The 72089-nt window shown below is 36.3% G+C and overlaps 2 protein-coding genes and 1 pseudogene across 2 annotated transcripts; all 3 read right to left on the minus strand.

Annotated features, from left to right (window-relative positions):
* Positions 1-13269: 13269 nt before the first annotated feature.
* Positions 13270-14196, minus strand: OR4N5 (olfactory receptor family 4 subfamily N member 5). The gene has a single exon (NM_001388768.1). The coding sequence runs from the start codon at positions 14194-14196 to the stop codon at positions 13270-13272; it is 927 nt and encodes a 308-aa protein (NP_001375697.1).
* On the minus strand, positions 32871-33805 carry OR4L3P (olfactory receptor family 4 subfamily L member 3, pseudogene; annotated as a pseudogene).
* Positions 50939-51880, minus strand: OR4Q2 (olfactory receptor family 4 subfamily Q member 2). Its single transcript, NM_001389011.1, has one exon. It carries the CDS (start codon positions 51878-51880, stop codon positions 50939-50941), a length of 942 nt encoding a protein of 313 aa, NP_001375940.1.
* Positions 51881-72089: the final 20209 nt, after the last annotated feature.

Raw genomic sequence — 72089 nt, forward strand, 5'->3', positions numbered from 1 at the left:
GATAAAAACATTTCTATCTACGAAATATAAATGATGTAATTACCTAGTTGTCTTTTATAAAGATAGAGTATCATCATTGGTGTGTAATTAAATCTACATACTAGTTATGCATGATATGAAATTAAGTCAGTGTTTCCTATTTTCTTGATCTGAAATGTTATTAGATTACATTTTAGACTTGTCACAGCTACTAAACTTAGTCCAGGAAAAATCTAATTTTTCTATTGTTTTACAACATTCTAAATTATTTTGTTGTTTTTTTATCCCACGGAGATTAAACTAAATCAATTTAATATTGCAAAAACATAAACTTGAATTGTAGATCTGACCCCTAAAATCAGGAATGTCAGTGCTATTTATCAATCAGACTGGCTCTTCTTACTGGAAATAGATACATTTGTCCAGTTACTAGTTGACCAAAATTATTTTTTACTATTGCCCTCATGATCAGATAATATGCTTTTCATTCAGCTCTAAGTTTCTATAAAATTCAGTTCTGAATTTCTCTTTTATTAAACTGTACAAATGCAGTTTGTTATTAATACCGATATTTAAACCTACCAGTTCTAGCTGAGGAGTGGTCTCTTCAAACACATGCAGACACAGTGAGATCCTGCATATATATTGTTTATCTTTTTTACCCCCATGAATATATGTGACATTCATTTGCAGGTAAAAAAAAAAAAAGGACAAGAATTATATACATAATGTGCTGACTGGTGATCAACACCCAAAGGGAATTATTAACATAAACATGCTAGTGTTCCCTAGAGTTCAGAACAAGGACTTACTCTCTCATTATTTAAGTGGATGGTGAATTCACCAAGTGGATCAGCCATGTGAACCTTTTCTATTAAGTGCTTTGACAAACTCAAGTGTTTTTGCTTGGAGCATGATGAATGCATTTGTAGAAAATGAATATTATAGATAATAGATTTGAAGAGATTTTAATTCTATCAATTTGATTTAATCATTATGAATATTCATGATTAATTTGGTAATTGAATTCATTTATTCAAGTAAAATTAGAATAGTGCCCACACTGAGCAAGACATATAAGGAAATTCATGGTATGGACCAGTTCTTAACAGAGATAAATCTCTTTTTACCATGTTAAGGGGAGAGAGAGAGTAGAGAGAGCTTGAGTGAGAAAACAAGGGAATCTTTACCTTGGTAATCAATAAATGATTAATGGTAATCAATAAATAATTACTTAGTGGAATTTTGCAATCAACCATTCTAAAGATACAGAATTTTGCTAGTTCTTTATTAATTATATAGAACTTCATGATGACTCAAAAGTATTAAGAAAGATCTGTAGCAAAAACTTTATAAAACAATGAAGTTAACCAAGTAAAATTCTAAAGGCCAATGACATAACAATATATGAATGCAGATGAGTTCATACGCTACAGAAATTTTTCTGTATTTACTCATATATAACTTTTCCATGTTGCTCCAATTAAAATTCTCTTGAAAAGATTACAAGAAAGTGACGGTAGTAAATATACAATAAATCTGGTGTCACATTCATTTCCTAAGCCCATAGCAGACATTGTTAATAGATTCCTCATACTTTTTGATCCTTCCCAGAAATTTTTTAAAAAATTTAGTTCCTTATCCTCATACTTTTAGATACCTCCCAGAAAATTTTTTAAAAATTTAGTTCCTTATCCTCATACTTTTTGATCCCTCCCAAAAATTTTTTTAAAAATTTAGTTCCTTATACAGCCACTAACAATTAGAATTACCATGAAAAATAAACCTTTTAAAAATATTTATGGATGAGTTGCTTGGGTGGCACAGTCAAGTGTCTGCCTTCGATTCAGGTCATGACCCCAAGGTCCTAGGATCTAGTCCCTCATTGGACACCTTGATCAGCAGAGTCTACTTCTCTTTCTCTCTGCTGCTCCTCCTCCCCCCTGCTCTCTCTCTGTCAAATAAATAATAAATTAATAAACAAATAAATAAAATCAATCTTAAAACAATATTTATGGAGGGGAAATATATGCCACAGTTTAGTGTGGCATTTTAGGAGATGATTACAAAAAGAAGATTCTTAAATATAGAAATCATAAAGATAATAGTAGAACAATATTTGGGTGCTCTGGCTTGATGACCCAAACCAGTTGGTAAGGATGGTACACATAGAATTTTTCAGAAGAAATCTAAACTATTAAGAACACATGGTCTAGGGCCAAACCAAAGTAGAGCAAAGACACTCACAAAGGGTGAAGAAGGGAATAAGGAGGGAAAATATGTAAATTTCATATTCAGGGTATATTTCAAAGCTCTTGCACAGCAAAGGAAGCTATCAGCAATACAAAAAGGTAACCTACTGAATGGGGGAAGATATTTGGGAGTGATATAGCTAATAAGGGGTCAATATCCAAAATATGTAAAGAATTTAAACAACTCAACACCAAAAAAAAAAAAAAACAAACAGTCCAATTAAAACGGGCAGAGGAAGAATCTATACTCTAAAAACTACAGAGCACCTATGAAAGAAATCAAGGAAGGCATAAAGAGATGGAAAAACATTCCAAGCTAATGGATTGGAAGAATTAATATTGTAAAAATGTCAATTATCCAGGGCAATTTACACATTTAATGCAATCCCTATCAAAATACCATGGACTTTCTTCAGAGAGTTGGAACAAATAATCTTAAGATTTGTGTGGAATCAGGACAGCCTGGGTGGCTCAGTGGTTTATTGCAACATTCAGCCCAGGGCCTGATCCTGGAGACCTGGGATCAAGTCTGATGTCGGGCTCCCAGCACGGAGCCTGCTTCTTCCCCTGTCTCTCTCTCTCTCTCTCTCTCTGTCTCTCATGAATAAATAAAATCTTAAAAAAAAGATTTGTGTGGAATCAGAAAAGACCCTAAATAGCTGGGAGAATATTGAAAAAGAAAACCATAGCTGGGGGCATCACCATGCCAGATTTCAGGTTATACTACAAAGCTGTGATCATCAAGACAGTGTGGTACTGGCACAAAAACAGACACATAGATCAATGGAACAGAATAGAAAATCCAGAAATGGGCCTTCAACTCTGTGGTCAACTAATATTCGACAAAGCAGGAAAGATTATCCACTGGAAAAAGGACAGTCTCTTCAATAAATGGTGCTGGGAAAATTGGACATCCATATGCAGAAGAATGAAACTAGACCACTCCCTTACACCATACACAAAGATAAACTCAAAATGGATGAAAGATCTAAATGAGAGAAAAGAATCCATCAAAATCCTAGAGGATAACACAGGCAATAGCCTTTTTGAACTTGGCCACAGCAACTTCTTGGGGAAACAAAAGCAAAAATGCACTATTGGGACTTAATCAGGATAAAAAGCTTCTGCACAGCAAAAGAAACAGTCAACAAAACTAAAAGACAACCTACAGAATGGGAGAAGATATTTGCAAATGACACATCAGATAAAGGGCTAGTATCCAAGATCTATAAAGAACTTACTAAACTCAACAGCCAAGAAACACAATCCAATCATGAAATGGGCCTAAGACGTGAACAGAAATTTCACCAAAAAAAACATACACATGGTCAACAAGCACATGAGAAAATGCTCCACATCACTGGCCACCAGGGAAATACAAATCAAAACCACAATGAGATACCACCTCACACCAGTGAGAATGGGGAAAATTAACAAGGCAGGAAACAACAAATGTTGGAGAGGATATGGAGAAAGGGGAACCCTCTTGCACTGTTGGTGGAAATGTGAACTGGTACAGCCACTCTGGAAAACTGTGTGGTGGTTCCTCAAGGAGTTAACAATAGAGCTACCCCTACGACCCAGCAATTGCACTGCTGGGGATTTACCCCAAAGATACAGATGCAGTGAAACACTGGGACACCTGCACCCCAATGTTCATAGCAGCAATGTCCACAATAGCCAAACTGTGGAAGGAGCCTCGATGTCCATCAAAAGATGAATGGATAAAGAAGATGGGGTATATGTATACAATGGAATATTACTCAGCCATTAGAAACAACAAATTCCCACCATTTGCTTCAACGTGGACGGAACTGGAAGGTATTGTGCTGAGTGAAATAAGTCAATCAGAGAAGGACAATTATCTTATGGTTTCACTTATATGGGGAATATAAGAAATAGTGAAAGGGATTATAGGAGGAAGGAGAAGAACTGAGTGGGAAAAATTAGAGAGAGAGACAAACCATGAGAGATTCCTAACTCTGAGAAACAAAGGGTTGTGGAAGGGGAGGTGGGTGGGGGGATGGGGTGACTGGGTGATGGGCACTGAGGAGGGCACTTGATGGGGTGAGCACTGAGTGTTATACTGTATGTTGGCAAATTGATTTTAAATAAAAAATTAAAATAATAAATAAAATAAAAAACTAAGTACTGAAACTCAGAAAAAAGTGGGCAGAGGACCTGCATAGATATTTTCTAAAGCCATGCAGGTGCTCAACAGACCCATGCAAAGATGCCCAACATTACTAATCAACAAGGAAATACAAATCAAAACCACAATGACATATTACCTTACACATGTCAGAATGGCTAGAATCAAAAAGAGATGTAACAAGTGGTATTGGTGAAGACTTAAAAATAAAGGAACTAGGGATCCCTGGGTGGCGCAGCGGTTTGGCGCCTGCCTTTGGCCCAGGGCGCGATCCTGGAGACCCGGGGATCGAATCCCACGTCGGGCTCCCGGTGCATGGAGCCTGCTTCTCCCTCTGCCTGTGTCTCTGCCTCTCTCTCTCTCTCTCTCTCTGTGACTATCATAAATTAATTAATTAATTAATTAATTAATTAATTTAAAAAAGGAACTCTTGTGGTATGTTGGTGGGAATGTAATTGATGCAGCCCCTAAGGAAAACATCTCAAAAAATTAAAAATGTAATTACAATGTGACCCAATAATTCCATTTCTGGCTATTTAATTAAAGAAAATGAAAACACTAATTTAAAAATATATATCTATCCTTACATTTATTGCAGCATTATTTACAACAGCCAAGATATGGAAGCAACCAAAGTGTCCATTAGTAGATGAATGGATAAGGAAGATATAGTATATATAGACAATGGAATATTACTCAGCCATCAAAGAGAATGAAGTCTTGCCATTTACAATAGCATGGATGGACCTAGAGGGGGTTATGTTAAGTGAAATGAGTCAGAGAGAGACGAATACCATATTATTTCTCATATGTGGATTCTAAAAAATAAAACAAATGACTTTAGAAAACAAACAAAAAGCAAATTAGACATATAAATACAGAGAACAAAATGATGGTTGCCAGAGATAAGGTCAGTAGGGGGATGGAAAAATAGGTGAAGGTGAGTGGAAAATGCAGGCATATAGTTAGGGAAAGAACAAGTCACAGGGAATAAGAGGCACAGCATAAGGAGGAGTCAATAATATTGTGATAGTGTTGTATGGTGACAAATGGAGTTACACTTCTGATGAGCATAGGATATGTATAAATTTGTCAAGTCACTATGTTGTACACCTGAAACCTATGTAATACGTGTTTCAATTATACTCAAATAAATTTCATGATAAAAAAACAAAAACATATTAAAATATTTTAAAAACTGAGAATTTAATTTTTAAAGTACATCAAAAGAGATGATCCCCAAGATGTTCAAGTAATTTTAGGTTTTCTATTTGCTTTTGGAAGTCTTTACATCCTCCACAAACTCATGTATTATTATTATTGTTGTTATTATTTAAATATTACTTAATGTTATTGTATTTAATAAATTCACACTTACTATCTGAAAGAGCCCACTATTCCCTCTGCTTTTACTTTTGCTACATTATATTCTTTACTTAAGAGGATGGAGATATACCAAACTGTAATATACATGGGATCCCAACCTTCTCATTCTCAAAGCATATTAATGATTTTATATTGACAATAAAAAGGAATCCACTAGCCTGAAAATGCTGGTATTTTCCTTTCTATAAAATCTAAGCATAGGTACTCTCTCTTTTATTCATCAATCTCCTTTATAAAGGTCCGTCTTTAATACTTATGAACTCCTTCTCACTTAACAGTATCTAGGTGCACTGGCCTTTGCCTGGAGTGCTCCTTTCCCTGCTTAAGTGTCTAATTCTAGAGCTTTTTAAATGTGTTGGTATGACTGTCTCCCCTTAAAGTGGTCTTCTGAGACCACCACACAGAACATAGATCCCTCCTGTTGGTTACTCTCTCTGCAACAGGGACCAGGTCTGTATCTCTAGCCATGTACCTGTATTGCTTTGGACAGGGTTGGTATCTACTAATGAAGAATGGGAGAAGGATACTCAACAGTCTTTGCTACATGGTCTAGCCTCATTGCTAACCTCTTCACTGATGATGATGCTATCTCTAAAAATTTTTTTCAGCTTCATGAGCATTTAACTGCTTATCCATTTTCAGACTGTTGCCAGAGGAAAGTTGAATTTTCTTATGTTTTTCTAATAATTCCTAACAAGTATAATGACAGTATCAGTATTTTATGAGTGGTGACATTCTATGATTTTTAAAGTCATGAATCAGACACTTTATCCTTGCATTTCTACAATTTCTCTCTCTTTTTAAATAATTGGATAAATTATTATATAAATAATTATATATATATTTGAATTTTATATATATAATTCAAAAAGTAAGATTATTCAAACTGATAAGGATAGTTAAACAGTTTGAACATCCTAGATTTTTTTCTCTAAGAATAATTTATTTGGCTTGGATTGCTGGATTATTTTTTTAAGATTTTATTTATTTATTCATGAGAGACACAGAGAGAGAGAGAGAGAGAGAGGCAGAGACACAGGCAGAGGGAGAAGCAGGCTTCATGCAGGGAGCCCGACGTGGACCCGATCCCAGGTCTCCAGGATCAGGCCCTGGACCGAAGGCGGCACTAAACCACTGAGCCACCCTGGCTGCCCGATTGCTGGATTATTATCTTAATTTCCAGTAGTCATTTGTATAGTGTTTCTGATTTTTGTATTTTTCCCAGTTGTAAAAAAATCAGATATGTTCCAGTTTAATTTTCCCCTATCAGCTCTCCCTTCAGTTATCATTTTGGCATTTGTATTTATCACTTATGGATACATTTAAGGTTTTTACATTTTATGTGGTCTGTAGGTAGACTAACAGGTCAGGATAAGTAACCTACCAGTTTGCACTTGGACTTCAGAAGTAACATCAACATGAGATGGATGCTTAATCTTCATCATCCAGTGATTTTATTTCCTGCTCTGAACTTCAGAAGACAGCAGTGTATCAATGTGTTCCTTGGTAGGAGGCACAAAGGAGAAAACTCATTTGATTGTTTTAGATTCCACAGAGACTAGTGGTAAAAAAAAAGTAATTGGGATTGTTAAAATAGACTTTGGACATTATAGAAATGAGACACCATTTTTCATTCATAAAATTGATAATACTTTAAAAACAATATTCAATACTCAGGTGGGCAGTGGAAATAGAGGACTAGAGTTGAATGATGAGCATTGCATGAGGTTTATTCTTTTTTGTAGTTTGTTTTCTACAGAGAGTTTTGGTAAATGTGATGTTTAGGAAAATATAAATATTCCAGATTATTTTAATTCTAAATTACATTAAGGCTGAAATTTTCACAGTTAAACTCTACATTCTCTGGAATTTATTGACAGATAATGTGAGATAATTTTTTATCATTGCTATTAAATAACAATAATTCAGCCCACTAAATTCTTAGTGAATTTTTTATGCTTTCTTTATAACCTTTTAAATTTGCCAATAGACCCCAGTCTTTAGGTATGTTCATTATTGTTTTGTTTTCTCTGATAATATTTGAGGAAATACTACATATTTTACTATTCATTATGTTTATAGTATATTTAGTATACGGAAGATCAAGTCTGCCCTCATTGTTTTATTCATTCACTATTTTCTTGGCTATTTTCATATCCTTTTATTCTAAATTACATTTACTTTCTTTTTTTAAAAAAAAGATTTTATTTATTTATTCATGAGAGACACAGAGAAAGAGAGGCAGAGACACAGGCAGAGGGAGAAGTAGGCTCCATGGAAGGAGCCTGCTGCGGGACTTGATCCCAGGGTCCCAGGATCATGCCCTGGGCTGAAGGCAGGCGCCAAACTGCTGAGCCACCCAGGGATCCATACATTTACTTTCTAAAGTTAAAACAAGTTCTACTGACACTTTGACATCACAGTATAAAACTTACAAGAAATGCAGAAAAATGAACAGAATTACGAAATTGAGTCTTTCATGCAAAAGGATTTTATGTAACTTGAAATGTTTGCCTACTTATGGCATAATTTTCTCACCTTTATTACTAACATATTTTTTAGCACAACTTTTGTTATATGTAATTTTGCCTATTTCCTACTTTGATGCTTTATTTAATGTGATCTTTTTCTTTATAATAATTGATTTTATTGCTTTTGTTTCCATTTTTTCCATTTTAAAGTTATAAATGGTATCACTGTGGGAATCTTATTTGTAATTTTTTCCCAATTCATTGTCTTCTTTGTTTCAGGTTACTTGTAAAAATCATCTACAAACATTAATAACATATTTTTTCTAATACATTTCTTGTACCTCATGCCATTAACTAGAGTTTTAGAGCAATGTTGAATGACAGTGATAATAACAAGCTATTGCAGAACTTGTTAATCTCCCAAACATGACCCTTCCTTCTTTCTTGAAAATGAAAGCTAATTTTCTTGGGATCAGGTGTCTGTGCACTTCCATGGAATCTCCAGTCCCATCCACAAAGCTGCATCTCACTATTTGGGGCTAATCACAGTTTTCATTTTCCTCATCAGTGACGAGGTTAGCAATGAGGCTAGACCATGTAGCAAAGACTGTTGAGTATCCTTCTCCCATTCTTCATTAGTAACAGACACCTCAATTCATTAAGTGTTATTTGTGAAGCCTTCCCTGCAAGTAATAATGGCCAATAACATAAAAGTAAACAATATTATCAGGCAGGTACTTGCTTAAAATTCTTTATAAGGGCTGACTCCTGGGAGGGTAATGCTCTTTCCCTCTCCCCAACTCCATATTTACCCAGGCCTAATTGGAAAAGTGTTAGTTTTTATACTAATATTAAATAATATAAATGCTTATAGTTTAATGCTATCAGTTAAACATTGTACAAACAGAAGGATGTTAAGTAATTTCTCAAGTGACAAAATATCTGAGTTGGTAACAGGAAATGTCCAGGGAAACCAAAGGTGAGCATCTACTGGAAGAAACCACCAAATCTAAGCTGGAGGGACAAGAGAAGACAGTCTTACCACAGCCCAAGGGTGTGGTCATATGTTCATTTTCTTCTCCCTGAACAAATTTCCATAAACATAGAGGCTTCATCGTACTCAAACTTGGTATCTCAAGTTATGTAGGTCCAAAATCCAACATTGGTCTCACTGGGATACAGTCAAGTTGTTGGCAGAACTATATTTTTTATTGGAGGCTTTGAGGGAGAAACTTTCCCAGACTCATGCTGGCTATGAGCCAAATTTAGTTCCAGATGGTTGTGGAATAGCATTTCCTTACTGATTTTTAGTCAGGGGTTATTCCCACTTTCTGGGCATTGCCTACATGACTTGGTCATATCTTCTTCCTCTTCAAAGCCAAAAACAAAACAAAAACAAAAACAAAGCCTACTTGGCTTCTTTTTTCTTTCTATGGATTCATGAAAGATTCAGTGCCTTTAAATATTCATTAGATTGAGTCCGTCCAGATTATCCAGGGTAATCATGCCATCTGAAGGTTTATAAACAATCACATCTTCAAAGTTCATTTTTCCATATAAGACAACATATTCATAAGTTCCCTGACTAGGGTGTGGACTTCTTTGGGAGACCATTATTCTGGTTATATACAAAAGCTTATATACAAAAGTTGGAAGTGTTGTGGCCCATTTCACTAGGAGAGCTAGAGCCATGGAAGTGTTTCTGAGTTCCAGGAGGGAGCCACAGAAGAAGTACTGCAGATGTTTGGGCTAAGGCAGTGTGTGTGTGGGGTGGAGGGTGGGGGTGTGTATTCTTTGTTTTCCTTTTTTCCCACCCTATGTTAATCTAGTGACACTTATTTGTAAACACCTGGAGGTCAAGTGACTTAGGGTCCTGGAAATGCGGTTTTCGTGGATAAGGACTGCTTATAATATGGAGCAAACTTTTAGAAGTAAAAAGGATGGATTGGAAGGAAAGTGGGCCTATAATGGCACACATCCTTTATTATGCAGTCTTTCTAGAATACAAATGTTGTGTGGTGAATTTTTATAGACATTTTGTGACAAATTATTTAAAAAGGCCACACATACAGGAGGTTTTGGAGTCTCTGGTGATACTGTGGCACTACTATAGCAACATTGGACTAAGATGTTATGAATTTGTTTTATACTAGAAAATAAAACTCTGTCTAATTTAATTATAACACTGGAATCCTGCTTAATTATTAGCAGACCCACAGCTAATAACACAGTTTTAGTCAAGGACATGTGATATACAGTTACTTAAGGAAAGTTAAGAGAATTTCCAATATTCCTAAATAGCTCATAAGAAACACAACATTTTCCCTTCACAGATTAAGTCACTGTGAAGGATAAAGTATGAGGACAAAAACCTCATTCACTGAAGATGGCAGGGTCCTGCCACATTTGTGAAATTTGTGGGGGTTTATATAGGGAAGTATGCTGAGACATCAGCTTAAAAGTTAAAGTATTGCATCTTGCACCTCAATCACTATACCACTAAGAAGAAAGCATAATGTCTGCTAGTCTTCTCCAAGTTCTAGAGGCAGTATATTCCAGCTTATATATATTGCTCATTTATTGATTTATCTGAGGATTCTAGTGTTTGTGAACTTAGTTCAGGAAAAGCAGCCTAGTAGATTTAGTACAAACTGAATGTAGCCTTACTACTATGGCCATAGGTCCAGGCAATTTCTACAGTATTGAAGTTATCTATGCTGGGAAACAGACCATTTATAAAGTTTTCCATGCCCTCATAGGAGAATCATAATGTAGTTTCATAAGATTATATAGCAAGCCTATGCCATGTGCAGCAGAGAATTATGCATGAGTGGAAATCAGCTCCTGTCTTTCCTCTATGCCCAAGGAGGAAAGGACCATGTGACCATAGAACTTCAACTGTCTTTTGAGATGGAGCTATTCTTCATGTTCTGTGTTGTTTTATATTAAGACTGACTAGAGGGCATCCCAATTTTCAAATCATATGCTGCTATCTTGTGATGGCATCCTCTAGGATGTAGTGTACACTCTTATTTATTGACATTATATATAATTTGTTCCCAATAAGAAGAATCTGCAGGCCTTCATGGAATATTCCCCATATATCTTCATTCCCTGTAAAACATGTGTAGAATTTATGCTTTCTTTTCCACAGCTTCAGGCTCTCTATTTCTAGTTCTGGGATATGCTTTCACCAGTAATGCAGTAAGATTTCTATTAGCTTTAAGCTCAATCACTTTTCAATTTTCTTTCCCAGAAGCACAGAGGCAAAGAAAGGTGTTACCATCTTATAAAGGATCATTTACCTTGATCACTCGAAAAAGTAGTACTGCTACTATACAAGGATCATGGAAGATTTTTCTTAAATCCAAATTGAAATGTGCAATTGAACTATTCTACTTCTGATGTGAAAAAAGTGCATTGGATAGTATTACTAACAAAGATGACATTGAAGAAGAAAAGATTAGTTAACATGAAGACATAGCAGTAGCACTATACAAATGAAACAGTAGAATAAAAATAATTTTATTATATAAATCTCTTTAAAAGATAAATGACTATACATAGCAAAGATAATGGCAATATATTGTTTAATATATTATCTCAATAGATAATCATAGACATTAATACAAAACAATACAAACATCAGGGCCAAGAGAAGGAAGTACAGTATTGTAACTTTCTTACATGATATCTGAAAAGATAAAATTTGAAGTTAGACTGTTGATACCGTAAAATGTTCAGTATGTATTTGCAACCCTAAAATAAACACTAAGAACCTCAAGAAAAAGATAGCTAAGAAGTCAAGATTATTAATATGAAAAAAACTAAAAGGTAGAAAGAAGATAAAAGTAACACTCAAGTATCCAAGAAAATACATAAAAAATACAAAACTGAAAAACTCCAGATAATAAAATATAAAGATCATCAATTTTAAGTGAATTGTGTCTATTATCATGATATTGTAAATGAACTAACAATGTATTTAAAGGCAATGATTATTGTATTGGATAGATATATATTACCACCACTAAAAATAAAGACCTATGTAGATGAAAAATAAAAGGATAGTGAAAGAAAAATTGTTAATATATTACTATCTAACCAGATTGTGTTATAACAACTTACTCTTGCATTGTAACAAATTACCACAAACTCAGTGACTTAAAATAGCAAAAATTTATTATCTTATAATTCTTTAAGTTCTCCTTGGGCTACACTCAGAGTTATCAGAGTTGCATTCCTTTCTGGAGACCTTATGAAAAAAATCTCTTTCCTTGTCTTTCACAATTAAACCAAAAGGAAGGGGAAAATGTGGAAAAAATATGAATAAATATAGAACGTTTGACAAGAAAGCAAAACATAATCCAATCATATCAATAATAATCCTATTACAGGTCTATTATATAGAATAATTGTCAAGCATTTCCACATATATATATAAAACTATACAAACCCAACAAGGCATCATACTATTTTTGTACAGTCAGTACTTAGTATATACTTAATTACATATATCAACATATTTGACAAACTACTACATTCCTTTCTGTCATCTTGAAATGTACCAATTCATAAGATCTTTGTACCCTTGCACTTGTCATCCTCTCTCTAGAATTTTCTGTCCCCATGTAATTCCACGGGTATTTCTTTCAGGTTGTCTGGATATCAGCTAACCACCACTCTAAAAGACCTTGCTTAACAACCAAAAGCAAAGTAACAACCATCTCCTGGTCAAACTCTATCATAAAATTATTTTTATTTGCTTCAGTTCACTATCTCTTTTGGATATCATGGGTTGCTTTTAATATAATAGTTTAATCTATGTTTATCCACTTGACTATAACCCCAAGAGACCTGGAATCTTACCTGCCTTATTTACATAGCTAGAATAGTGCCTGAAAATTGCAAGTACTTAATAAATGTAGTGTTGGGTAAAATGACTGATTCAGTGCATTAATGAATAAATTATTTCATTAATTCCAGCTATATTTTCTCCTTTGTTGCTTGTCCTATCATTCTATTCCATTCAGCAAGCCATGTGACGACTCAATAACCTCTTCATGGAAGCTTTCACTTCTTGGTTGCGAAGCGTATAAATCACAGGGTTCATCAAAGGAAAGATGACTGTGTGAAAGAGAGAAACTACTTTGTCAGCTGGGAAGGCTCTGAAGGGTCGAGTGTAGATGAAGATGGCAGGTCCAAACATGAGAAACACAATGATAATGTGTGTAGTACATGTGGAAAGAGCCTTGTTCTTCCCTTCAGAGGAGTGTCCCTTCACACGGCAGAGGATGACTGCATAGGAGGCCAGAAGTCCCAGGAAGCACAGCAGAGTGAGCAGGCCACTGTTGGAGACCATCAGGAGCTCCACCACAAAGGTGTCTGTGCAGGCCAGCTTGATGACTTGCGGCACATCACAGAAGAAGTTATCCAACTGGTTGGGGCCACAGAACGGCAAGTGGAGAATAAGGGCTACTTGTACAATGGAATGAGCAAATCCCCCAAGCCACAGGGCCAGCAGCAAGGTGTAGCAGACTCTAGGGTTCATGATGGTGGAATAGTGCAAGGGATGACAGATGGCGATGTAGCGGTCAAAGGCCATCACAACAAGAAGGAACATTTCCCCCGCCCCCAGGAAGTGCAAGAAAAAGAGCTGAGTGATGCAACCTCTGTAGGAGATTATTTTCTTCTTGGAGAGGAAGTCCACCAGCATCCTGGGAGCCACAATGAAAGAGTAGGATGCATCCAGGAAAGCCAAGTTTCCCAGAAAGAAGTAGAGGGGGGCTGTGAGGCCAGGGTCTGATCTGATGGTGAGGATGATAAGGAAGTTTCCAGGGAGGATGATGAGATAGAAACCTAAGACAAGCACGAAGACCAGGAGCTGAACATGTTGAGACTGGGTCAGACCCAAGAGAATGAAGTCTGTCAACACTGTGCTGTTCTCTGTCTCCATCCCTCCTCTGTCTGCAGAATAACAGAGAACAAAATATATCTGTTATGATCACCTTTCCATCTACTCCATAGCTCTTCTCCAGAGAAAAACATTTATCACATCAAACACTTGCCTAGCTGAAAAAAAAAATGCATGTCCCAAAACAGGTGACGTTTTGAGTTGACCTTTCTACTCTTCCCTTCTAGATCTCCCCCTAGGATGTTGTTCTCATAACCACACTCATTCCCACTTGCCCATGTGCTTCTATATAATTGTACTCCTCTAGGACTCTGGCTATGTTGCTTGAGGTGTAGTCAGAATTTCCTGATTAAAACAAAAGTTAGAGCAGCCCCGGTGGCTCAGTGGTGTAGCGCCGCCTTCAGCCCGCAACAGGATCCTGGAGATCCGGGAGTCCTGCATCAGGTTCCCGGCATGGAGCCTGCTTCTCCCTCTGCCTGTGTCTCTGCCTCTCTCTCTGTGTATCTGTCATGAATAAATAAATAAAATCTTTAAAACAAATAATTAAAACAAAAGTTAATCATTATTGTATTTGTCAGGGTTTTTTTTTTTTTTTTTTTGAATAGTGTTGGCGCACTGTCTCTAATATTTAGGTTTGTTGCTGGGTTTGGGTCAGTTCTCTTCATTCTCACAGAGCACAGTGCTTTTCCAAGTGCTTCTTTTCTTTGGTTCCTATAAAATCCCCAGTTCCTGGTTGGTAGCTTTATGTCTTGTTTTCTAAATGTGTCTTCCTTACTTGTTCCTATTGCACTGTTCTGCTTCAGTGCCTTTGTGCATCTTTGTTCCAAACTGGTTTAGGGTCTCAAATAAGAATCTTACATTCTGCTAACACAGAGGTATTCCCCTAGGTACACCCTTGGTTGGCTCCCAATCCTGCATCCACTACACACCCTTTTCAAAAATCCTAATTTTTAAAAAAGATTTTTTTTTATTTATTCATGAGAGAAACAGAGAGAGAAAGAGAGGCAGAGACACAGGCAGAGGGAGAAGCAGGTTCCATGTAGGGAACCTGATGTGGGACTCGATCCTGGGTCTCCAGGATCATGCCCTGGGATGAAGGTGGCACTAAACTGCTGAGCCACCCAAGCTGCCCCAAAAATCCTAATTAACGAATCCAGTTTTATTTGCTTGCCATGCATCCATTACCTACTCTTTCCTCAGATCTCAGAATGATAGCCAAATGATATCCTTCCCACAAATATTTTCAAAAAAACTTATCAGAATATATAAAATATTTTGAATATCTCAGCTAACAAAATCAAAACATGATAGCATTGAAATTGGCCATATAGAATATTTAGTATGACATACTCATTGAATAGATGAGAAAAATAAAGCAATTGCAGTTAAGATTTTTAGTGTTGCAATCACTTCTTCATTCTGATTCACAAGTGGTAAGAAAAATAAAGCTGTGTATTCCTCAGTTTAAACTTATTAGGACATTAATAATTATTGTCTATACATTGATATTATTTAGGTAATCACAATTTTGCTTGCATAAATATTTCCCCTCTTGAGGCTGTAATCTGGTCTAAATAAGAATTCTATTTAGAGATTTATTTACTGGTTATTTTCTAATTTGTATATTACTATAATTGTAGAAATGCATTTTATAAGTAAAGATTCATATATTGTGATTTTTATTCATGTCTGACTGTTGGTGTGAATTATTTAAAAAATGAAAGATTGCTAATTGTAACAATATGATATATAATGTGATATATAACAAAATTTGTCTGGATTTTGAATTATATGTAATGTTGTTTTTCAAAAGTACTAAGAATACAATGGAATACAGTTTGACAATAAAGAGGAATGACAGATTGTGACATGCTACAACATGGAGAAACTAAAAAACATTATGCTATATGACAGGAACCAGGCACAAAGGACCATGTATTGTTCTATTCAATTTTTGAAAATCTGCAAACAAGGTAAATTGATGGAGACAGAAAGTAGAAAACTGGTTGCCTAGGTCTATTGATGGAATAAAGAGTAACTGCTAATATGAATTTTCTCTTTGAGGTGATGAAAATGCTCTAAAATTTATCACGGTGATACTTGCATAACTCTGAAAATACACTTAAAACCATTGAAGTATACACCCTAAATGGTAAATGGTGTGCTATGTTGATTATAGCTCAATAAATCTTTTTTTAAAAAGATGTGTTTTTTTATTGAGGGAGAGAGAGAAAAGGCACGGGGGTAGGGCCAGAGGGAGAGAGAGAGAATCTTTAAGCAGACTCCCTCAACTGAGCATGGAGGTGGATGCAGGGCTCAATTCCAAGAACCCAAGATCACAACCTGAGCTGAACCCAAGAATTGGACATTCAACTGACTGCATCACCCAGGTACCCCTCAATAAATCTTTTTTTGTTCCTTTTCAAGTGCTATTATAGGTGGAGGGGAAAACTGGAGAAGGAGAAAGTCCTGACTGAAATTTGACAGAAATTTTTGATGGCATTTCTATAAAGAAAAGATAAGAAGAGAGGAAAAAAAGAAAAACTAAAGGAATATCAACTTTAAAAAGTCCATAAAGAAATTTATGGGAAATGTAAGCAATATGCTGATGTTTTCAGACACACATCTAAGAAACATCAGAATGTATATTCTAGGTGATTAGTAACATTTCTAACTAGCAGCCAAATATGGGAAAGGAATTTATAATACATTGGCACGTGTGTGGGATACTTACTCACATATGTATAAACACACGTATAATGAGTATAAGAAACAAAACTAATGGGCAAAGGGGAAAAAAGAAAGAGAAACAGACTCTTAACAAGAGATCTCAAACTGGTGGTTACCACAGGGAAGGTGGAAGGGACTGGGTTACATAGGTGACGGGGATTAAGTTCTACACTTACTGTGATGAGCACCGGTAAGTACGACGGGTGTCATATGGAAACGCTCAATCACTATCTGTACATCTGAAAGTAAGATTACACTGTATGTTAACTAACTGGAATTGAAAAAAAAAAAACTAAAAACAAAAGAAATGGGGAAAAATTACCTTTGGTGTCCTTGAAATTGCTTAGGAGCTTCCTTCTGTCGTTTACCCACTTAGATACCTATTGACCTCCACATCCATTTCTCACTCTTCCTTTAGAAACCTGCTCTTAGGAAAGTAAGTCAGTAGCTCCTTCTGCCGGTTCTTAGGTTTTGTGCCTTCCAGGTCTCACTTACAGTTACTTCATGCGTCTTTGAGTTGACCATTCCAAGCCTCAGGGAGCACTCTGAGAGTCACAGTCTCTCACTCTTCCTCTGCTTCTATTTCCCCAGACCCCCCTCTACCCCATGTTACTAATCGATGGAATTGCAGACCACTTCCCCTCTCTCCTATACTTCCTTCTCCTGTTCTCAGTTACATACCTTCTGTTCCTGTGATTTCCAAATTGTGCTCAACAAGAGACTGAGGACAGACATTCATCTGATGAACATTACTCTACATGAAATGAATTCCTGAGGAAAGAAGCCCTAATAATGACTCTCACAGTGACCAGTGTTTTGCTGTAGTTGGGGAGGGTGAAGCATTGTCAGTGTGGGCTGGGACAGAGATCTGAATGTCTTCATCATCCCTGACCTTCCTTGTTATTTCAGCTGATACAAAAACACTTCTGGCACTGAAGATGCGCAGGTGGAGAGGGGACTCACATCCTTACCTCCTTCTGAGATGCAGACACCTGGCATCCACAGGCCACACCGAGCATGTCTAGATTCCAGCTGCTCTCAGACTGGCTCCTGGATCCAGGTTTTGGGGACTGAGCACCTTTCTAGCACCTCCTCCTTCATCTCTATCCATTCATTTCCTCTTGCTCCTTAAAAAATTTTTCCTATTTGCCCATTCTCTTCCTGCTAATTCTATTTTGCACACTCATTTGCTATGTTATTCTTTTTACATTTGCCTTAGCTTATTTTATTATTTGTAATTTTTCTCCATCAACCTTTTGCTTTTCCTTCCTCATTGCATTCTGTTCATTCTCTTTCTTTCTCTCATTTGCCCACATTCTTTGAGCCTTAATTCATTTTCACTTTGTTTTGTGCATGTGTTCTACTTCATTATATCCAATGCCTGTGTTTCCATTAATTCTGAGGCAATAGATTGTTTTCTCCCAGGTAGAAGGAGCACAGTACATGCTTCCTAAGTGTTCCATTCCATTGGGTTTTTCTACAGTTTATAAAGCTTGGCTGGGTCTTCACTGGACCTTTTTCTTGAACATTATCCTCTTTGAAATTTACTTAGTCTTACCCACTTATTAGTTACCTCACATTCTCTTGAATATTTTGTCTAAATCATGCTGATAAGCATAAATTGATTCATTTTTGTGCTTTAAAGTAAATCTCCTTAAAACTACCCCTGCCAACACAAATCCAATTAATGAATATTTGAAAATGACAGTGTGGTTTTTGGAGTGCCTGGGTGACTTAGTTGATTGAGTGGCAAGCTCTTGATTTTGGCTCAGGTAATGATCTCAGGGATGTGGAATTGAGAGCCCTGCATAGAGGTCAGGGCTCAGCATGGAATGTGCTTGAGATTCTCTCCCTCTCCCTCTGGCCCTCCCTTGGGTGAGCATTCTTTCTCTCTCTAAAATAAATAAATAAATCTTTAAAAAAGAAAATAAAAAAATGACAGTGTGGTTTCTGCCTCTGTATTCATACCCTTTTTATGATTATTAAAAAACACTCTTACTCATTTCTATGAATTTTGAAAAATGTGGATCAAGCTGAAGAACATCAAAAATATTTAACTGATACTGTAGTTGAGGATTAAATAAAAGTTTATTGAAAAACACAAATATTCACCCACACAGCTACTTACCAATTCAATGGGATAGCTAAATTGGATGATGGAAACCTCTATTGTTCTTTAATATTTTGTAGTTTTAGACAGTGTCATGAATGTTCCAGGAAGAACTTTGCTTTGGGAATTATTATATCTTGTTTATGTTCCTATTTCTGCAATTTGGTAAGCATATAACTTTAGGCAAGTCTTAAGTCCTTTAAAATCTGAATTTTTGATTTATAAGGGACAAGTAATATATCCACTCTTTCTACTGCGTAGGGCTGACATGAAGATCAAATGAGATGGTTAGTCACCACATCACGTCTATACAAACTGAACTAAGAAAGTGCTCAGTGATTAGACAAATTCTAGTAAAAAATGCTAAGTGGACCCTGTATCAGTAGATTTTGTTGTCACTGTGCTGGAGTTAATCCCAGAGATGGTGACTGCCTAAATCTGAGTCATTTCGAGATTAAAAATTTGTGTTGTTTCAAGGAGGAGTGTAATTGTTTATTTGTATTTGTTTTGTTTTGTTTTTTTTATTGGTGTTCAATTTACTAACATACAGGACAACATAAGTAGTAAGCCTGGGGAGGTTATTTTAGATATTTTTATATAATTCAGTTAGTATTTGTGAATCGAGTCTGCCTTGTTTTAAGATCCCTAATTCTGAGCCTCATATTAGGACCATATGCAAGAGAAGAAACTCATGACAGCGGAGTGTGGTAACCAAGAGGTTTGTAAACTTGTGAAATCAGTGACATTTGTCTCTGACTCAGCCTACCTGTTCTAACTTGTGATTCCCAATTTTCTTCTTTGTCTTATCTCTGATTTACAATGGAAAAAACCTGGTAATTTGTGTGATACTCAAATGTAAATCCAGGTAGAAAATCTCCCAAAGCTCTGACATTTTCACTTCTTTATAATAGTGCAATTAAAGATTTTCAATCCTTTTAGTATAATACTACACATCAGGAGGACTTGTAGGATGTGTATTTTGAGGGACAAGGTAGAGAATGCTATATGTGTGAATTTAGATCTTACCTTTTTTTTCTGTTTCTGCAGGATTACTCTATTTTTATGCATTTTAAGGTAGCAGATGTACCAGACAAATAGTATTACTTTTTATTCTTCCTCTCAATTTCTTTTCAATATGAAGGATGACCAAAATTTTCACCTCCTTAGGAATCCACTGCTACTCTCAAACAAGGGGCTATCCACTTCCTTCTGATGAAAAGATTACCTGTTCATTTCTGAATTTTTCCTCAAATATATGTCCTCATGGTAGGACATCATAAATTCTGAAATCTGCTCTCTAATTTGTGATGCAATAGGGAATATGCTTTGGGGTTTTAGTTAGAAGCATGCAGAGTGCTTCCAATGGGAATTAATAGAATGTCAAGTAGAATTAGAAGAAGAAAAAGATAAGAATATTATAAGGATTAAAAATATTCAAAACATGTGTTAGCTAAGACCCCTACTGGGTCATGTCACTATTTTAAACTTGATATTTTAACAGTGGCAATTAAAATGGAGTGGCAATTACACATGTTTTTAAGCATAATGAAAGTAGTAAGCCTGAGGAGGTTATTTTATATCTTTTTATATAATTCATATAAGTTATAAGAAAGCATTGGTGTTTACTAATAGGTTAATAGTGAGACTAACTCAGTGCTGAGTATGTTAGTATCTGCATATTTTGGGATTCAAAAAAGTTAGGTAGATAGATTGTATTAGGCTAAAAAAAGATTTTTCAGGAATAACTCCCCTCTAATAAGAGAACTTCATGTCTTATACACTAGTTCTTTTGACCTCTCAAAGAATTACTCTATTATGATCTTGGTATTAATTATTATTCACTTTTTTGAATATGTAGTTCCTGTATTCTGCATTAGTAAATGAAGGTCTTTCTCTTTTTCAAATAAAGAATATTACATAAAGAAAAAATATTCATGAAAAATCCATTTATTTTAGTTTCTTCGTCATACATTAAGAGACAAGATGGGATAAATCTGAGTCATATTAAAAATAGTAACAAACTTAACTTTTACAAAAGAAATACAATATACAGTCAGGTGTACATCCATTCAAATTTATGTCCAGTTCAGACAACAGTGTAGTGGGAGATGATGAAAAGTGGAGGAAAGAGGTAAAGAGATGGAGATAATATTGTTTGCAGTTTTTTTCCTATTGCTGCAAATAGCTAATTTCGCTTCTTGAAAGATTAGAAAGCTAGAAATATAAGATAATTGGAAGAAAGAGTAGAGCAGCAGAAAAGAAATGATAAGATACATATGGACAAAATGGAGAAAAGATGAAAGGACAGAGAAACCATGCCTCCAGAGATGCCTATACCACAAACCACATGTGCAGATACCAAAACAGGAGGGCTGGTAGAGAACTAGAGGAAGGAGGGGAAGAGAAAGGATGAGAGATCTTTAGAAATAGAGAAGTCTTTTTGTTTTTTTGTTTTTTGCTTTTGTTTTTGGTGTTGTCCTTGTTGCTTCATCTAATTACAGACTTCCCCAGGTCTCCCTTCTCAGAATTGACCACAATGCTTAGAAGTAATTAAAAATAATCTGGTGATTTAACTAGTCTATAGTGGGCCTCTCCTCTCAGCTGAGAAAGCTTTTACATCTTAGGCAGCTTTTTAGTATTTTAGTATTTAGTATTATTTAGCATTTAGTATTTATTTAGTATTTAGTATTTATTTAGTATTATTTTAGTATTTTATTTATTTTAGTATTAAAAGAAAGATATGTGTGTGTGTGTGTTTTAAGAGGTGTATCTCATGATGCCTCAATTATTTTACTACACAAGGCATCCAGTAGTGATGAAAATACAAGACTAGAATTCAGAATACAAGACTGTAGTCCTGGCTTCACCCATGATGATTACTTTTGGGAAACTGCCACAGATATTTCCCAAGGAGAAACCATGGAAAGGCATTTTGAGTATCTATCATTTGAAGGCTTGTTGTATGGGTGGGTCAGTAATTCAACAGTGATTATGGTACACAGGATCCTTGGTGTCAAGGATTTAACATTCCAATGGAGGGAGCCAGTCAAAGAGCAAAGAAGATAGGTTTAAATACGTCAAAAATGAAAGAATATAACAGAATTCTCTACATTGGAGAATGAATGGGGACAAGTAGGATGTTCTTTGAGTTAGATGTTGGAACAGTCTATTTTTGTGGAGGTGACATTTAAGCTAAATAACTAGATGTCTAGCCCTGAGGAGGTCTGAGGAACGGGCCTAACAGGCAATGGGAAGAGCAAGAACAAAGAACATGAAGACAAGGGAGCTGGTGCTTTGAGGAACAAAAAGGAGACTCTAGTGGTGACTAAGTGATGGGCAAATGGGGGGAAAGTATAAGGTCATGTATGAGAGGTAGGCAGCAGCTGCACGGGATGTGGCATTTAGTCATTACAATAGGGCTTTGGCAATCTCAAGGCCACTCTGGCCACCATGGAGAACAGATTTGAAGAAGGCAAGTGTTAAAGTAAGGAGAACAGTTTAACGATTTTGCAATACTATGCATGGGAGAGTTTGAGGAAAGCCTAGGGGAGGGTGGAAGAAGGAAGTAGGGAGCAGAAAGAAGAGAACTCAACTTGTATTTCTAAGGTAGTCATTTGAACTTGCCGATAGACATGATATCTGAAAAGAGGAATCAGGAATACTCAAGAATTTAGAAGGATTAGCTCTGAATAGAATTGCAATTTAACAACATGGAAATGACTCAGACAAGATGAGTTTAGTAATAGGAAAACACATGCTGTTTTAAATATACATTTAATTTTTGCATAGGAAATATGTTTGCATAGTTACACATATTTTTAGAGTAAAAAAATATGTTCTGTGAGGAATCTTCCCATCATAGTCCATATCCATAACCCATGATACAAGTGAGGAAACAACCAATTTTTATGTAAAATTTCAAAATTGTGGCTAAGTAATATTTATATACATTCCTTTTTTCCTCGTTTGAACATAAACTTGAAATGTATCACACAATGTCTTGTACCTTATTTTTCACTTACAGTATATCTTGGAGAAGTTTTTGTGTTAATGCTTAATAAGTTTCCTAACTCTTTATATGGCTGCTTATTATTTAGTTCTTAATATACTATTCAGTTCTTTAATTTTTTCTCCTAATGAGGAAAATATAAGCTATTTATATTTTTTTGCTATCCCAATGTGTTTTGTAATAATTAAACCTAAATGTGTCATTCTTTGAATATATCAAGGACAAACTCTCAGAAATAAAATTAGAAGATCAATATTAGTGTACATATGCAGATACATGGTACTTTTTTCTATAGTTTACTGAGTTGTAATTTATATACAATAAAATGAACAAACCTTCAGTATACAATTAGATGAGTTTTTGAGCATATATGTACCTTCTGACCATGATAAAAAATAAAATATAGAATATTTCCAACATATCAAAAAGTTCCCTTGAACTCCTTTTCAGCCAATGACATCCCAGAAATAACCACTTATTTTTATTAACATAGATTATGTTTGTGTGTTTTTGAAAATAACATAAATTGGACCATGGAATATGTATAATTTTGTACCTGGCTTTTTAAATTCAATATATTTCTTTTGAGATTAATCCACATTTATTGCTGATAAGTATTCCATTTTCTAAATATATAAGAACTGAAGAGGTCTTTTTTTTCCCTGAATTTGGGAGAAATATGAATAAAGCTAATTCGAGCGTTAATTCTGTATAAATCTTCCTGGACATCTGTTCTCATTTCTCTTGTGTACACACTTCTGAGTTGGGTTGCTGGGCTATAGGGTCAGGATATTTTTAATACTTGAGAAATGACCCCGCTTTTCTATAGTGGCTATAATATTTTACACCTCTACTGTCAATATATGAGAGAAACAACTGTTTTGTATCTTCACAATAATTTGTATGTTTAGTCTTCTAATTTTTTTTTTTTTGTCTTCTAATTTTAGCAATTCAGGTCAGTGTGTAGTGACATCTCCCTGAAGTTTTGGCCTACATATCCCTGATGTGCAACTTTTCAAATGTTTGCTACTTGGAGGTCATCTTCTTTGCAGAGTCCTTTTAAGCCTTTCTCTAAGAGGACTCTATTTTGCACTGTCTGTCCTTTTTAGTCCAATTTAACTCTTGCTTTGCCAGAATACTTCTCTTAAAAGCCTCATGCATACCTTAGGAATCATTTTGTGTATACTTCACGCTCCAAGAGTCACATCCATAATTCTTTCTGAGACAGGTATTTTTCTGCTTTTAGTGTTTTTAGCTAATGTGGACAAAACTTCTAAGATTCTTGGAGATCCTTTCTTCCAGCCAGGATTCTACTAGGCACTGTCTGTAGTGTTGCTGAAGACTTATCAAAGAGGGGTCAGAGCCACATCATTGATTTATTCTTTAAAGTTATTTCTCGGGCAGCCCAGGTGGCTCAGCAGTTTAGCATTGCCTTCAGCCCAGGGCCTGATCCTGGAGACCTGCGATTGAGTCCCACGTCAGGCTCCCTGAATGGAGCCTGTTTCTCCCTCTGCCTGTGCCTCTGCCTCTCTCTCTCTCTCTCTCTCTCTCTCTGTGTCTCTCATGAATAAATAAATAAAATATTTTTTAAAAATAAAGTTATTTCTCTCATGAGGTTTTTTTCTGTTTTTGTGAGCTGGAGGGACTGTCCTGGGCCTTCCCTATTTTTTCTAAAATCTTTTGAAAACAGATATAAGTATTTCTGCTTAGGATCTCTGTCTTCCTACAAATTATCACACACAGGATTAAAATAATCATCTGGTGCTATAAATATCCTGTCTACATTATTCTTGAGCCATGCCTTTAAGGAAACTTATATTTTCCACACTCCATATTTATTCTGAAGACACTTCACCAAACAAGTCACCGTGCTATGCAAGGCGCTTCTGTTTTCTACCCTCCAATGTTTCTGGAGCAATGCATGAGTGACCAACTAGATTGCTACCCACTGGGAACTGTATAGGTTACATCTCTCCAAATCCTAATAATGAAAAACATCTTTCTCTAGGATGGTTTTATTTTCTTATTAATCTTTTTTCATGTTTTCAACTTTAGTAAAATGAGCTATTTAAGTTGAAATTTTAAAAAGGTAACTCAATTTTGAAAAATAAACTATCTCCATTTTTACAAGATGTAATAGCAAACAGTCTATCTTTTATATTCAAGTTAATAAAGAAGGAATGACTAGATAACAATGATATTTTAATATTTTAGGCAAGTCATAGAGGTCTTGATAGTGTATCACAACCTGTGACTTGAAAATCTCTTTTAATTTAATCATAAATTGCTGATATTGAAAGCAGAAGAAATCAATAGCTTAGAAAAAAGAAAAAGAGAGAGGGAGAGAAGAAATCCAAAAAGACTTAAAGAGGTGACAGAGAAGATGGGTGAGTTGGTTAGTAAGTTTGGTGTTTCAGTGGCAGGTTTGGTGGCTGTGGTGGAGGCTTTTATAGGAATATTACAGGGGTAGCTGTGAGGTTATTCTCTGATACCTGTTTCCCCTAGGCTACCCTCCTTATTAAAGCTGTTATTCCAGCCATATCCTCCATGATTCAGGCTTGCTCTCTGCTTTCTAGCATTCCGGAAGATTCCTTTTCTTTCTTCTATTTTAGTTCCTGAATCCATATGCTATTTTGAACTTAGTAATACATCATTACTTTACAGTTAGGTTTGTTTTTGTTACAAATGAAAAATTTTAAGAAAATATCCCTGTGTAATAGCAGTGCACCACTTTCAAAAGTCATTCTTTTTAGTAACTTTGACCTTAGTTATATGAAATATAGGGTGACTAAGTAGAAGTCAAGCTTGCTTCAATACAATGATGTTAATGTGACAGGACAAAAATAGATGCTATCATTTCATTATTTGTGTATATATATTTTTTCTTCTTTCTCTTGCTCTTTTTTCTTTACTTTTTATTAGATGATGTCTGATATTTTGGAGAAGTCAATTAGTTTATCATTTCTAGGCAGGGAGGAGTCAATACAAAATTCAGAAATTATAACTCAAAATCAGTCTGCAAGGTCTTAAAACAAAAGCCACATTACTATTGAGGAAAAAAACAGATCACCATAGGAGAAAGGGAAGAATATTTTGCATTCCACATTGTACTTTGGAAGGCAAACTAACTTCTCAATTAAAAATAAAAATGTTTTTGGGGAACTGCATGGTTCAGCAGTTGAGCATCTGCCTTTGGATCAGGTCATGATCCCATGGTTCCAGGATCAAGTCCCACATTGGGCTCCCTGCATGGAGCCTGCTTCTCCCTCTGCCTGTGTCACTGCTTCTCTCTGTGTCTCTCATGAATAAATAAAATCCTTTAAAAATTAAAACGAAAATGTTTTTAGATGAATAGAACCTCTAGGATTGTTCTTACTAGTCTTTCATCTTTACTTATAACAAGACTGTGACAGGAATCTCTTTTCCTCAAATTACCTTTTCAAATAAGACTAGAGCTCTATCTAATGAAATGACATAATTTTGATGACTATGTTTTTCAGTTTGAACTGAGACGAACACTGAGTTTTTAGTTTTTTTGTTGTTGTTGTTGTTGTTGTTGTTGTTTTTTTTACTTTTGTGAATACAGCTTCTATAACCATTCATGTTCAGTCTGTTGTGCGGACATATGTTTTCTGTTGCATACATATTTGGAGTGAAATTGCTAGGTCCTCTAGTAACTGTATGTTTCACATTTTCAGGAACTGCTAAAATTCTCTCCAAAATGTTTGCATCATTATACATTCCACCAGGAATGTACTAGAGCTCTGATTGTTCTGTGTTCTCATCTGTCTTTTTGGTTATTGCCATCCTAGTGGATAAGAAGTGATAGGTTACTGTGATTTTATTTGTATAGCCTAGTGACTAATGATATTGAGCATTTTTGCATGTGCTTATTGCCCCTTTGAATATCTCTGTTGGAGATGATTCTACTTAGATCCTTTGCCTATTATTTAATTATTTCTCTTTCAATTCTGGAATTGTAAGAGTTATTTATGTATTCTGGATCCATGTCCCATTTTTTTAGACTTTGTGATTTTATTTTTTTTAATAAATTTATTTTTTTCTAGTGTTCAATTTTCCAACATACAGAATAACACCCAGTGCTCATCCCATCAAGTGCCCCCCTCAGTGCCCATCACCCATTCACCCCCAACCCCCACCCTCCTCCCCTTCCACCACCCCTAGTTCGTTTCCCAGAGTTAGGAGTCTCTCATGTTCTGTTTCCCTTTCTGATATTTCCTACCCATTTCTTCTCCCTCCCCTTCTATTCCCTTTCACTATTATTTATACTCCACAAATGAATGAGAACATATAATGTTTGTCCTTCTCCGATTGACTTACTTCACTCAGCATAATACCCTCCAGTTCCATCCACGTTGAAGCAAATGGTGGGTATTTGTCGTTTCTAATGGCTGAGTAATAGTCCATTGTATACATAGACCACATCTTCTTTATCCATTCATCTTTCGATGGACACCGAGGTTCCTTCCACAGTTTGGCTATTGTGGACATTGCTGCTATAAACATTGGGGTGCAGGTGTCCTGGCATTTCATTGCATCTGAATCTTTGGGGTAAATCCCCAGCAGTGCAATTGCTGGGTCGTAGGGCAGGTCTATTTTTAACTCTTTGAGGAACCTCCACAGAGTTTTCCAGAGTGGCTGCACCAGTTCACATTCTCACCAACAGTGCAGGAGGATTCCCTTTTCTCCGCATCCTCTCCAACATTTGTGGTTTCCTGCCTTGTTAATTTTCCCCATTCTCACTGGTGTGAGGTGGTATCTCATTGTGGTTTTGATTTGTATTTCCCTGATGGCAAGTGACGCAGAGCATTTTCTCATGTGTGTGTTGGCCATGTCTATGTCTTCCTCTGTGAGATTTCTCTTCATGTCTTTTGCCCATTTCATGATTGGATTGTTTGTTTCTTTGCTGTTGAGTTTAATAGGTTCTTTATAGATCTTGGAAACTAGCCCTTTATCTGATACATCATTTGCAAATATCTTCTCCCATTCTGTAGGTTGTCTTTTAGTTTTGTTGACTGTATCCTTTGCTGTGCAAAAGCTTCTTATCTTGATGAAGTCCCAATAGTTCATTTTTGCTTTTGTTTCTTTTGCCTTCGTGCATGTATCTTGCAAGAAGTTACTGTGGCCGAGTTCAAAAAGGGTGTTGCCTGTGTTCTCCTCTAGGATTTTGATGGAATCTTGCCTCACATTTAGATCTTTCATCCATTTTGAGTTTATCTTTGTGTATGGTGCAAGAGAGTGGTCTAGTTTCATTCTTCTGCATGTGGATGTCCAATTTTCCCAGCACCATTTATTGAAGAGACTGTCTTTCTTCCAGTGGATAGTCTTTCCTCCTTCATCGAATATTAGTTGGCCATAAAGTTCAGGGTCCACTTCTGGATTCTCTATTCTGTTCCACTGATCTATGTGTCTGTATTTGTGCCAGTACCACACTGTCTCGATGACCACAGCTTTGTAGTACAACCTGAAATCTGGCATTGTGATGCCCCCAGATATGGTTTTCTTTTTTAAAATTCCGCTGGCTATTCGGGGTCTTTTCTGATTCCACACAAATCTTAAAACAATTTGTTCTAACTCTCTGAAGAAAGTCCATGGTATTTTGATAGGGATTGCATTAAATGTGTCAATTGCCCTGGGTAACATTGACATTTTCACAATATTAATTCTGCCAATCCATGAGCATGGAATATTTTTCCATCTCTTTGTGTCTTCCTCAATTTCTTTCAGAAGTGTTCTATAGTTTTTAGGGTATAGATCCTTTCCCTCTTTGGTTAGGTTTATTCCTAGGTATCTTATGCTTTTGGGTGCAATTGTAAATGGGATTGACTCCTTAATTTCTCTTTCTTCAGACTCATGGATAGTGTATAGAAATGCCACTGACTTCTGGGCATTGATTGATCCATGACTATAAATATTTTTCTCCCATTTCATGCATTGTCTTTTCACTTTCTCCTGACTGTCCTAATTGCTGGGATATTTTTGTTTGTTTGTCTTGTGATTTTTTATTGTGAGTTTTTATTTATTTTTATCTTTAAAATTTATTATTTATTTATTTAATTTACTTTTTGTATATTTTTTATTGGAGTGCGATTTGCCAACATATAGTATAACACCCAGTGTTTTTATTTATATTATTTTATACATTTCTGTGAGAGTTCAGTGTAATCTGTTTTCAAGGAACATTTTTTTCCATTGAGTATTTGTGTTTACTTTTGCCAAATGCCTGAACCTATTTCCTTAAGTAGCAAGTTAAAAGAAAATTCTCACACTGATGTGTGGGAACATACAAAGAATGTGATGACAAGCCCAACCTTGTGAAGGACCCATTTATTTTCATCTATATCCAGAATCAAGTTTGGGTAACTTTTTTTTTTTTTTTCTGTTTTCTCTGTTAGGCAGGCTTTCTTCTAATAATCTCTCTCTCTCTTCCCAGACTCTGTGCACTCAGCATGGCACTCTGTTATGGTGCAAAACCCAAACCACAGTTCTCTCCCAAGTTTGTAGGATCTCTAGGCAGCAGAATTCTGTAGATGTTCTCAGAGTGGGCAATGGTTCAGTGCTGGTCTACCCTCCTGGGACGGAGCTGAAGCTTCATACTGACCTCAAGTGAGACATTTACCTTCTTTTAAAATCTTCAATTGATATTTTTTTTTTTATCCTTTTGGGAAAGGATTCTTCTTTCCTAATATCCTCATTTTTTTTCATTTTTGTTTTTTTTTGTGGGTTTTTTTGTTTGTTTTTTAAATTTTTTTATTGGAGTTAAATTTGCCAACATATAGCATAACACATAGTGCTCATCCCAAGTGCCCCCTTCAGTGCCCATCACCCAGTCACCCCAACCCTCCCCTTCCACTACCCCCTTGTTCATTTCCCAGAGTTAGGTGTCTCTCATGTTTTGTTACCCTCACTGATATTTTCACTTCAATTGATTTTAACAGTTATTTTACATGATTCTAGCAGTCTTAGATGTTTTGTAACTAGAGGGATTTCAGGATTTTGATTGTGCTATGCTGCAGACACAAAAATCTTATGTAATATTTTATCAGTTTAGAGTATAATCCCATCTACCATTGGAATTATACTTTATATGGTCATGATTTATTTAATATAGAGTGTGCTATAAAGTAAGACTGAAATTTTATGTTTACTGTGTTAGAAATAAGAGTAGAATATAAGGTTTATAGCAAATATTCTTTTTTTTTTGCAAATGTTCTTAACTTACTTTATTTTCTTCCATTTCCCTGAAATTTTCATGTATTCTATGTTCCTTTTCTTCATTTTTTTTTCTTTACAAGTTTTTATTTAATTCTAGTTAGCTGACAAAAATGATAAAGTTGGTTTCAGGTGAGGAATTTAGTGATTCATCACTTACATATATACCCGGTGCTCATCACAACAAGTGTTCTGCTTAATATCCATCACCCATCCAGCCCATCCTTCACCCATCTCCCTTCATGAGCCCTCAGTTTGTTTTCTATAGTTAAGAGTCCCTTATGGCCTGCTTCTCTCTTTCTTTTTTTTCTTCCCCTATGGTCATACGTTTTGTTTCTTAAATCCCACATGAGTGAAATCATATGGTATTTGTTCCTTTTCTTTAAGTACAAGGCTCTCATCTCTGTAATTACTAAAATATATGAGCAATATATGTCCTTATGTATTGTAATTTTTTAAAAGATTTTTAAAATTTATTCATGAGATACACACAGAGAGAGGCAGAGACACAGGCAGAGGGATAAATAGGCTCCCTGTGATGTAGGACTTGATCCTGGAACCCCGGGGTTATGCTGAGCCAAAGGCAGATGCTCAGCTGCTGAGCCACCCAGGTGTCCCTGTATTGCAATTTTTTAACAGATAATATCTCACAATAAAGTGCACATATTCCTTAGTTGTAGGTTAACTTAAATAATATTTCACCAGTATATAAAGTATTTCATCTTTTCTTTCTTCATTCAATAAATATGTTTGAACTGCTGAGTGCCAATATATATGCTAGATACTAGAGATGCATAGAATTTAGCCTAAAAACAAAGCTGACATTAACATCTAACTGCAAATAATTATGCCATAATTTATGCAAAGGATGGAAATCACAGCATGCTGTAAATAAGTAAAATAAAGAAATGTGAACTGGCCAAGGACATACAGGAAAAGTGTTCTAAAATGTAAGATTGTGAGGGGTTTGTGGGTTGTTCAGTCAATTAAGCTTCTGATTATTTATTTCATCTCAGCTCATGATCTCAGGGGCCTGGGATTGAGCCCTGAGTTGGGCTCTACGCTCAACAAGGAGTCTACTTGGGATTTTTCTCTCTCTCCCTCCTCCTCTACCCCTCCTTGCTTCTCAAATAAATAATCTTTTTAAAAAAACTTAAAAAATTAATATTTTGTCCAGATTATACCCCTAGGAAGAAGTAAGCTAGGTGTAGAAGTAATGGAAGGTCATTCTAGGTGAATGGAACAGTCTGGAAATAGTCCTAAACTAAGATTCCTGATTCTTTTGAGAACTTATAAGAAAGTAGATATGATACAACATTATGAAAAAAAATAGATTGGATTGGTAGATTAGTAGATTCCAGAGGCAGATTGGGTTTTGAAGGCCAGTGAAGGATATGAACCTATGTCTCTTAATGTCACTAAAATAGTTTTACCCAAGGAAGAAAAATTGAGAATTGCATTTTAATCACATCACTGGGTGCTTGTGCAGAATGCATTCAGGAGAGTAAAAAGAACTTATACAGTGGTTTAGAATCCATTAAAAAGCTGTTGTCTAGAGGAAGCAAGAAATGTTGGTGACTTGAATTCAGAGAGGATACTTACGATCACCATCAATGACTATGGGATTCCCAATTTAGCATGCACTACCCCCTCTTCAACAATAACAAATCAGATTTAGCTGATAATTACAATAAGGATTACATGCTTGCCAAAGGCAAATTTAAGTATAATTTTATGTAAAGCACTTGGAAAGAAGTTACATGATACAGTGCTTAAAATCAAGACATATGCAGAAGCATATTTATTTATTGAGGTTTGAAAGGAAACCTGTGCATACTTATAATATGTCTTGGAACATTTGGTTTCAAGGCTGCTTTTTGTAGCTCTACTGAAATTGTCCTTGCATTGGTTCCTTCTCTCTGGTATCTTACATTCTCTCTAGCACCTTACATTGACTCTACTGTCAAATTTAATTATTTATTCTTATTTTTTTCTCATTGGATCAAGAGTTTAGAATCATATTTTCCCATTGTTGTACCCATTATTGCACACATGATTTGTACTGGTACCTCATTTAAAGACAGTATAAATTTATGAATGTTATTAACAATCCATATCTATTAAAATCATCTCTATTAGTATTGACCATATTTTAAAATATTGATTTCTTCACTAATAAATATATATTGAATATCTACGGAAAAGGGCTCAATGATTTTAAATGTGTATTTTGCTGTAGGTCACTCATTATCATTATGTGTTTTAGCAGCAGTAAGGATTAATTAAAGTATTTTATTATTTTATGCACAGGTTTTGCTTCTGCACTGGTCACTCTAACATAAGAAGAGTGAAACTGTGGGATCCCTGGGTAGCGCAGCGGTTTGGCGCCTGCCTTTGGCCCAGGGCGCGATCCTGGAGACCCGGGATCGAATCCCACGTCGGGCTCCCGGTGCATGGAGTCTGCTTCTCCCTCTGCCTGTGTCTCTGCCTCTCTCTCTCTCTCTGTGACTATTATAAATAAAATAAATAAATAAAAATAAAATAAAGAAGAGTGAAACTGTGTATTTTATATAACCTATTCAACTTCTGTTAGCACAGTATTTGTAAGTTGTCTTAATTATATAGTGCCCAAATCTAGAAGTTCTGTGTCAAGATAACACATTGGAACTGTAATTTTCTCAATTTTCTCATGGCCCCTTGCATCTTCTGATTTCTTAGTGTATAAATAATAGGATTCAGTAAGGGTGTGATAACAGTGTAAAATAAAGCAAGGACTTTATTGCTTGCAAAACTATTGAATGACCAGGCATAGATAAAGATACAAGGCCCAAAGAACAGAGTGACCACAATGATGTGTGCAGACAGTGTTGGCAGAGCCTTGGCGAGCCCCCTGGATGATCTTTGTTGTACAGTGATCAGGATGACAGTGTAGGAGACAAGCAGCAAGATGAAACAGATGAATGAGAGCAGCCCTCTGTCAGCAATGACAAAGAATTCCAGGGTATATGTGTCCATCAAGCAAGCCTAATCACAAGGTCACAGAATATATTGTCTATGACATTGGGGCCACAGAAAGGCAAGTTGACTGTTAAAACCATCTGGCTCATGTTGTGTACAAAACCAATTGTCCATGATAGTATTATAAACCCACTCATCAGCCTGTGGCTCATGATTGTCCTATAGTGCAGGGGGTTACATATGGCTACATATCTGTCGAAGGCCATGGCTATCAAAAGAGTTGCCTCAGCACCCCCAAACAAGTGCATAAAGAACATGAGTCATGCAGCCCCGTATGGAAATGGTCTTGTGTTCATTGAGCAAGTCCATGATCAGGTGTGGTGGCAGTGAAGAGACACGTATCCAAAAAAAAAGAGGTTTCCAAGGAGGAAGTACATGGGAGAATGAAGGGTGGAATCAAATGTTACTGTGACCATAATGAGAATATTTCCCCACACGGTAGCGCTGTAGATAAAGGAGAATGTTACAAAGAGGAAAATCTGAAGTTCCCATCGTCCAGAAAATCCTAGTAAAATAAACTCAGTCACTACAGATCCATTTTTAAGATCCATTTACTTGATTCACAAAGGCTCCAGAAGTTCTTTTATACAATGCCTCGGTGGCTCAGTTAACTGTCCAACTCTTTTTTTTTTTTAATTTTTTTATTTATTTATGATAGTAACAGAGAGAGAGAGAGAGAGAGAGAGGCAGAGACATAGGCAGAGGGAGAAGCAGGCTCCATGCACGGGGAGCCCGACGTGGGATTCGATCCCGGGTCTCCAGGATCGCGCCCTGGGCCAAAGGCAGGCGCTAAACCGCTGCGCCACCCAGGGATCCCGAACTGTCCGACTCTTGATCTCAGCTCAGGTCTTGAGCTCATGGTCATGAGTTCAAGCCCTGCATTGGGTTCCACTTAAGAAAAAGACCAAAAAGATGAAAAATAAATAAAGCCACAATTAGCACTGATGTTTTCTATTTTATTTGATGATAATAGTTGGTGATATGAGAAAATATAATTTTAAATATATCAGCATCACCATCTACAATTTAAAATTATTTTATGGGTCACATCACTTTAAAACAACATTCTTATAACTATGCAGCAATTAAAAGCATTTGAAGGAGTGGAGGTTTTTATTTTCTATTGTTTTATTCTATAAAATGATACTCTTATCAATTGGTCTTGACTGCCACTAATTTTCTCACTTAGAAAAATTAGATAAGTAGTTACATTAGTATTTTTTGTCTTTTATTATCACAATGGCTGTCACCTCTCGAGATCATGTTACAACAATATATAAGAAATATAGAATTTCCTAATTTGGAAGATTAGGAAATTGTATTGTCCTGTATCTCCGAAGTCATTTTAAGATCTTTCAATGTTTCTAAAGTAAACAAAGAAAATGTAAATGTGCATACACACATACAAACACACACATACAACTTAGGGGTTAATTTGTACATGAAGGAAAGCCTTTAATTCATTAAAAATAATTTGCTCTTGCAGTGCCTGGGTGGCTCAGTCTGTTAAGTGTCTGTCTTCGGCTCAGGTCATAATCTCAGGGTCCTGGAATTGAGCCCAGCAATGGGGAGTCTGCTTCTCCCTCTCCCTCTGATCCACTCCCCTGTGCATGCTCTCTCTTTCTCTCTGCCTCAAAAACAAATAATAAAATCTTTAAAAAAAAGATTTGATTTTTATTTTCTATTGTATAATATATTGAGAATTTTTTAAAATATGGACTCATCCTCAGATCTTTATGAACTTTTTTTCTCAATTCCTGTATTACTATTATTCACAGTGAGATGTGTGTGCATTATGTATAAATGTATGTATGTGGTGTTTAAGAAGTAAATAGTGAAATGATTCAACTTAACCTATAGATTTTGTTTTGGTTGTAAAGTATCATACTAAATTTTCTTTACTTGGCTTTTTAGACATTGTTCATAGGATCTAGAGTGATCAAAAATGATCAGTAACTATTAAGTGATTGCTGTATGCTAAACTGTTGTTAAGCGTGTCACATACATTAATGCATTCAATGCTCATAACAATCCCTTGAGGGGTGTATTATTATTATCTTCATTTTGCATTAAGGAAACTATAGTATAGAAGTCTTTCATGACTTACAGTAATGCAGCTAACAGTGGTCAAAACTGGTATTCAAGCCCAGTCAGTCTGATCCTGAATTGGGTACATATATACATATTGCCTCCAAAATTAAAGGAACATATATTTATGATCAAGTTATCAAGTATTGATTGAGTTCATATGTTCCATGTGAACTGTTGAGATCCTCCTGTGTTATGGTTAATTACACTGTACTTTTTTAATACAGAATGAATCACTGTCCCACCTCTAGAGACAATCTACACATACATAATTATAAACAAAAATAGCAATTAATCAAGTAAAAATATTTAAGTTAGTACATGGTATATGTGATGAAGAATTTTGAAAAGATGGAGACCAATTCTAAGTGACTTCAGGTTCACTTGTTATTGTCTTCAAAACACTTAAAAAATAAACACCATCCTCATGGTCAGTAAACAAAAAATGAGGCTTGGAGAATATGTGAGAATTACTAGGAAGAAAACATTAAGAGCAGTGAGTAGGAGAAGTGATACATTTAGAAGAGGGACTGAATGCAGATAAGAAGGTGACTAATAAGTGTCTGTTCTCTTTTCTCCAATGAACTGTAACTTTCTCCTTGTTTTCATTTCTACTCAGGCCCGTGTGAAAACGTCCTACCACCATTATCCAATCTTAATTCCTTCCATTGCTTTCCTATCTTAGATATTTTAAGAATTGGAGGGATCCCTGGGTGGCGCAGCGGTTTGGCGCCTGCCTTTGGCCCAGGGCGCGATCCCGGAGACCCGGTATCGAGTCCCACATCGGGCTCCCGGTGCATGGAGCCTGCTTCTCCCTCTGCCTGTGTCTCTGCCTCACTCTCTCTCTCTGTGACTATCACAAATAAATAAAAAATTAAAAAAAAAAGAATTGGATAATGCATACAAATTAGGGAAACTAAAGATGAAAATTATGGAAATAGAGATGGTCAATCTCCAACAGTAGACAGAGTGGATGCTGAATGATGACAATGTGTGGAGGAACACACGGAGGACAGCCACCCACCGCACCCTCTTCGAAGGACTGTGTTACATGATTATTGGGTGTGAGCAGACATTTTGCTTTGGAGACCTTTGTGACAGTAATTCTAATAATTCAATGCACTTTGGAGAAATGCAAGCCTTGATAATTATTAAATGAAATGAATATCCCAGCTACAATTTGGGAATGAATATCTTTGCTACTTGGAATTTCATGTCCCATGATACAATTACAAAGGAAAAACTTGGATATGAAAGGACTACAGTTAAGTATAATGCAATTAATACAAATAAAGTCTACATTACAGCTTTATTTAGCTTTTTCATTTTATTTTAGAAGGAAAGCTGGCATTCATTTATTTATTTATTTATTTATTTATTTATTTATTTTTTAATAAATTAATTTTATATTGGTGTTCAATTTACCAACATACAGAATAACACCCAGTGCTCATCCCGTCAAGTGTCCCCCTCAGTGCCCGTTACCCACTCACCCCCACCCCCCGCCCTCCTCCCCTTCACCACCCCTAGTTCGTTTCCCAGAGTTAGGAGTCTTTATGTTCTGTCTCCCTTTCTGATATTTCCCACACATTTCTTCTCCCTTCCCTTATATTCCCTTTCACAGCATTCATTTATGCTGATAGTTTTCCCAGCATTTGTTTCTCTTATTCCTCTCCTTCCTTTCCCAATCAAGTTTCTAAAATTATTTCTTTAGTTCTACACTTAATATACCTGTTATTACATTATGAGCGAATAAAAGCAATATAAATGAAAGGAAAGAAATTATATAGTTTAGACAGAAATTTATTAGTGAAGAAAATTTTCTTCGTCTTGAATAATCAATTGCATAGTTTATTATAACTACTTTTACTCAATTTATGATGTGTTTTGGAGGAAATTGAAGGAAAATAATTATACATTAGACAAGGATGTACTTTGTAGTTGTTTATTTCTTACATCTTATTTAGCAAATGAAAAATCTAGGTCCGTATAATTAAGTAAATTTCCTGTATGTTAGATGTAGGACCACCCTAAAGAGATGTGGTATTAGGTGAGATGGTATATGTGTAAGCTGCTTGCTGGGTACCGAATGAGTGGGTAGATGGCATGTGCTGAATCTGAATCATTCACTGAAATTCAAGATTACAATCCAGAGAATTTTCCATATAAATCCCTAGTAGGAAAGGAGCAGGCCAAGTCTCGTTTTATTAATTAGTGGAATATGAGCATTTCTGCTCTTGCTCTGTGTACAGAATATATATCACTTAATATAAAAGTAACTGAGTCTCTTAACTATAGAGAACTGAGTGTTACCAGAAGGGAGGTCAGTGGGGGGATGGGTTAAATCGGTGGTGAGGACTAAGGCATGCACCTGTCTTGATGAGTACCTGGTATTACTGGGAAGTTTTGAATTGCTATATTTACACCCGAGACTTATATTATAATGTATGTTAACTAACTGGAATTTAAATAAAGACTTAAAAAAAAAAAATATATATATATATATATATATATATATAATTGAGTCAAATAAATATTTTTTTCATTGAAGGCACTTTAAGAAAGAAGAAAAATTTCAATCTTAATTGATTTTATGTTTTTCAAAAGTTATGAATACTTATGCTAAAGTACTGAAGGATCTCAAACACAGTATGTGAGGTGAAAGAATCAAGACTCAAAAGGCCACATTTCTGATTTTATTTATATGAAACATCTGGTGAATACGAATCTATAGAGACAGAATGTACTTTAGTGATTACCTTGAGCTGGGGAGTGGGTATAAGTGGGCAAGGTTTTCTTTCTGTGATGATGAAATGATCTAAAATAATTTTATGGTGATTGTTGCATGACTATGTGAATATAATAATAATAATTGAAATAATGAAATAATTTCAATTATTGGTTTTCCAGATATGCACCAATTTCTTCTAGATTGCCTAATTTCCTTTTGGCGTCCAAAAGGAAATGTCACAGGACAGACTAAGCAAGGTTTAAAATACCCTGTAAGTTGCTTTGTAGCTTAGTTAGGACACATGGTCTTAAATAGGTCCTGATTTATTAAAATTGGTAAATTTAAGAGTATATGAATTATATTCAATGAAACTATTATACATTTTTCGCTTTTATTCTAAGTTAAAATTATTGAATGTTACTTTAGTATTTTTAGTTTTCTAGTGCTATCCAGCTGCTTTTACTCAAATATATTCAACTGTGAAACAGTTGATGACATACTGCATATCTAATTCAACTTAGGTTTAAATTTCTTAATGTCCCTTATTTGAATTTATTTTTTTATTATTTTTTGTATCTGGAAGCTTGCCATTCTCTGTTTCTATTAGAGAGGTTTGTTGATAGTTTCTGTACTATTTTAAATACTCATAATTGAGTTTCCTGAATTATTCACATTTTTATTCATTGCTTTGTATATGAACATTTTGTAGAAACTTCTCCATTTGTTTAAAAAAAGATTATTTATTTATTTATTTATTTATGAGAAGGAGAGAGGGAGGGCAGGCAGGGGGAGGGGCAGAGGGAGAATCCCAAGCAGACCTTGCCTCTAGCATGAAGCCTGATGTGGGGCTCAGGTCAGGGCTTAATTTTACAACCTGGAGACCATGACCTGAGCCGAATCAGGAGTTGAATGCTTGACTAGTTGTGCCACCCAGGTGCCTCAGGAATTCTCTCTTTTTATTTATTTATTTAAGATCTTGTTTATATTTATGGTGTAATTGTCAGTTTTATACAGAGATTTTTACCTAGCTAGTTCTGGTCATTAATTCTCCCTTTCCTGCTTCTCCTTGAACTCTCATTATGATATGCTTATTAACATGTACTGTCAACACCTGAAATGACGAAAAGAAATAATTGAATTTTTAGTGATTTCATTGTTTTCAGTGCTAGTATGAGTTACCAGGATGCTCATAATTTGCTTTTCTTAATTTTATTCATCAGTTTTAATCATTGACCACCCACTGGCAAGTTTTACTCTTCAATATCATTTTGAGAGCATATATCCTTTAAATTTAAAAAAAAATTCTTGGTCCTAGATCATTGTGAAATAGTAAAGTGATGTCCCAGTGAGAGAGGACTTAATGTTTCAAAAGCCTCAGCCTTTTTCTTCCAGCCAACACAAAATCAATTAAAATAGTGTCTTCAGTTTGTTAAACCTCTAATGAATTACCTCTTGATGATGTTTCCACTCACCTGTTCTAAAGGCACAGTATGAAGAGCAATATGTTCAAGGAGTTAATCAAAATTGAAAATCTGCTTTTCACTCTCTGTGATGCTCTATCTATGAATTTATATACCATCTTCTGCTCTTTTTATAAAGATGTGAGTTACTTTGGGGGCAGATGTGTTGGAGCTCTGCAAATCCAAATTGCAGTGGGAGTTGTTAGAGCACAGAGGCTGCTGCCAAAGCATGACCAGGAGAGGTGTTTACACTTTATTTCTGGCCCTGCACATGCTGTGATTCTCTCTGAGCATTGGCTTGATTACATTGGACATTGTAATGTTGTTGGTTGAGTGTTGGTTGGTTGGTTGGTTGTGCTGTAGGAGTTGTAGACATCTTTGAACTAATGGATGCTTGTTTTCCCTCTTATTACTCCAAACTATCCTCTTACCTTACTTTGAACAGCTTTGGGTAATTTTGTAGATGAATTATCTCCAGATTTCTCTGAGCTTAACATCTTCAACATAAAAATAGATCTCCATGTTATAAATTTACTACTGACTGCATGTATTATGGTACAATATTAATATATTCAGGAAGTAGAAATTTTAAAAGACAAAGTTAAAATAAATTATATTGAGTGATTTAAAATTTGAAATTATACATTGATAGTACAACTGTTTTATGCTCGCTAATATTTAACTATTTTTATTTATGCAATTTTCAAAGAATATCTATGAGTCACAATATAGTTTAATAATCATTGCCACTTTTACTATCAGTTATCATCAACTGTTGTTCTATGAGATACTGCCTTTAAAAAATTAATCATAATTGATTATCTTGGTATACTTTTCGCCATTGGGTTCAAAGTTCATTTGAATAACATGCCAACAAAGGATATCGTGAATAACTTTCACATTGGCAGATATTGCTGTCACTTATATGGAGTTCTTATTTAATTCCAGTCAGATTCACCACTTAGCCCATGTATTAATGTGGTTTTAGACATAGACATCACATTTATTATCAGAGACAATACAATTGATGAAAAATTATTATATATATAGATGTTAAAATCATCCATATATATCTGATATGTCATTTGCAAATGTCTTCTCCTATTCTGTGTTGTCTTTTAGTTTTGTTGAATGTTTCTTTTGCTGTGCAGAAGCTTTATCTTGATGAAGTCCCAATAATTCATTTTTGCTTTTGTTTCTCTTGCCTTCATGGATGTATCTTGAAACTTGTGGCCAAGTTCAAAAGGGTGTTGCCTGTGTTCTCCTCTAGGATTTTGATGGATTTTTGTCTCACATTTAGATCTTTCATCATTTTGAGTTTATCTTTGTGTATGGTGCAGAGAGTCATCTAGTTTCATTCTTCTGCATGTGGATGTCCAATTTTCCCAGCACCATTTATGAAGAGACTGTCCTTTTTCCAGTGGATAGTCTTACGTGCTTCGTCAAATATTAGTTGACCATAAAGTTAAGGGTCCACTTCTGGATTCTCTATTCTGTTCCATTGATCTATGTGTCTGTTTTTGTGCCTGTACCACACTGTCTTGATGACCACAGCTTTGTAGTACAACCTGATCTGACATTGTATTGCCCCCGGCTCTGGTTTCCTTTATCAATATTCCCCTGCCTATTCTGGGTCTTTTCTGATTCCACACAAATCTTAAGATGATTTATTCCAACTCTCTGAAGAAAGTCCATGTATTTTGGATAGGGATTGCATTAAATGTGTAAATTGTCCTGGGTAACATTGACATTTTCACAATATTAATTCTTCCAATCCATGAGCATGGAATATTTTTCCATCTCTTTGTGTCTTCCTCAATTTCTTTCAGAAGTGTTCTATAGTTTTTAGGGTATAGATCCTTTCCCTCTTTGGTTAGGTTTATTCCTAGATATCTTATGCTTTTGGGTGCAATTGTAAATGACATTGACTCCTTAATTTCTCTTTCTTCAGTCTCATTGTAAGTGTATAGAAATGCCACTGATTTCTGGGCATTGATTTTGTATCCTGCCATGCTACCAAATTGTTGTATGAGTTCTAGCAATCTTGGGGTGGAGGCTTTTGGGTTTCCTATGTAGAGTATCATGTCATCGGCAAAGAGGGAGAGTTTGACTTCTTCTTTGCCAATTTGAATGCCTTTAATGTCTTTTTGTTGTCTGATTGCTGAGGCTAGGACTTCCAGTGCTCTGTTGAATAGCAGTGGTGAGAGTGGACATCCCTGTCTTGTTCCTGATCTTAGGGGAAAGGCTCCCAGTGCTTCCCCTTTGAGAATGATATTTGCTGTGGGCTTTTCATAGATGGCTTTTAAGATGTCGAGGAATGTTCCCTCTATCCCTACACTCTGAAGAGTTTTGATCAGGAATGGATGCTGTATTTTGTCAAATGCTTTCTCTGCATCTAATGAGAGGATCATATGGTTCTTGGTTTTTCTCTTGCTGATATGATGAATCACATTGATTGTTTTACGAGTGTTGAACCAGCCTTGTGTCCCAAGGATGAATCCTACATGGTCATGGTGAATAATCTTCTTAATGTACTGTTGGATCTTATTGGCTAGTAACTTGTTGAGAATATCTGCACCTGTGTTCATCGGGGATATTGGTCTATAATTCTTTTTGGTGGGGTCTTTGTCTGGTTTTGGAATTAAGGTGATGCTGACCTCATATAACAAGTTTGTTAGTATTCCATCTCTTTCTATCTTTCAGAACAGCTTTAGTAGTATTGTTTCTTTTTAAACATTTGACATAATTACCCCTGAGAAGCCATTTGGCCCTGGACTTTTGTGTTTTGGGAGGTGTTTGATGACTGCTTCAATATCCTCCCTGGTTATTGGCCTGTTCAGGTTTTCTATTTTTTCCTGTTCCAGTTTTGGTTGTTTGTGGTTTTCCAGATATGCACCAATTTCTTCTAGATTGCCTAATTTATTGGTGTATAGCTGCTCATAATGTTTTTAAAATCCTTTGTATTTCCTTGGTATTGGTGGTGATTTCTCCTTTTTCATTCTTGATTTTATTAATTTGAGTCTTTCTGCTTTATTTTTAATAAGGCTGGCTATGATTGATCTATCTTATTGATTTTTTTAGATTTATGTATTTATTCAGAGAGAGTGAGAGAGAGAGAGAGGCAGAGACAGGCAGAGGGAGAAGCAGGGTCCATGCAGGAAGCCCGACGTGGGACTCGATCCTGGGTCTCCAGGATCACACCCTATGTTGCAGGCGGCGCTAAACTGCTGTGCCACTGGGGCTGCCCTACCTTACTGATTCTTTCAAAAAGACATCTCCTGGTTTTGTTTATCTGTTCCACAGTTCTTCTGGTATCTATTTCATTGACTTCTGCTCAAATCTTTATTAACTCTCATCTTCTGCTGGGTGTAGGTTTTATTTGCTGTTCTTTCTCCGGTTCCTTTAGGTGCAAGGTTAGCTTGTATATTTGAGTTTTTTCCAATATTTTGAGGGATGCTTGTATTGTGATGCATTTCCCTCTCAGGACTGCTTTTGCTGTATCCCAAAGATTTTGAACTGTTGTATCTTCATTTTCATTAGTTTCTCTGAATCTTTTAAATACTTCTCTAATTTCCTGGTTGACCTTTTCATCTTTTAGCAGGATGCTCTTTAACATCCACATGTTTGAGTTTCTTCCAAATTTCTTCTTCTGATTAAGTTCAAGTTTCAAAGCATTGTGGTCTGAAAATATGCAGGGGACAATCCGAATCTTTGCTATCGGTTCAGACCTGATTTGTGACCCAGTATGTGGTCTATTCTGGAGAAAGTTCCATGTACACTTGAGAAGAATGTGTATTAAGTTGTGTTTGGATGTAAAGTTCTGTAAATATCTGTGAAATCCATCTGGTCCAGCGTATCATTTAAAGCTCTGGTTTCTTTGGAGATGTTGTGCTTAGATTATCTGTCATTTGCAGAAAGTGCTGTGTTGAAGTCTCCAAGTATTAGTGTATTATTATCTAAGTCTTAACTTTGGTTAATTGATTGATATACTTGCCAGCTCCCACATTATAGGCATAAATATTCATGATTGTTAGGTCCTCCTGTTGCATACATCCTTTAAGTGTGATATAGTGTCCCTCTTCATCTCTTACTACTGTCTTTGGGATAAACTTTAATTTATCTGAGGATGGTGACCCCTGCTTTCTTTTGAGGACCATTTGAATGGTAAATGGTTCTCCACCCTTTTATTTTCAGGCTGGAGGTGTCCTTATGTCTAAAATTAGTCTCTTGTAGACAACAAATAGATGGGTCTTGCTTTTGTATCCAGTCTGAACCCTGAATCTTTTGGTGGGTTCATTAAGCCCATTCACTGTTCAGAGTCACTATTGAAAGATATGAATTTAGTGTCATCATGATACCTATTCAGTCCCTGGTTTTGTGGATTGTTCCCTTGGACTTCCTCTTTCTTTTACAGAATCCCCCTTAATATTCTTGCAGAGCTGGTTTGGTGGTCACATATTCTTTCAGTTTCTGCCTATCTTGGAAGTTCTTTATCTCTCCTTCTATTCTGAATGAGAGCCTTGCTGAATAGAGTATTCTTGGCTGCATGTTCTTCTCATTTAGGACCCTGAATATATCCTGCCAGCCCTTTCTGGCCTGCCAGGTCTCTGTGGAGAGGTCTGCTGTTAATCTAATATTGGTCCCCATAGAAGTTAGGGATCTCTTGTCTCTTGCTGCCTTAAGGATTTTCCCTTTTTTTCTAGAATTTGCAAGTTTCACTATTAAATGTCAAAGTGTTGAATGGTTTTTATTGATTTTAGCGGGGAATCTATCTTTTTCCTGGATCTGAATGCCAGTTTCCCTCCCTAAGTTACTGAAATCCTCAGCTATTATTTGTTCAAATATCTTTCCAGTCCTCTGTCCCTTTCACCATCGTCTGGAACCCCAATTAAATATAGATTTTTCCTTCTGAGGCTGTCATTTATTTCCCTTAATCTTTCCTCGTGGTCTTTTTTTTTTAAGATTTTATTTATTTATTCATGAGACACACACACAGAGGCACAGATATGGGCAGAGGGAGAAGCAGGCTACATGCAGGGAGCCTGATGTGGCACTCGATCCTGGAACCCCAGGATCATGCCCTGGGCCAAAGGCAGGCGCTAAACCATTGAGCCACTCAGGGATCCCCATCTTCATGGTCTTTAATTGTTTTTCTCTTTTTTCCTCAGCTTCCTTTCTTGCCATCAACTTGTCTTCTATGTCACTCACTAGTTCTTCTACCTCATTAACACTTGTCGTTAGGACCTACAGTTTGGATTGCATCTCAGTTAATTGATTTTTAATTTTGGCATGATTAGATCTAAATTCTGCAGTCCTGACGTCTCTTGAATCCTTTATGCTCTTTTCCAGAGCCACATGTAGCTTTATAATTATGCTTCTGAATTGGTTTTCTGTAATTGTAATCCAAATTCAACTTTGTGGGAAAGAGTACTGTTTCTGATTCTTTCTTTCGTGGTGAGTTCTTTCTAGTCATCTTGCTCAGGGCACAGTGGATAAAAATGAGTTGTACTGGAAAAAGGAAGAAAAAAAGGAAAAAATACAAACAAACAAACAAAAAAACAAGGAGGGGTATCTCTGTTTCTATTTATACAATCCCTGGCCTTCCTCTGGAGCTTTCCAGCACTGGTCCATCAAGAACTTGCTCTTCCCCTGTCCTTTCAGTTGGTTTCGGGGAAGTTGGTGGGGACAGGTGACTTGGGGACCTTACTCATCCGCCATCTTGCCCTGCCCCCACCCCGTTTTTCATTTTCTCACAGAGAGGGTTTCTCTTTTTATGTTTGAAGAATTCACTAATGTGGATTTTCTTTGTGGGAATGATTTTAAGGATAGATTTGATATTTTTAATAGATCTCAGCTTATTGTCTTGAATAGTTGTAGTGTTCAGGAAATTTTATTCAAATTATTTAACTTATTGATGTGATGGAATTGGCCAGTATAGTAGGTGGAGGTTCAAGAGGTATTGTGAGATTCACCATATGCCTTTTCTCCTACCGTAGTGATAATAGCACCCCACATAGAGGTCAAACAGAGGCCAACTGCTGATCTGCACCCATTTTAGTAGTAAGGTAGGAATGAAGAATAAATACTTGTTGAGTTAAGAGAATGGAATTTCAGGGATCATTTGTGATTTCATTATGAACTGAACAATACTGTCAACATGGGTTAGAATTATTTTTATTATTGAAGTATAATTAACATACAGTGTTATGTTAGTTTCAGGTTTACAATATAATTCTACAATTCTGTGCATTCCTCAGTGCTCATTATTAGATAAGTGTACTCTTATTCCCCTCTGTGTATCACCAAGCCCCCACCCATCTTCCCTCTGGCAACCAAACTATTTGTTTTTTGCATTTAAGAGCCTGTTTTTTTGTCAGGACACCTGCACCCCAATGTTTATAGCAGCAATGTCCACTATAGCCAAAATGTGGAAGGAGCCTTGGTGTCCATAAAAAGATGAATGGATAAAGATGTGGTATATGTATACAATGGAATATTACTCAGCCATTAGAAATGACAAATACCATTTGCTTCAACATGGATGGAACTGGAGGGTATTATGCTGAGTGAAGCAAGTCAATCGGAGAAGGTCAAACATTATATCATCTCATTCATTTGGGGAATATAAAAAATACTGAAAGAAAATAAAGGGGAAAGGAGAGAAAATGAGTGGGAAATATCAGTGAGGGTGACGGAACATGAGAGACTCCTAACTCCGGGAAATGAACAAGGGGTAGTGGAAAGGTATGTGGTTGGGGTGACTGGGTGACGGGCATGAAGGGGGCACTTGGCAGAATGAGCACTGGGTGTTATGCTATGTTGGCAAATTGAGCTCCAATTAAAAAAAAATAGAAAAAAGAGCCTGGTTTTTTTTTATCTGTTTTTTTTTTTTTTTTTGCTTTGTTTTTTAAACCCCACATATGAGTGAAATTTGTATTGAATGGTATTTGTCTTTGGCTGAATTACTTCACTTAGCATTGTACTCTCTAGATCCATTCATGTGTTACAAATGGCAAGATCTCATTCTACTTTATGGCTGAGTAATATTTCATTGTATCTATACATACACCCCCACACATTTTCTTTATCTATTCATCTATGTCCATCCATAGGACATATATAGGTCGCTTTCATATCTTGTCTGTTATAAATAATGCTGAAATAAGTGTATGAGTGCATATATATTTTCACATTAGTGTTTTTGTTTTCTTTGAGTGACCAGAAAAGACTCTGAATAGTCCAAGCAATTTTGAGAGAGCATAGCAAAGGTAGACATATCACAATCCTAGATTTCAAGATATAAAGCTGTAGTAGTTGTCAGGTTTAATCCGATCAGTAGTGAAATGAAACAGAGAGGCCAGGCAAAAGTTGGCCCAAACAGGCTTTTTAATGGGACGAGCTCCTGGGTGAGGTTCCTTGACCTGCAGGGGAGGGAGAGAGCAGGGAAGTCACAGGCAGGGGAAGTTGCGCCCAGGGGAGTACAAACGGGCTTCTTAAGGGGGGAGGCGCAAGGGGTTATATGTCTGTGCAGGGTGATAGGTATTAGGGATATTATGTGAAACTGGCGTGGGGCAATAACTGACCATGCCTTTGTGTTTGGTCTGGGTAAAGTCCGGTTCGGGTTTCCTGCATAGGTCCAGTCTCCCCCTGATGACGTGTCCTCGGACGGTCTGGGGTGATGGGAAAGCTCTGAGGTGGGGGCAACGAGGTGCGGGGTCCGCCGCCATTTTGTTGGTGCCTCCCGATCCCCCCTGACCCTGTCGGCCCAAGAATAGTCAAAATAGATAATACTTAAATCAATGGAACAGAGCAAGGTGTTGAGAAATAAACCCACACATTTATGTTCAGTTAATCTAGGACAAAGTAGATAAGAATATACAACAGGGAAAAGACTGTCTCTTCAACAAATGGTACAGGGAAAACTGTCGAGCTACATGGAAAAGAATGAAATTGGATTGCTTTCTCACACCATACACAAAAGTAAACTCAGGATGGATTAAAGACCTAAATATGAAACAAACCATAAAAAGCCCAGAAGAGAACACAGGCAGTAATTTCTTTGACATTGGCTATAGCATCATTTTTCTATAGAAGATGATGCAAAGGAATGCAAAGGAATCTGTTTCCAATTTTTCCAAAGGCAAGGAAAACAAAAGCAAAATTAAACTATCAGGACTACATCAAAACAAAAAGGTTTTGTACAGTAAAGGAAACTATCAACAAAACAAAAAGGCAAGCTACTCAATGGGAGAAGATATTTGTGAATGATAAAAGTTTACTATCCAAAATATATAAAGAATTTACACAATTCAAAACCAAAATAACCAAATAATCCTGTTAAAAATGAGAAGAAGACCATTTTTTTCCCAAAAATACATGCAGATGGCCAACAGACACCCGAAAAGATGCTCAAAATTACTCCTTATCAGGGAAATGCAGATTAAAACCACAATGATATATCACCTGACAGCTGTCAGAATGACTAAAATGAAAAGTCAAGAAACAGCATGTGTCAATGAAGAAGTAGAGAAAGCGGAACCCTCACACACTGTTGGTGGGAATGCAGATTGGTGACTGTAGAGAACAGTATGGAGGTTCCTCAAAAAATTAATAATAGAATTACCATGTGGCCAAATAATTCCACTACTGGTTAAGAATTTTTGTTTAAAATCTAGGGTGTCATATTTTATTTGAATAAGAGCATTAGATAATGGATTTCAGATTTAACTGTATGAGTCATTGGATAGGTTTCTCATAGAGTTACATGTAATGTTGAAATGAAAGCAGCCTTTGAAAAGCATAATAAAAAAAGCAATTTAAAAATGCTAGTATGGTAAACAATTTATGTATTTGTTTAAATACACAGAAGCAGTCCAATTTTTAAATATGTCTGTTTCCTTGAGAATTTCTAGAAGGCTTTGTGTTTATACTTAGATACATATTTTCACTTATTTTATAGAATTTATGGTTATGTCTGTTTTTTATATTTTTCTCAGAACACTGATTTTATCTTACTTTTTATCTACTACTACTAATATTGAATAGCTTTTTTAAATTTCCAAGTATCACTTTTTCCACATATCATTGATTAGTGGGACATTTCTAACAGCACTAGAGAGCCTCTCTGTATTAATCTCTAGTTAAAACCAAACTGAATTGTGTCATTATGATTGCCTCAATTTTGCTGAATTTTAACTCTCAAAACCTCCTCTCTTGGTAATACTGTTATTAAAGTATTAAGAATTTAAATATAGACTTCCTGATTCCATAGTCAATATCTGTAGATGAGATCACATGATTTATAGTTGTTGTGAATTTGATTACTTAATTATCTGTTTAATTTTGAGGTATCTGACTTCTCTGACAATAATAGTGGTATATCCTTAGGTGTTTTGATATCTATTTTTTGAGGAAATCTTGCTTCAGTAACATCTCTCAAAGTGTTTCCTACTTCTCAATGAAAAATTTACAAGTTACATTTCCAAGTATGGGAAAAGAAAACAGCTCTGAAGTATCTCTTCCATAACGTTAATCAGACTGATCAAAGAATACATACAAGCCTCCTTTATTTGTCAAACATATCTTTATTGAGTTTCTGTTTTATTTTAGGCATTAAAATGCCTTAAAAATGTAACCTTTTTAAAAAAAAGTAAGCTTAAAAAAAAAAAGTAAGCTTTGGGAATTTAAAGATAATAAACACAAAACTTCAGTCTTCAATGCGTTTACCTAACTAACATTCTAGGCTCCTGTCTCTGTCACACAAATTAGTTGCTGAAATTGCTTCTATAATTCACTTACTTTTTAAAAAGCAGTAAAAATAGGGGCACCTGGGTGGTTCAATCAGTTAAGCCTCTGATGCTTGGTTTTGGCTCAGATGGTGATTTCAGGGTCCTGAGATCAATCCCCACAGCAGATTCTTTGTCCAGTGTGGAGTATTCTTGAGATTTTCTCTCTTACTCCCTCTACCCCTCCTACCCTTGTTCACTTATGCTCTCTGTCTCTCTCAAAATAAATAACAAATATTTTTTTTTAAATTAAAAACTGTAAGAATAAAAATGCATTATTGTCCATTTCTATTTTGTGTCTAGTTAGTTCTTAACTTGAATGTCAATTCAATTTTCCCATCTTTGATTATAAAATTTTAATAAGGACTACATAAGTTTATGAATTAGTCTTAATATAATTCTGAGGATAACAAATGCCAAAAAGTTTTTTTTATGATAATGGTGATAATAATATAAACTGTGCCCCAGGTGGATAAAGATAAAAATGTCATGGCTCATTTCTATACACTTTCTAGCATCTTCCCTAAAGTGGTTATGGTAGACCATACTGTTGTTTCATTAAGGCATTTCAAGCAGTTTAAATATCCTCCATCAATATCTTTCTGTCATTGAAAACTCTAATGAATAAATAATAGTAAAGTCCTGTTATGAATCAAGCACCAGACTAAACATATTTGTATGTATTGCCATTTTAGCTCTCACCAGAGCACTGTGAAGTAGGATCATTCTATGCATGTTACAGCTAAGGAAATTAGGGCTGCAATAATTTAAATGACTTGCCTAAGATTCACTTGATTTGTAATTCAGAGAGTTAGTTGAACCCACACTATCAGGCAGTTGCTCTCTGAATTGCACTACTAGATGGTAGTGGTGTGATGAAGTGGTGAAGCCAACTAATATATCCTATTGGTTTGTTATACAGTTATATAAATTGGATTCACTCTAACTCATCTGATTGATAATCCTCTAAATATTTTGTAACTGTATGAAACACATATACATTCCTATTCAGGTCGTTGCAGACATCTGGTTAGAATGTGAAAGTTGAAAAGACAATAAAACCAGGCACCTACCACCCTGGGTGGCTCAGCGGTTTAGTGCCTTCCTTTGGCCCAGGATGTGATCCTGGAGACTAGGGACCGAGTCCCGCATCAGGTTCCCAGCATGGAGCCTGCTTCTTCCTGTGCCTGTGTCTCTGCCTCTCTCTCTCTCTCTCTCTCTCTCTCTCTATGTCTATCATGAATAAATAAATAAATCTAAAAAAAAAAAAAACAGGCACAAGGTGGAGAAGAAAATGGTGAGACTTTGGAAAGGGTGGTTTGTACTAGTGTGTGACATCAAACAATGAAAAGAATGGATGGAATAAGATTTGATCAGATGAATGAGTAGAATGGAAGAACACAATAGAAAAACAGAAAACAGATGCTTCAAGGAAAAGGAAGAAAAATGCAGAATAATTCAGTATGAAAGGAGTTTTTCTGATTTAATTATAGAGGCATAAATAGTATTATGATTTAATGAAGAAAACCAAACAATTAGGCTATCTTCTTCTAACTCATTCATGAAAAAGTAATTATTTTAATCTCATATCATCTGCTCTAAAAAATTCACTTCAACTGTTTATGTCTCCTGCTTTTTCCAAGTAAGTTCACTCCTGTCCCACAGTTTCCGCATGGCTGACTTGACCTCTTTGTTCCGAAGTGTGTAGATGAGGGGATTCAGCATGGGTGTAATAACATTGTAGAGTACAGACACCATTTTGTCCACAGAAAATGTGGAGAAGGGACGAGCATAGATGAAAATACAGGGTCCAAAGAAGAGTGTTACCACCATAAGGTGGGAGCCACAGGTGGCGAGTGCCTTTCGCCTTCCCTCCTTGGAGCGAATCTTGACCAGGATAGTGGAATAGGAAGAAAGCAGTACCACAAAGGAACTGGTGGAGATCAACCCACTGTTAGATACCATTAGCAATTCAATAACAAATGTGTCTGCGCAGGCAAGTTTGATGACAGGGGGAACATCACAAAAGAAGTTGTCCACATGGTTTGGTCCACAAAAAGGCAAATGGATAGTGAGGATCATCTGGACAGTAGAGTGCACAAACCCTCCCATCCAGGAGGCAGCTACCAACATACAGCATAATCCTCGACTCATAATAGTGGTATAATGCAGAGGGCGACATATTGCAACATAACGATCATAGGCCATTACTGTGAGCAGGAACATCTCAGCTGCCCCTACAAAATGCAGAAAGAAGAGCTGCACGATGCATTGGTCATAGCGAATGAGCTTCTCATTATTCAGAAGATCAGCCAGAAGCTTAGGGGTAGTTACTGTTGAATAACATAAGTCCAGGAAAGAGAGGTTGCCAAGAAGGAAATACATGGGTGATGAATTCAGATAGTTATCAGAGGCCACTGTGACCATGATGAGCACATTGCCTACCCAAGTGGACATGTAGAAGAAAAGAAATAGTACAAATAACCCTGCCTCAATAGATGGGGTCTGTGAGAAGCCTGCCAGGACAAAGTTTCTCACCATCTCTGTTTGGTTTTCATCCATTTGACCTGGCTCCTTGATTAAAGAAATTAAACAAGGGGCATTAGTAACATTGAAAGTGAATGAGATATTTCACACAAAATGCAAGAATATTCCCATTTCAAAGTAAATATTTCTGTCTAGGATATATCCTCATTGATTATGTAAAATAAATTATTTTATCCTTAGCTGATATTGAATATATATTCTCCAATAAGTTCCAACTTTAAGACAATAATGAAGTAGCCAAGATATTTTGGAACATGAAGTCTTCTATTTTCAATTTGATGCATTTCTGTCTTTCATCAATCAGTATTCTCCGTCTCTCTTCATTTTTACATTCAGTCTCTAAGACATAAGTTACATTTCCCTGAGATACTAGTTTTTTAATAAAAATACTTAGGAAAAAGCCTTGAAGGTAGAATTTAAGATTCCATGGAACAGGCATTAGAATCTGTAAAGGTTTTACCTGGGATGGGAAATTACCCTGTGTGGATGGTTAGGCTGCTATAGTAACCCTGTGAGCCTTTCTATCACCGTAACTCTTGTGGAGCTCCATCTCTGTACATGGCTGGAGGAAGGATCACATTCCACTTTGAGCTTATTGCTAGTTCATTGATCCCTACTTGAGTTTCCTGAATGTCTGCCCATTTATAATACATTTATGTCCAGCTTATTATTGTGTATAATACATTTCTCATTTTAAGTACTAGCTGTGTACATATCAGCACAGATTATGCTCTTAATGTTATAAATAGAATGATAAAAGGGTGATTTAAAAACTCAGGTGTTCTCCCTCTTTTATCCTATCAAATTGAGTAAAAAGAAATAAAAGAATTAGCATTCCAGGGAGTGTGTGTTTGTATTTTTTATGCATTCATTGAATGATGGCTGGAAGGTGCTACTGTATGAGATGAAATAGGTGATAGTCCTATGAGGAATGTGGAGACTCATGTTAGCTGCTGTTGACTCAAATTCTACAGTTCTACAACACAGAAATATTTTTAGCAATCAAGAGATATAATAATTTAAAGTTTAGATACTGGTGAATTTTCTTTATCTCATTCTAATTTAAGCCTCCTCTATAAACTGAGTATTTTTATTTAGGCAACTCAATAAGAATAAAAGTTTTGAAAAAGAAAATTAATTTTAAATTATATAAAGCTCATTTTAAATAAAACTAAAATTTACATATGTCAGGAGAAATATGCTAACAATTTTAAATATAAAAAAATAATATGAAGAAAAATCCCAAAATGCAAATACTATTTTGTTAAAATGATGCTTGCAAAAAGATTCATCAATCTGAGAAAACAATTGCATAATGAAGGGAGAGACACCAAATTACATTTAAAATATGACAGAATCCTGGGATCCCTGGGTGGCTCAGTGGTTTAGTGCCTGCCTTCGGCCCAGGGCGTGGTCCTGGAGTCCCAGGATCAAGCCTCACATTGGGCTCCCTGCGTGGAGCCTGCTTCTCCCTCTGTCTGTGTCTCTGCCTCTTTTTTTGTGTGTCTCTCATGAATAAATAAATAAATAAATAAATAAATAAATAAATAAATAAATAAAAATCTTTAAAAACATAATAAATAAAATATGACAGAATCTATATACATAGGGTGCCTGGGTGGCTCAGAGGGTTAAGTGTCTGCCTTCAACTCAGGTCATGGTCCCACAGTCCTGGGATCCAGCCCCTTGTTAGGCTCCTGCTCAGTGGGGAGTCTGCTCCTCTCTCTCCCTTCGCTTGTGTGTGTGCATGTACTCTCTCTCTCAAATAAATAAAAACAATCTTTTAAAAAATCTATACACACAGGAAAATAAAACTATAAGCCACAAGATTAAAGGTCAAGGCAACAGCCTTCATAAATGTTGGCTTTGACAATTGGGACTTTCTTTTTATTTATTGATAGCTTCAAATTTGCTACAGGGAACTCTTATATTTATGATAAATACTTGAATTTTCTATGAGTTTGTGTGGTTATGCATATCCACAGGTCCTAGGACTATTTTACTTTTATATGAAAAATTTGATATTTGGAATTTGTTCTTTTTCTGCAACTTAGTTATTATTAATTTACAGTTACTAAATTTCAGCTAATTTATTAGCTAACCTTTCATTATAATCCATGTAACTTTTTTTGAGAGTAATAGTTGTATTTGTGTACATCAAACCCAGATTTATGAAAAACAAGTTTTCAATGATGGATTATGTTTGCAAGAAGTATTTTGCTATTTAATTTTTAAAGTTTTAAATTTTTTTCTGATTAAAAAATAATCAGTGCTTTTTGCTGAAATTTAGAAACATGAAAAACATAAAGGAATTAATTATCCAACACCAAAATGGAGACACTATTAACTTTAGCTAGTCATATATTCTCAAAACCTTTGCTAAATGCATTACTAATTTATATAATTGATATACTATTATAAATGCAATGTGATATATTACTGAAAATACATAATTACTATGAAATACTGATTTTACAAGTGGGTACAGATAACAGGAACATGAGGGGAAAAAAAGGCTTTCAGTAGATTGGATCTTAAGTCAGATTACACACCTCTGTCTGTAAAGTGTAGATTCTTAGGTCTTGGAGTCAGACATGTCTGGCCTGATAGCAAAATACAGATATCTAGACACTATCGAACCAAGAAGATAAATAAATTAAATGGAACCCCCTGGTCGCACTAGCCATCGTTAGGAAATTTCGATGTTTAGGGATTTAGGGATTCAGATACTTGCAGTCAAATCACAAAGGGAATTATTAAAAAATTTAATAACAATCTTTTGTCAGAAATTATGGAACATGGAAGTATGTGTGTTTGGGGGCTATAGTGAGATGTGAGGGTAAAAGCCAATGGTAAGAAAAAGAATAAAAAAGAAAAAAATATGACAGTTGGAATAATGTCATCTGGGTTATATTGAGAAGTGAGTGTTTCCAACACTGAAGTATTCAAGATTGATGGTGAGGATTACGAAGCAATAAGCAAAATTTGGCTGCAGGTGCCTTCCCAAAAGCAGAACAGCTTTGCTTTCATGGCTTTCTCCACATAGAGCACCTTCTCTAATCAGAAATTTTTTTAAAGACTTTATTTGACACAGAGTATAGGCAGGGGGAATGGCAGGCAGAGAGAGGAGAAGCAGGCTTCCCCGTGAGCAGAGGGCCCAACATAGGAGCTTAATCCCTGGATCCCAGGGTCATGACCTGAGCTCAACGCAGACATTTAACCAACTGAACCCCCAGCTCACCTCTAATCAGAATTTTTTACTTTAGATTTAATTTTTCCAAATAACAGGATTATATAAAGTAACAAAAATCTCTCCTTTCTTTCACTGCCTCTATTCCACTGTGTGAGGTGGGGAAAAGAGAGAGGAAGAGAGGAGAGATTCATGGATATGCTTCCATGTGATATATGTAGTTCTAACTCCTTTTTAACTGATACATGATATTTTTAAAAGATGGGTATGCTATAATGAACTACTCTTGATAGCATGTAGATTATCTATTATTATTCTTATAAATAGTGCTGCAATAAAAACAATGTTGAATTTTTAATTTTGTTCATAGTTCCTTAGACATTTATTATTATTATTATTATTAATTTTGATTTTGAAGATTTTATTTTTTTGAAGATTTTATTTTTACGAATCTCTATACTCAACATGGGTCGAACTCACAACCCCAAGGTCAAGAGTCATAAGCTCCACCAGCTGAGCTAGCCAGGTGCCCCTGTGTGAGTCCTTTATTTTATTTATTTATTTACAAAAATAAATATTTTTTATTGGAGTTCTATTTGCCAACATATAGCATAACACCCAGTGCTCATCCCATCAAGTGTTCCCCTCAGTGCCTGTCACCCAGTCACCCCATCTCTTCCACCTCCCCTTCCACTACCCCCTTCCTTGTTCATTTCCCAGAGTTAGGAGTTTCTCATGTTCTGTCACCCTCACTGATATTTCCCACTCATTTTCTCTCCTTTCCCCTTTATTCCCTTTCACTATATTTTATATTCCCCAAATGAATGAGACCGTATAATGTTTGTCCTTCTCCAATTGACTTACTTCACTCAGCATAATACCCTGCAGTTCTATCCACATTTATTATTTATAAGGAGGCCTGAATGTGAAATTTATGAGGCAGATGTTGACAGAATTTTTTTCTCCCAAAGTAGCAATACTACCTTATGCTCCCATGAATAATATACATGGCACTAATTTCACACTCCTCAACACTGGATAATATCAGCCATTACTGTTATTTAATTTTAATTTTACAGATGTAATGGATAAAAATGATACCCTGTTATCTTAATTTGCATTTGCCTTTTCAGCTGTGTGAATGAACATTTTAAGCTTTTTATGTTACATATTCTGAAGATTTCATGTTCATGTTGTCATTTTGCATACTGTTTTATGTTTTCATTATTAATGTACAGAAGTTCACTAGATTTCAAAGGTATTGCATGATGCAAATGTTTGAAATATTTACCTTTAGTGTAAATTTGCAATTAATTGAATTTTTACTTATGTAAACTTCCAACCAAATGGAGGAATAGAACAATATTACATCAGAGGCATCCTCATACCACCCTCTCAATCAGTAACCCTAAGGTTAACTTTTTTTATGACTTCTATCACCTTTGATTGATTTTTTACTTCATCTAAATGAGATTACATGATACATGCTCTCTCTATATTTGATTACTTGACACTATGTCTGTGAAATTCATCCAAACTATTATTATTATCAGTATTTGTCATTTTTATTGCCAATGAATTGTATGATTGTTTCCATTGTATGAACATACAATAATTTACATAAGGCACTGTTGGACTTCTGGGTGGTTTCTCATTTTTGGAAGATATAACTATAAATGTTATGAGCATTCCTATATATGTTTATTGAAGGACACAACACTTCTTACCATTGGATGTTATATTAAGTGGGACTTTTTAAACCTACAGTAGATACTGATTTAATATTAGAAACCATCAGACATGCTTCAGCTGGGATTGTCCTAGTTTACAGTCACCCAGCATTGTAAGCGTTTCTGTGGCTCCACATCCTCCTCAACACTTGTCAGTTTCCATCCTTAAAAATAGATGTGTTTTAGGGGCTCCTGAGTGGTTCAGTCAGCTAAGTGACCAACTCTTAGTTTTGGCTCAGGTCATGATCTCAAGATCCTGAGATCGAGCCCCATGTGGTTCTGCTTAAGACTCTTTCCCTCCCCCTCTTCCCCTCACGCACTCTCTCTAAAATAAATAAATCTTTAAAAAAATATATATATATATATAATATATATGCATTTTAGCCATTCTACTGGGTGTGTAGTTCTATCTAATTGTGTTTTAATTTGCATATCCCTGATAAGTAAAGATGGTGAACACATTTTTCATGTGGAAATTTCTTTTTATTTTTTTATTTGAATATAATTGGCATTCAATGTTACATTAGTTACAGGTGTTTAGTGTAGTGGTTCAGCCAGGCTATATGTTGTGCTGTGCTCACCACAGGTGTAGCTACCATCACCATACATCACTATCACAATACCATTGACTGTACTCCCCATGCTGTACCTTCCATCCCAATGACTTACTCATTGCATAAGTGGAAGCCTGTGCTTCCTATTCCCCATTCACCCATCTTGCCCATTCCCCTCATTCTCCTCCCCTATGACAGCTATGTTTACTATCTGTATTTATGGCTCTGTTGCTGCCTTTTATTTGGAAATCTTTCTCATGAAGTATCCATTCAAATTGTTTCCTCAGTTGTTAGATGGATATGTGCATTACACACTATACATATACAGATGGATATGTGCATTTGACACTACACAAAAAATATATATAATAAAATCCTTAGTTCAATATTTATTTGCAATGATCTAATCCTTCTGATGATTTACCTTTTTACTTTCTTACTGGTGTATTTTAGTAAATAGAAGTTCTTTAATGATGTCAAGTTTTTTTATATATATGGTTAAAGATATTTCTATTTTAAGAAATTGTCTCTCTGAAAGTCATGAGATTATTCTCCTGTAAACTAGATACTTAAATATTTTAGCTTTCACGTTTGGAAATTTGATCTATTTTAAATTAAATTTTGTGTGTGGTGTGAGATAGTTTTATTTTCTTTATGGATGTTCAGTTGACCTAAAAACATGTATAAAAAAAGACTATTAATTTCCCATTGGGTTGCAATGTAGGCTATCTGATAGATACCATATCTGTGTAAGTTTGGGTCTCCATTTCAATCTGCTGTGTTAGATTTCTGTTCTTTTGTTAATAAGCACTGTCCTAATCACGTTAGGCTTTATACTAAATCTTGATATTTGATACTGTAAATTTACTCCATTGTTCTATAATATTGCTTTGTGTATTCTAGGTCCTATGTATTTTCACCTATAGTTTAGAATCAATATCTCAATTTATTTAAACATACTTACAAGGATATTGATTGGGATATTACTATATCAATAGATAAGTTTGGGGACAATTGCTATATAATAACATTGAGTCTTGTGATACCTAAATATTTTAATCTTTTTATTTAATTTCTCTTAGGTTATGTGTTTTAGTGTTGAGAGGAAAGGTCTTGTATCATTTTTTGTTGTTTTTTCATCTTTATGACATTTTTGAACTATTGTAAATTTGTGTCCCTTAATTTTTTTCTAGATTGGTTGTAGCAACTTTGCTAAATTCACATAGCACAGATATTGCATTGAATCTGTGGTTCACTGTTAGTAGTGTAGATATCTCAATAGTACTTCCAATCCATGAATGCAGGGTGTATTTACATTTATTCATGTCTATAATTTCTTTAATCAATGTGTATAGTTTTCAGTGTGTAAGTCTTTCACCTCCTTGGTTATATTTACTCCTAAGTATTTTTGATGCTATTGCAAATGAAATTGATTTCTTAATTTCCTTTTTGGGCTGTTTATTGTTAGTATATAGAAATACAAGTGATTTTTCTTTTCATTTTTATTTAAATTCCAGTTAACATACAGTGTAATATTAGTTTCAGGTGTAAAATTTAGTGATTCAACACTTACATACATCACCCAATGCTTATCACAGCAACTGCAACTGATTTGTGTCTGTTGGTTTTATGTCCTACAAATTTGCTGAATTTGTTTCTTAGTTTCAAAAGTAGTTTTGATGAAATCTTTGTGATTTTCTACATATAAGATCATGTAGTCTACAAACATATTTTATTTCTTCCTTTCCAATGTGGATGCTTTTTCTCTCCTTCTTGCGTAATTGCTTTGGATTATAATTCCAATATTATGTTGAGTAGAAGTGATGGGAATGGACATTTTCCCCTTATTCCTGATCCAGAGGGAAAGCTTTTAGTGTTTCATCACTGTAATGTTAGCTGTAGCTTTCCATAAATGTATTGTTGAAGTACCTTGCTTCTTCTATTCTTATTCCTTGTTTTTGCTTCTAATTTTTATTTTTATTGATGTATAAGTGACACACAATTTTATATTGTTTTGGATTACAACATCTTAATTCGCAATTCTATATAGTACTCTATACCAAATAAATTCAATTACCATCTGTCATCATACGTTATTACAATATTATTGACTATATTCTTTAAGCTATATTTTTCATACCTATCACATTTATTTTATAACTGGAAGTTGCTACCTTTTAATCTCCTTCATCTGTTTCACCTATCCCCCATACTCCTCCCCCCTGGCAATCATTAGTTTCTTCTCTGTATTTAAGAGTCTCTTTTTTGGTCCATTTCTGTGGTTTTTATGATTTCACAAGTAAGTGAAATCATATGGTATTTATCTTTGACTTATTTCACTTAGCATAATACCTTCTGGATCCATCCATGTTGTCACAAATGGTGATATTTCATTCCTTTTTATGCCTGAGTTATATGGTTATGTATATATATCCATTCATCTATTGATAGACACTTGGGTTACCTCCATATCTTGGCGACTGTAAAGAATCCTGAAGTGAATGTAGGGTACCTATATCTTTTCAAATTAGTGTTTTTGTTTTCTTTGGGTAAACACCCAGAATTGGAATTACTGGACCATAAGGTAGCTCTATTTTTAATTTTGTGAAGAGACTCCATGCTGTTTTCCATAATGGCTGCGCCAATTTACATTTCCACCAACAGTGCAAGAGAGCTCCCTTTTCTCCATATCATCTCCAACACTTGTTATTCTTGTCTTTTTTTTATACTGGCTGTTCCAGCAAGTGTGCAATGATATCTCATTGTGGTTTCGATTTGCATTTCAGGAATGATTAATGATGTTGACTATCTTTTCCTGTGTATTTCTGGCCATCTGTATGTCTTCTCTGGAGAAATGTTAATTCAAATCATTTTGGACATCAACCCCTTATTAAATATATTGTTTTATAAATTTCTTCTATTCTGGAGCATGCCTGTCATTTTGTTAGTGGTTTCCTTTATTTTACAGAAGATTTTAAGGTGATGTAATCCCATTTGTTTATTTTTGCTTTTGTTACCCTTTACTATTGTGGTCAGAAAAGATGCTTGATAGTTTTCCTAAATTTCAGTTTTCTTAAATTTATTGAGACTTGTTTTTTGGTCTAATAGGATCAGTTCTTTATAACATTTCATGTGAATTTGAAAAGAATGTGTATTTTGCTGTTTTTCGATGGAATGATCCGTATGTATCTATTAAGTCTATCTATTCTAATGTGTCATTTAAGGCTAGTGTTTCCTTACTGATTTTATATCTGAATAATCTATCCACTGACATAAAGACCTCTATAGTTATTGTTTTGCTATTTCTCCCATTATGTCTGTTAATATTTGCTTTATATATTTATGTTCTCTTGTGTTGGGCTTAAACTGTTACATCCTCTTGTTAGAATGATTCTTTTATCATTATATAATATCCTTCTTTGTCTCTTTTTATACTCTTTGTTTTAAAGTCTATTTTATCTGTTAGGAGTATTGCCATCAGCTTACTTTGTATTCCCATTTGCATGATTCTTTTTCCATCTCCTCGGTTTCAGTCTATGAAAGCTTAAAGACAAAGTGAGCCTCCTGTAGGCAGCAGATAGATTGTTATTTCTTTTTGCTGATTCAGTCCCTCATGTCTTTTGAATGGCTAATTAAATGCATTTCCATGTAAAGTAATTATTGATAGCTATGTACTCATTTCTGTTTTATTTTTTTAATCTATTTTCTTTTTTTTTTTTTATGATAGTCATCACCGAGAGAGAGAGAGAGAGAGAGAGAGAGAGAGAGAGAGAGAGAGAGAGGCAGAGACACAGGCAGAGGAAGAAGCAGGCTCCATGCACTGGGAGCCCGACGTGGGATTTGATCCCGGGTCTCCAGGATCGCGCCCCCGGCCAAAGGCAGGCGCCAAACCGCTGCGCCACCCAGGGATCCCCTCATTCCTGTTTTATTAATTGTGTTCTTGGGCAGCCGGGGTGGCTCAGTGGTTTAGCGCCGCCTTTGGCCCAGGTTGCGATCCTGGAGACCCGGGATCAAGTCCCACGTCGGGCTCCCTGCATGGAGCTTGATTCTCCCTCTGCCTGTGTCTCTGCCTCTCTTTCTTTCTCTGTCTCTCTCTCTGTCTCTCATGAATAAATAAAATCTTTTAAAAAACTGTGTTCTTGCTGGTTTTGTATTGTAATTCCTCTGTTCCTTTTTTCTTCTCTTTCTCTCTTCCCTTGTAGTTTGTTGTTTTAGTATTTATTTTTTCTTTTGTATATTCACTATAAGTTTTTTCCTTTGTAGTTACAGTAAGGTTCATATAAAATATTTTGTGTACACAAGTCTCTTGTAAGTTAATTTTGAGGGGGATCCCTGGGTGGCTCAGCGGTTTAGCACTTGCCTTCCACCCAGGGTGTGATCCCGGAGTCCCGGGATCGGGTCCCACATTGGGCTCCCTGGATGGAGCCTGCTTCTCCCTCTGCCTATGAATCTGCCTCTCTCTCTCTCTGTGTCTGTGTAATTAAAAAGTTAATTTTGAACACATTTCAAAGCTTTATATTTTTGCTCTCCACCCACATTTTATTTTCTTGATGATGCATTTATCATTCCTTGTTATATATATAGTAACTAATTGTAATTTTAATAAATTATACTACTTTTTTACCCTTCTTACTAGCTTTATAAGTGGTTGATCCCCACATTTATTGCTTATTTACCACTTCAGTCAGATTTTTAATTTCGTATGCTTTTCATTTTATTAATTAGTGCATTTGATTTTTAGCTTATATAAGTCCCTTTAACATTCTTGGAAAACTGATTTAGTGGTGATAAACTCCTTTAGCTTTTGTTTATCTGGAAAACTCTTAATCTCTCTTTCAATTCTGAATGATAAACTTGATGGATGGAGAATTCTTGCTTGGCATTTTTTTCCTCTCAGCACTTAGAATGTCTCATACCATTCCCTTCTGGCCTGTAAAGCTTCTGCTGAAAACTCTGCTCATAGCCTTGAGGGGTTTTCCTTGTATGTAGGGTATTGCTTTTGCCTTGTTGCTTTCAAGAGTCTCTCTTTACCCTTAACTTTTATCATTTTTTAATAATGTGGCTCAGTGTTTTTAGATACATCTTCTTTTGAACTCTCTGAGTTTCCTGGAATTGGATGTTTGTTTTCTTCAGATTAGGGAAGTTTTCATCCATTATTTCTGTTCTCCCTCTGGAACCACAATAGAGGCATTGTTACCCTCCTTGATATTGTTCCAGTGGTCCTGTAAGTTATCCTGAATTCTTTTCTTTTTTTTTTATTTAAATGCAGTTAGCCAACATATAGTACATCAATAGCTTCAGATGTAGTTTTCAATAATTCGACAGTTGCATGTAATACTCCGCTCTTCCCATTATGTGCTCTGTTTAATGTGTTTAATTTAATCATTCAGTACCTCGTCCCCCACCACCTCTCCTTCAGCAATTCTTAATTTCTCAGAATTAGGAGTCTCTTATGGTTTGTCTCCCTCTCTGACTTTTTCCCATTCAGTTTCCCTCCTTCCCCCTATGTTCCTTTGCATTAATTCTTATATTCCACATATGAGTGAAACCATATGATATAATTATATAATTATAGGGGGGAGGAGCAAGATGGCGGAAGAGTAGGGTCCCCAAATCACCTGTCTCCACCAAACTACCTAGAAAACCTTCAAATTATCCTGAAAATCTATGAATTCGGCCTGAGATTTAAAGAGAGACCAGCTGGAATGCAACAGTGAGAAGAGTTCACGCTTCTATCAAGGTAGGAAGACGGGGAAAAAGAAGTAAAGAAACAAAGGCCTCCAAGGGGGAGGGGCCCCGAGAGGAGCCGGGCTGAGGTCGGGGCGAGTGTCCCCAGGACAGGAGAGCCCCGTCCCGGAGGAGCAGGAGCTGCACCGACCTTCCCGGGCGGAAAGGGGCTCGCGGGGAGGTGGAGCAGGACCCAGGAGGGCGGGGATGCCCTCGGGCTCCCTGGGACAGTAACAGCAACTGCGCGCCCAGGAGAGTGCGCCGAGCTCCCTAAGGGCTGCAGCGCGCACGGCGGGACCCGGCGGGACCCGGAGCAGCTGAAGGGGCTCGGGGGCGGCTCCGCGGAGGGGGCTGCGCGGCCCCGGGAGCAGCTCGGAGGGGCTCGGGCAGAGGAAGAGGCTCCGTGCGGAGGGGGCTGCGCGGTTCCAGGAGCAGCTCGGAGGGGCTCGGGCGGCGGCTCCGCGGAGGGGGCTGCGCGGCCCGGGAGCGCGAATCCAACAGCGCAGGCTCCGGAGCACAGGGCGCCGGGACACACCCAGGATCCGGCCTCCCCTGGGACAGGCAGAGACCGGGAGGGCCCAGGACAGCGAGGACGCTCCTGCCCCAGCTGAGCAGATCAGCGGCCCCGCCCCGGAGCCTCCAGGCCCTGCAGACGGAGAGCTCCGGAGCTGAATCCAGGTTTCCAGAGCTGCCCCGCCACTGGGGCTGTTCCTCCTGCGGCCTCACGGGGTAAACAACCCCCACTGAGCCCTGCACCAGGCAGGGGCACAGCAGCTCCCCCAACTGCTAACACCTGAAAATCAGCACAACAGGCCCCTCCCCCAGAACACCAGCTAGACTGACAACTTCCAGGAGAAGCCAAGGGACCTAAAGAACACAGAATCAGAAGATACTCCCCTGTGGTTCTTTTTTTTTTTTTTTTTTTTTGTTTTGTTTTGCTTTTTGATTTGTTTCCTTCCCCCACCCCCTTTTTTTCTCCTTTCTTTTTCTTTCTCTTTTTCTTCTTTTTTTTTTCTCGTTTTTTTTTTCTTTTCTTCCCTTTTTTTTTCTCTTTCACTTTTCTTTCCTTCTTTCTCTCCTCTCTTTTTCTCTTTTTCCCAATACAATTTGCTTTTGGCCACTCTGCACTGAGCAAAATGACTAGAAGGAAAACCTCACCTCAAAAGAAAGAATCAGAAACAGTCCTCTCTCCCACAGAGTTACAAAATCTGGATTACAATTCAATGTCAGAAAGCCAATTCAGAAGCACTATTATACAGCTACTGGTGGCTCTAGAAAAAAGTATAAAGGACTCAAGAGACTTCATGACTGCAGAATTTAGAGCTAATCAGGCAGAAATTAAAAATCAATTGAATGAGATGCAATCCAAACTAGAAGTCCTAACGACGAGGGTTAACGAGGTGGAAGAACGAGTGAGTGACCTAGAAGACAAGTTGATAGCAAAGAGGGAAACTGAGGAAAAAAGAGACAAACAATTAAAAGACCATGAAGATAGATTAAGGGAAATAAACGACAGCCTGAGGAAGAAAAACCTACGTTTAATTGGGGTTCCCGAGGGCGCCGAAAGGGACAGAGGGCCAGAATATGTATTTGAACAAATTCTAGCTGAAAACTTTCCTAATCTGGGAAGGGAAACAGGCATTCAGATCCAGGAAATAGAGAGATCCCCCCCTAAAATCAATAAAAACCGTTCAACACCTCGACATTTAATAGTGAAGCTTGCAAATTCCAAAGATAAGGAGAAGATCCTTAAAGCAGCAAGAGACAAGAAATCCCTGACTTTTATGGGGAGGAGTATTAGGGTAACAGCAGACCTCTCCACAGAGACCTGGCAGGCCAGAAAGGGCTGGCAGGATATATTCAGGGTCCTAAATGAGAAGAACATGCAACCAAGAATACTTTATCCAGCAAGGCTCTCATTCAAAATGGAAGGAGAGATAAAGAGCTTCCAAGACAGGCAGCAACTAAAAGAATATGTGACCTCCAAACCAGCTCTGCAAGAAATTTTAAGGGGGCCTCTTAAAATTCCCCTTTAAGAAGAAGTTCAGTGGAACAGTCCACAAAAACAAAGACTAATAGATATCATGATGACACTAAACTCATATCTCTCAATAGTAACTCTGAATGTGAACGGGCTTAATGACCCCATCAAAAGGCGCAGGGTTTCAGACTGGATAAAAAAGCAGGACCCATCTATTTGCTGTCTACAAGAGACTCATTTTAGACAGAAGGACACCTACAGCCTGAAAATAAAAGGTTGGAGAACCATTTACCATTCGAATGGTCCTCAAAAGAAAGCAGGGGTAGCCATCCTTATATCAGATAAACTAAAATTTACCCCAAAGACTGTAGTGAGAGATGAAGAGGGACACTATATCATACTTAAAGGATCTATTCAACAAGAGGACTTAACAATCCTCAATATATATGCTCCGAATGTGGGAGCTGCCAAATATATAAATCAATTATTAACCAAAGTGAAGAAATACTTAGATAATAATACACTTATACTTGGTGACTTCAATCTAGCTCTTTCTATACTCGATAGGTCTTCTAAGCAAAACATCTCCAAAGAAACGAGAGCTTTAAATGATACACTGGACCAGATGGATTTCACAGATATCTACAGAACTTTACATCCAAACTCAACCGAATACACATTCTTCTCAAGCGCACATGGAACTTTCTCCAGAATAGACCACATATTGGGTCACAAATCGGGTCTGAACCGATACCAAAAGATTGGGATTGTCCCCTGCATATTCTCGGACCATAATGCCTTGAAATTAGAACTAAATCACAACAAGAAGTTTGGAAGGACCTCAAACACATGGAGGTTAAGGACCATCCTGCTAAAAGATAAAAGGGTCAACCAGGAAATTAAGGAAGAATTAAAAAGATTCATGGAAACTAATGAGAATGAAGATACAACCGTTCAAAATCTTTGGGATGCAGCAAAAGCAGTCCTAAGGGGGAAATACATCGCAATACAAGCATCCATTCAAAAACTGGAAAGAACTCAAATACAAAAGCTAACCTTACACATAAAGGAGCTAGAGAAAAAACAGCAAATAGATCCTACACCCAAGAGAAGAAGGGAGTTAATAAAGATTCGAGCAGAACTCAACGAAATCGAGACCAGAAGAACTGTGGAACAGATCAACAGAACCAGGAGTTGGTTCTTTGAAAGAATTAATAAGATAAACCATTAGCCAGCGTATTAAAAAGAAGAGAGAGAAGACTCAAATTAATAAAATCATGAATGAGAAAGGAGAGATCACTACCAACACCAAGGAAATACAAACGATTTTAAAAACATATTATGAACAGCTATACGCCAATAAATTAAGCAATCTAGAAGAAATGGACGCATTCCTGGAAAGCCACAAACTACCAAAACTGGAACAGGAAGAAATAGAAAACCTGAACAGGCCAATAACCAGGGAGGAAATTGAAGCAGTCATCAAAAACCTCCCAAGACACAAGAGTCCAGGGCCAGATGGCTTCCCAGGAGAATTTTATCAAACGTTTAAAGAAGAAATCATACCTATTCTCCTAAAGCTGTTTGGAAAGATAGAAAGAGATGGAGTACTTCCAAATTCGTTCTATGAAGCCAGCATCACCTTAATTCCAAAGCCAGACAAAGACCCCACCAAAAAGGAGAATTACAGACCAATATCCCTGATGAACATGGATGCAAAAATTCTCAACAAGATACTGGCCAATAGGATCCAACAGTACATTAAGAAAATTATTCACCATGACCAAGTAGGATTTATCCCTGGGACACAAGGCTGGTTCAACACCCGTAAAACAATCAATGTGATTCATCATATCAGCAAGAGAAAAACCAAGAACCATATGATCCTCTCATTGGATGCAGAGAAAGCATTTGACAAAATACAGCATCCATTCCTGATCAAAACTCTTCAGAGTGTAGGGATAGAGGGAACATTCCTCGACATCTTAAAAGCCATCTACGAAAAGCCCACAGCAAATATCATTCTCAATGGGGAAGCACTGGGAGCCTTTCCCCTAAGATCAGGAACAAGACAGGGATGTCCACTCTCACCACTGCTATTCAACATAGTACTGGAAGTCCTAGCCTCAGCAATCAGACAACAAAAAGATATTAAAGGCATTCAAATTGGCAAAGAAGAAGTCAAACTCTCCCTCTTCGCCGATGACATGATACTGTACATAGAAAACCCAAAAGTCTCCACCCCAAGATTGCTAGAACTCATACAGCAATTCGGTAGCGTGGCAGGATACAAAATCAATGCCCAGAAGTCAGTGGCATTTCTATACACTAACAATGAGACTGAAGAAAGAGAAATTAAGGAGTCAATCCCATTTACAATTGCACCCAAAAGCATAAGATACCTAGGAATAAACCTCACCAAAGATGTAAAGGATCTATACCCTCAAAACTATAGAACACTTCTGAAAGAAATTGAGGAAGACACAAAGAGATGGAAAAATATTCCATGCTCATGGATTGGCAGAATTAATATTGTGAAAATGTCAATGTTACCCAGGGCAATATACACGTTTAATGCAATCCCTATCAAAATACCATGGACTTTCTTCAGAGAGTTAGAACAAATTATTTTAAGATTTGTGTGGAATCAGAAAAGACCCCGAATAGCCAGGGGAATTTTAAAAAAGAAAACCATATCTGGGGGCATCACAATGCCAGATTTCAGGTTGTACTACAAAGCTGTGGTCATCAAGACAGTGTGGTACTGGCACAAAAACAGACACATAGATCAGTGGAACAGAATAGAGAATCCAGAAGTGGACCCTGAACTTTATGGGCAACTAATATTCGATAAAGGAGGAAAGACTATCCATTGGAAGAAAGACAGTCTCTTCAATAAATGGTGCTGGGAAAATTGGACATCCACATGCAGAAGAATGAAACTAGACCACTCTCTTTCACCATACACAAAGATAAACTCAAAATGGATGAAAGATCTAAATGTGAGACAAGATTCCATCAAAATCCTAGAGAAGAACACAGGCAACACCCTTTTTGAACTCGGCCATAGTAACTTCTTGCAAGATACATCCATGAAGGCAAAAGAAACAAAAGCAAAAATGAACTATTGGGACTTCATCAAGATAAGAAGCTTTTGCACAGCAAAGGATACAGTCAACAAAACTCAAAGACAACCTACAGAATGGGAGAAGATATTTGCAAATGACATATCAGATAAAGGGCTAGTTTCCAAGATCTATAAAGAACTTATTAAACTCAACACCAAAGAAACAAACAATCCAATCATGAAATGGGCAAAAGACATGAACAGAAATCTCACAGAGGAAGACATAGACATGGCCAACATGCATATGAGAAAATGCTCTGCATCACTTGCCATCAGGGAAATACAAATGAAAACTACAATGAGATACCACCTCACACCAGTGAGAATGGGGAAAATTAACAAGGCAGGAAACAACAAATGTTGGAGAGGATGCGGAGAAAAGGGAACCCTCTTACACTGTTGGTGGGAATGTGAACTGGTGCAGCCACTCTGGAAAACTGTGTGGAGGTTCCTCAAACAGTTAAAAATATACCTGCCCTACGACCCAGCAATTGCACTGTTGGGGATTTACCCCAAAGATACAAATGCAATGAAACGCCGGGACACCTGCACCCCGATGTTTCTAGCAGCAATGGCCACGATAGCCAAACTGTGGAAGGAGCCTCGGTGTCCAACGAAAGATGAATGGATAAAGAAGATGTGGTTTATGTATACAATGGAATATTACTCAGCTATTAGAAATGACAAATACCCACCATTTGCTTCAACGTGGATGGAACTGGAGGGTATTATGCTGAGTGAAGTAAGTCAGTCAGAGAAGGACAAACATTATATGTTCTCATTCATTTGGGGAATATAAATAATAGTGAAAGGGAAAATAAGGGACGGGAGAAGAAATGTGTGGGAAATATCAGAAAGGGAGACAGAACATAAAGACTGCTAACTCTGGGAAACGAACTAGGGGTGGTAGAAGGGGAGGAGGGTGGGGGGTGGGAGTGAATGGGTGACGGGCACTGGGTGTTATTCTGTATGTTAGTAAATTGAACACCAATAAAAAAATAAATTAAAAAAATAAAAAAATAAATAAAAAAAAAATTGAAACCAAAAAAAAAAAAAAAATTATATAATTATAAGTCTTTCTCCAATAGACTTATTTCTCTCAGCATAATGTCCTCCAATTCCATCCACATCGATGTAAATGGTAGGATTCATCCTTTCTCATGGCTGAGTAATATTCCATTGTGTGTGTGTGTGTGTGTGTGTGTGCATGTGTGTACCACATCTTCTTTATCCACTTATCTATTGAAGGACATCTCAGTTCTTTCCACAGATTGGCTATTGTGGACATTGCTATAAACATTGGAAGCAGGTGCCACTTTGGATCACTACATCTGTATCTTGGGATAGATACCCAGTAGTGCTTTTGCTGTGTCACCAGGTAACTCTATTTTTAACTTCTTGAGGAACCTCCACACTGCTTTCTAGAGTAGCTGTCACAGCTTGCATTCCCACAACCCTATAGGAGGGTTCTCCTTTCTCCATATCCTTACCAAAATTTGTTGTTTCCTGTCTTTCTAACTGTAGGCATTCTCTCTGGTATAAAGTGGTATCCCATTGTGGTTTTGATTTGTATTTCCCTAATGACAAGTGTTGTGGAGCATTTTTTTCTTGTGGGTGGCCATTTGTATATTTTCTTTTGAGAAACATCTGTTCATGTTTCTTGCCTATTTCTTAACTGGATTATTTGTTTTTGGGTGTTGAGTTTGATAAGTTCTTTATAGATCTTGGGTACTAGCCCTTTATCTAATGTGTCATTTGCAAATATCTTCTCCCATTCTGTACATTGTCTTTTAGTTTCGTTGACTGTTTCCTTGGCTGTGCAGAAGCTTTTAATCTTGGTGAAGTCCCAGTAGTTCATGATTGTTTTTGTATCCCTTGCCTTTAGAGACATGTCTTGTAAGAAGTTGCGGCCTGTGTTCTCCTCTAGGATTTGGATGGATTATCTTTATTCCATCGTGTATTCTTTCCTGTTTTGTCAAAGATTAGTTGACCATGTAGTTGAGGGTCAATTTCTTAGTTCTATGTTCTCTTCCATTGATCTAGGTGTCTGTTTTGGCACCAGTACCACACTGTCTTGATGATCACAGCTTTGTAAACAGCTTGAAATCCAGCAATGTGATGCCCCTAGCTTTGGTTTTCTTTGTCAACATTACTCTTGGCTACTGGGAGTCTTTTCTGGTCCCATACAAATTTTAGGATTACTTGCTCCAGATCTGTGAAGAAAGTCCTTGATATTTTGACAGGGATTGCATTGAACATGCAAATTGCCCTGGGTAGTATAGACATTTTCCCAATATTTATTCTTCCAATCCATGAGCATGGATATTTTTCCATCTCTTTGTGTCTTCCTCAGTTTCTTTCCTAAGTGTTCTGTAGTTATTAGAGTATAGATCCTTTGCCCCTTTGGTTAGGTGTATTCCTAGGTATCTTATGGTTTGGAGTGCTATTGTAAGTGGCATTGATTCCTTAATTTCTTTTTCTTCAGTCTCATTGTTAGTGTATAGAAATGTAACTGATTTCTGTGCATTGACTTTGTATCCTGCACATTGGTAAATTGCTGTATGAGTTCTAGCAAATTTGGGGTGGAGTCTCTTGGGTTTTCCACATAAAGCATCATGTCATCTGTGAAGAATGAGATTTTGACTTCTCTGCCAATTTGAATACCTTTTATTTTTTTTTGTTGTCTGTCCACTGAGCCTATGAATACTAGTACTATGTTGAACAAAAGTTGTGATAGTGGACATTCCTGACTTAGGGGAAAAGCCTTCAATTTTTCCCCATTGAGAATGTTATTCACTGTCGGCTTTTTATAGATGCTTTTATGATATTGAGGTACGTTCCTTCTGTTCCTACACTGTGGAGAGGTTTAATCAAGAAAGGATGCTGTAGTTCATCAAATGCTTTTTCTGCATCAGTTGAGATCATTGAGATCAGTTGAGATCAGTTGAGTTCTTTTCTTTTATTAATGTGATCTATCATGTTGATTCATTTGCAAATTTAAGCCACCTTTGCATCACAGGAAAAAAATCCCACTTGGTTGAGATGAATAACCCTTTTAATGTACTGTTAGATCCTATTGGCTAGTATCTTGGTGCGTATTTTGACATCAATATTCATGGATTGATATTGGTCTATAATTCTTTTGGTTAGGTCCTTTTCTGGTTTGAGGATCAAGGTATCCTGGCCTCACAGAATGAATTTGGAAGTCTTCCTTCCATTTCTATCCTTTGAAACAGCTTTAGTAGAATAGGTATTATTTCTTCTTTAAATGTTGGGTACAATTTCCCTGGGAAGCCATCTGGCCCTGGACCTTTGTGTCTTGGGAGATGTTTGATGACTGCTTCAATTTCCTCACTGGTTATTGGTCTGTTCAGGTTTTCTATTTCTTCCTGTTTCAGTTTTGATAGTTTATAGGTTTTCAGGAATGCACCCATTTCTTCCATATTGCCTAATTTGTTGACGTATATGTTCTTAAAATCGTTTGTATTTTCTTAGTGTTGGTCATGATCTCTCCTCTTTAGTTTATTATTTTAATTTGGGTCCTTTCTCATTTCTTTTTGATAAGTCTGGCTAGGGGTTTATTGATTTCAATTCAACCAGCTCATATTTTCATTGATCTATTCTACTGTTATTCTGGTTTGTTTCATTGTTTTCTGCTCCAATCATTATTATTTCTCTTCTCATGCTTGGTTTAGGCTTTATTTGCTGTTTTGTCTCCTGCTCCTTTCCATGTAAAGTTAGCTTGTATATCTGAGATTTTTTTTATTTTTTTGATAGAGGCTTGAAGTGAAACATCTTTCCCTTTGAGAACCACCTTTGCCATATCCTAAAGATTTTGAACAGTTGTGTTTTCATTTTCATTTATTTCCATGAATTTTTAAAATTCTTCTTTAATTTCCTGGTTAACCTATTGAT

Source organism: Canis lupus, chromosome 30 (genome assembly GCF_011100685.1).
Source record: "Canis lupus familiaris isolate Mischka breed German Shepherd chromosome 30, alternate assembly UU_Cfam_GSD_1.0, whole genome shotgun sequence".
Lineage (NCBI taxonomy): Eukaryota > Metazoa > Chordata > Mammalia > Carnivora > Canidae > Canis > Canis lupus.

Bases quoted from the DNA above. Each gene is read 5' to 3' on its own strand.
- OR4N5 (NM_001388768.1), bottom strand. From the start codon at position 14,196: ATGGAGACAGAGAACAGCACAGTGTTGACAGACTTCATTCTCTTGGGT.
- OR4Q2 (NM_001389011.1), bottom strand. From the start codon at position 51,880: ATGGATGAAAACCAAACAGAGATGGTGAGAAACTTTGTCCTGGCAGGC.